Here is a 72,089-nt window from a genome sequence, read left to right on the forward strand (position 1 = left end):
ATTTGGAGGTTAGAAAGGAGTGCACTGTTTACATGGACTTAGCACAGTTCGATGCGGTCGTCGATTTTGTTCGGGAAATTCGTCGACAATCGTCGAAGACCATGTAAACAGTGCACACGAGCTGTCAAATGACGTCACGGTGTAAAACCTAGTTGCGATTTTCCACCATCCAAACAAAAAAAATGCTTTTGTTTTTATGAACAGTTGTCAGCAAAGGAAGAAAAAGCTCATTTCATTTGCCAATTTTCCACCACGTAACCCACAGCCTTCTATGGTAGAACAACCTAAACATCAACAACCTTAGCCCTTTTACGGTCCAATGTTTTGACATATGAACACCTCAAGACAAGTTCTTTTCCTTCGTGATCCCCAAGTCAGCGATCCCCAAGAACTGCTCGTTACTTTTCAAGGGGGAAACTTGATCGGTTCTCGAGGTTCCCCCCTGTTCCTGGCCAACTCCACCACTGACCAGTGGCCACCCGTCGCAAGAGGTGAACGGAACAATTGACTGAGTCCCATAAAGCACACACACACACACAGCACACCTTTTGACAATCGGTACATAAATTATCGCCAACTTTGTTTTGGACCGGTACTTCGCACCTCTTGCGACGTTCGTCGTAGTTGGCGTTGGAGGAGCTTGGCGCCTGGGCCGGAACGACCATAACCTCAACCTCCAGACGTGTGGAACGAAGGCATGACTAAAGTAGGAAGGGAAAACGGTATAGACGGATGGTTTATAGGTGCGGCGGCCCGCCGAACTCCACGACCGTGGCTTATGGGCCAGGCCAGGCCGAAGGTGTTGGAGAAACAAAGTAATACTTGCTTGCTTGCTTGCATGCATGCGGGGTAATGAACATATCGTATCTGTCAGCACGTGTCAGATTTGGCAGATTGAGGGAAAATATCGATATTTATGAGTTTGAAAGTCAAACAATGGATAAATCATATCTGTTTTCTGCGGTTGTGGATTTTTAAGGCCCTCTGATTGATAGTCAGGTAGCGAGCGTGCCATTTATCATCGTTGAAGTTTTGAACAATAGCTGATGCGACAAATAGAAGCTAGATGAATGGCTGTGGTGACAACACTAGTTATGTAGCTGACTGTTGCGTAAATGTTATGTTGTTAACAAGTTTTAGGCACATTGAAATTCGAGAGAGATTAGGTCCAAGGAGAATTGATTAGGTTGGTGTAAATAATTTGGAATTTCTTTCTTCATAAAACAAGGGAATTCATGACAATTATTTAAAATTGAATGAATGAATATAATCTAGATTATTTATGAAAAGGTCCTGTTTAATACCAAGTGACTGTTTTGTAATGAAATTTGATGTTTTGAAACTCTAACCCAATGCAAACATACAACATACCAACTTGTGAACCCTACACCAAATTTGTAAATACCTACAGACAAAACGACACAAATTGTACAGACATACACAAACCCCAAAACCAGCACCACTGCTACGCGAGATCTGTCATCTCAGCGCAGCATAACAGATGAAAACAATAGCATAACGAGCAATAAAAACTTAAGTTCAAAAGCAACCATCGCGGAGTTCAGTTCGCTCAACAGCACAAAATGCGAGTTTTAACTAACTAGTCCGAATACTTACCTAATGTCGCGTGAGAGTGATTAGTGGTAGAAGGATCCATGCAAGGAGAGTAGATTTAAGGAAAAGGAGTGTTCAGGAATAAGGAAGTTCATGCAGGAGAAGGAAAGGTTCTGGGAAGTGAAGTTGGGGACACAGGCTGTCGGTGATCCGGGACGGTCGAAACTTGTGTCCAGTGCGTGGACAGTCCTATATGCTATTGTGTTTCATATGTGTATGTTACTAAAATGTACTTCAGGCATTCAATTCCAAGGAAATGCTTTCAATGTATTGTCCAGACTCGTTTTTTTTTTATAATTTCAGTTGGTATTTCTTAAAGTCAACAAGGAATTTAAGATCAAGCGTCCTGATTGCTCAAAAAACACTCTTTCACTCGTGAGAACACATCGAACGCGACGCAAAACTGCTCTGACACATTTCTACCATTTGGCACTACCAATCGCTACTGTAAACTCTCTCTTTCGCTCTCACTCCAATCGGCGCAAAGAGACCGATTGCGCTATGTCGCTCAAAGCTGACTCAAAATAGTCTGCGATCGGAGCGATCAGCTTTGCCTGATGGTTTAAGAAATTGCTTAAAATCAATGTTATCAACAATATTTTGAAACTTCGTTGTTTACATAACATCAAAGACACGTTTGACCGCAATTTCCACCATGCCAAATTCTAATTGATGGTAAAATGTGGTAGTGCAGGCCAAAAGAGTGCCGCGCTAGTATTTTGTTAGACTCTCTATGGTTGTATGTGTTCTTCACGAGTTACCAGAATTTTACAAAATAATTATGGGAAAGTGATAGTTTTGACCATTTTCGATCACTTTTTCGAATGTTTAACCCCTAAAACTGAATCGTGTGGTTTTGAAAGTATTTCTTTTTTCGAAAAGTTCAGCATATTTTGAGTGACCCTTTGGACGATTGTTGTGGTTCGTCCACTGCTTGTATGTGGGGATTTAAAAAAAAAGAACAAACAAACAAACTAGATATAATATATATTTTTTAAGGAAAATGTCTGACTCTAGCAATGTACGAGTCACAACAATCGTCTAAAGCAGCTATTCTCAACCTTGTTCTAGGCCGGTACCCCCTCCCATGTAAATCAAGTAGGCCCGGTATCCCTGTTGAGAATCGCTGGTCTAAAGGGCCATTCTTATACAAAATAAGCTGAACCTTTTGAAAAAAAAATCTTTAGAAATTACATTGATTGAGTTTTAGGGGTTAAATTTTTTTAAACTGATCAAAAATGGTTAAAATAATCACTTTTTCAAAAACCTTTTATTTGTAAAATTTTGATAACTCGTGAAGAAAACATGCAAACCCCTTATACAGCAATTTGAAAAGAGCCTAAATCGAAAAAAAATATTCTCCGATCGGGCTCAAAATTTTTCTGAGCGTTCCTTGGCCAAAATAATCAGACCCGTTTTTTTGTTTGCCTATTAGGGTGACCTACATCGTGCTTGGGTGGTTCTAAATTTTTTTTTTCTGATTTTTCGCAAAAACATTTTTTTTTTTCAAAAAATCATATCTCCACGTCATTCATCCGATTTTAGCTGCCTTGGACGCAAAAGAAAGGTGATAAGTTTGGCTATTTGAGAAAAATAGTAAGAAGTTTCAAAAATCTAGCTTAACATTTGAAAAAGTCGTATGACCGTGTCTGGACCAAAGAGCCTATGTCTGAAAAAAATTGTGTCGGATTCCTCGGAAAATTTCACAAAACATAAAAAAAATGCGATGTCAAACGGTTCGTTTCCGAGATATGATATAAAAAAAATGAGTTTTTCGACGCGTCACGCGCAAAAACAGGAAAATTACGAAAAAGACAAAAACTGCTTTTTTCACTATAACTATGATAACTTTAAAATTTCAGCAATGGTCGCTAAGGTCGAATGGACAAAAGATTGAATGCAAAAGGTCGAATGACAACAGGTCGAATGTACAAACCGTCGGATAGAAAAAAGGTCAAATGCAGAAAAATTTAACAAATAACATCTTCTATATATATAAAAAAATTCGAGGGTTTTGTTGGAACGCGAATCAGTTCAATACGGAGCATCGGATCGAGGTGTTCTTTGTTGCGTTGGGTTCGTATAAGTCCAAGGAAGGTTCTTACGCCAAAAAGTGAAAACTTTGGCCACTCTGGAGCAGATTCCGGAAAATCTGCAGATTTAATGGGAAAAGTTACGTAAAATTAAATTTGAATCACAGAAGGTTGAATAAGCAAAAAGCTCAAAACGTCAAAATACAAAAAAGGAGACAAGACGAAGTTTGTCAGGTAAGGCTTGTTAATTATAAAAAGGAGAATGTGCAGATTTGGTCCAAAGATGTACACGAACGGGAGAAACGTTATTCGAAAGATCTCGCCGAGACATGAAAAAAAGTCTCCTGGACGAACTCTCTAAACCCCGTCGTTCAAAAGTTACAAGTTGTTGAAGTTTGAGTATTTTGGGTAAAAATGCACAAAAAATCGTATTTTTACTATTTCTAAAATCACTCATAAAATCCTTATTTTATTATGGATTTCGATCATCTTGACTTCATTCGACGCGTATCAGCAAAAACGTTTAGTTCTGACATGTTTTAGCATGATTGAAACATGACTTCTCTTGTCTTTATCCGTTTGAACCGTTTTTGCAAGAGGCTTACCATAGAAACAAGTCGAAACTTGAAGCTTTTGAAAACAGATCCTACCCAGACTGCTTCAGTGAGTATGGAAGACTACTTTGTTATTATTTTGGAATGTCCAGGATCATCCTAGGACTCCCTGTGGTTGAGATCTGTGGGTCTACTACCGTAACTAGCAAGATGTCGACCGGTATTGCCCACGGATCATACCCTCATAGCTTCAGAGTAGGTTTGACTACTTTGTAAATGACTTGGGCTGTCTTGGATCACCAAAGGACTCCCTGGAGTTATGATCTGTGGCTGTTAACTCCAGTGAGTACTGGGATGACCCAAGACATCCCAACACAGTAAAAAAGCAGTCTACCATACTCACTGAAGCTATTCGGTTATGATCAGTGGTAAAAAATCACTGACCTCTTGCTTGTTACGGCGGTAGACCCACCGGTCTTAATTCCAAGGAGTTCTCGGATGACTCAGAACATCCCAATAAGTTGTTACAACATTGCGCTGTAGCCTTCCATACTCACTGAAGCAGTCTGGGTAGGATTTGTTTTCAAAATCTTCAAGTTTCGTTATGGTAAGCCAAGTTTCAAGTATGGTAAGCCTCTTGCAAAAACGGTTCAAGCGGATAAAGACAAGAGAAGTAATGTTTCAATCATGCTAAAAGATATCAGAACTAATAGTTTTTGCTTATACACGTCGAATGAAGTCAAGATGATCGAAATCCATAATAAAATAAGGATTTTATGAGTGATTTTAGAAATAGTAAAAATACGATTTTTTGTGCATTTTAACCCAAAATACTCAAACTTCAACAACTTGTAGCTTTTGAACCCCGGGGTTCAGAGAGTTCGTCCAGAAGACTTTTTTTTCATGTCTCGGCGAGATCTTTCGAATAACGTTTCTCCCGTTCGTGTACATCCTTGGACCAGCTCCCATATAAATTTGCCCATTCTCCTTTGAAATAGTTTTGTAACATTTGTATGCAAATAAATCCAATTTTTTCTTGATACTTTATCTATTCGTTTTTATAATGAGCAACCTTAAATGCTAGCCGAGCTCCTGTGGTCTAATGGTTACTGGTTTCGCTTTACGAGCGGAAGATCGTGGTTTCAAACCCACATGGCTTGGCACATCCTTTCCCCTGTACTCTTCACATGTATAAGGACCAACTGTTCTCTGTATAATTGCCCTACAGAGCTCCACGGCCCGATCGCAAAAAGTGCTTTGAAGGGACGAGTTTTCCAGAAACCAGAACTTAAGGGCTAGCTGGGTATAAGTAAACGTAAAATGTGCACTTCGGTTCTAGCGATACATTTGGACAGTACAGAGTGGAAAAGGCAGAGCCAAAGAGGATTGAAAAAACTTTCAAACCTCTTCGGCGGCGAAGTTACGGCAGTGGATCGCTCGACACAGTCGCTCAACAATAGCGTGTGTGCGTGTCCCATCTGCCTAATAACAGAAGAAGCCTTTGTGATTCTATAAATAGAATTGCAAGTCCGCAATAGATCTAATTCCTGGTCGCAGTGGATAGTGGCATCAAACAAAAAAAACCTTAAATGCTACGAAAAGATTCACGACAATTTTAGGATTATATGTCTCTTCAAAAAATACAGAAATCATTTACTAATACAGTTTTTTTAAAATAAGGTTTAAGCGTAAAAACTTTCAAAACTCGATAGTGGGAATCGATTCTCCAGACAATGTGAAGATCACTTTGCCTATTAATGTGACATGTTTCCAGAACACTTGGGAGCATTTTTGGCGTCTTATTTGAGCACAATAACCTAAACAAAAAAAAACAAATCTTGTTCTATTATCCTATTGGTGAATTTAGTTTTTTAGATTTTGGATACCTTAAACAATATTTTTTTCTCAGATGAGCAGTTCTCTACGAAATCGATCTTTATTTGAATTTAATGTTGGGTTGTTTGGGCGAGACTTAGAAAACATCAATTTTCCTGCTTCAAAAATGAAAAGTATAGAGAATTTTCTCAGCCTTTCAAAAATATTTTTTTTAGAAGTGGGCAAACATGTGCACTAATTTAAAAAAAATGGAAAACTGCGACTTATTTTCAAAAAAGTTACCTAAAAAAGGCTTTAAGATGAAAACGGTGCACTTTATGAAAATTTTACTAAAGTACTTTTTAATTGCAAATTTGATTTTGCATCGAAAATGAAGTTGAAAAATTTTAGCGACCAATATTTCGATTTTTTGAAAAAATCAGTATTAACTCGAAAATTTGGCATTTTATGTCTCCTAAAACATATAAAGAAAAGTGTTTTTTGCAAATCAAGTTTTAGTGACAAAAAGTTAAATTAAAAATCACCATTTTTTACCATGCATCATTTTTTTTTCAGTGTAGTCCTTATCCATACCTACAACTTTGCCGAAGACACCAAATCGATCAAAAAATTCCTTCAAAAGATACCGATTTTTGAATTTTCATGTATCAAAACAAAGAAATTTATATGGACAAACTAATATGATGGAAAATGGCTTCGAAGGCACCAAAAAAGTTTCAGCCTGAATAAAATAATAAAAAAATCGAATGACCGAAATCTCAGAGAATTGCTCAAATATGTTTGACTAACTTGAAGTCCATAATATCTGTGCTATTTGTCAGGAGACTGGAAAGCATTCGAGGTCATTTTCTACAGATAAGTTATGAAACAATAAAACTAGTGTTGGTCCACTTTCTGCGCTCACCCACAATCTCAAAGTCGCACTCGAGAGATTTTCACATTAAAAAAAACCCCGTACGAAAACCTCCCCGCCACGACACGCAGTCCGTGAACTCGTTGGGGGTCCCAAAAATCCGCTCCACTCGCCAGCACAGCTAAACGGATCGTTTTACCTTCCGCTGGTGGCTGGTCTGGTAAGAAATGGGACTCCTCAAAGCGCACCACGCGCCGCATGGGACTGTAATTAACGTTACGTGCTCTCTCTCTATCTCTCTCTCGCTACAGAAACTGGGCCCAGCTTAAACACCTTCGCCAGAGTCATGTCAAATGAGCTTTTATAAGAACGTCACGACTCACTTCTGGTAGGGCGTGTGTGTGTTTTTGGGTTTGAAGAAAAAAAAAACTAAATAATAAAAAATATGTGTATACAAAACACAAACCAGAAAAAGATGATAAATCTCCTTCCCCACGGTAGTACGACACGCGCATCAAAGTCTGGCACCAGACTTGAGGAAGAAAGTTGGTAAATTCTTTGGAATTTCGAAATTCTTTAGGAAGTTTTTTTTCAGATACTAGAAAAATTATTGTTACACATTTCATGATAAGGTAAAATGCAATTTTGACACTTTTTTTTTAAACTTATAATAACATGATGAAACATTTTCCAAAGAACCGCACCGGGAGAACCCACTATTTGAGCGACGAACCCCGGCAGACCCGCGGGAACCCGGAGAAAATAAAAAGGCCGTAAAATTTGTCCACCACAATTTTTCTGCTTTCTCGGCAAGCCTGGAACCAAAATGGTTTATGTGCACCGTTCGACATAATTCATGATAAAAACCAATAAAATTATCATTCCCCTCTTTCTCATAACTCACCAACCTCGAAGTTTTTTTTTTTCGGGTCCCACCCTTGGAGTAGACCTCCCCCCCCCTCTCCCCGTCCGTTCCGGAACTATGCCCCAAATAATAACAACGTAACGCGTTGATGGTGGGTCTTTCGTTTCGTTTTTCTGGAAGAATGGTCATTCCGCGGCCATTGTGGGATGGTTTGTTCCGCTTGATGACCTGAAGCCAGCAGCAGCACAAAACAAACGTATCGAGTTACGCATAGTTATGCGTAATGCGTGCGCATTGGCTCCATAATGAGGATACTTTGTTGGCACGCCACGCTGTCCCACCCTCCTCCGTGGAAAGTGGGCTGGGAAATGCGGAAAATGGAAGGGTGAGGGGGGGGGGGGCAGGTTTAATCACTGAGAGTTAGAGTGTAATCCAATCAATTGTCAAGGGTTATTCGAGGGTTATTAGAGTATTGTTATTCATCCAAAAAAATGTTTTTTTGCGAGAAAGATTTTTTTGGCTTTTGAGGATCTGATGTTGAAGTCAAGCAATCTGAAAAACATTGAAGTCGAGATCGTCATTTTTTTATAATTATGAATGGAAGTTGTTTATAGAGTCGATGCGGTTATATTCATCCAGAAACTGTCTTAATGGATTAATTTCGTTTGAAAACCTACTGGTTTAGTGAACATCTTTTCTGTTTCTGTTTGTTGGATCAGCTTTGCTAGAATTATCGATGATTTTTGGTCGGATCAGGAAGAGCTGCAGGATTCCAAAATCAGCCAAGGTCTGCGACATCGCAGAATGATATTCTCGCCGCAGATCTTCGTCACCCGTAAACAAGAAAAACTTCTTCTAACCGAACGAAACTTGAAAACACACACAATTCTCCAGCAAAATAATGTTGACAACTAGACAAAATAAAACAAAAACAACTGATTATAAAACAGCTCATTTATCAGTAAGAAAAAAGTCTGTGCTTGAACAGCCTCCTACTTTGTAGATGTAAACAAAGTGGGATCAATCGAAAATCACGTTACGCATTCGCTCTATTCATCACCCAGATAAAAACATTACCTTTCTTAAGCAAAGAATGGGATTCTTTACCAAACCCCTTGAGCAACTGCTCACAAAATGAAAGTGGATAATGTTTTTTTGGCTTAACGGTTGACAAGGCATGATTTAAACAAACGAGTCGAATTGAAGCCAAACTCTGGATTTCTATTAACTGTCAATAAATTATCGTTCTCTTAGAAGAGAAAATATTCGGTTTGAATAAAATTGAGTTGTTCATGCCTTTTGGGGAAGAAGGCATGACTAAAAAAAATGCCAAATCTAGAGTTTATTTTTTTTAAGTCTTATAACCAATTGTCTTTCATATTTTCATTGAAAAGTCGGTCAAACAGTTTCTGCGATCTCGACAAGTGATTATTAGAGATAGTAAATCAATCTTCCAACGTATGTTTTGAGCTAAGCGTAAAGCCAAATGCTCGTTTGGATACGTCAAACTCATTTTTTTTTCTATTTTATTTTGTATGGAAGGCATCGCAGTAACCATTGGCAAAATATATATGAACTTTTTACATTCTTTCGATTTTTTGTGGTTAAGCATGGTTTTGAAATCAGAGGGGCAAATAATTAATTTGCATAAAATTGTGATGGAAATATCTTTAAAACGGTACACTAAATCAATAAATGCACAGTGCATTTCTTATAATTTTTGAATTTAAAAAAAAACCTTATTTCTGCAACAAAAAGTGGATTTTGGGACAAACAACACAAATATAATTGTTATCAGAGAAACTACTGAACTCATTGTTCGATTTATTTTTGAATGATGCCTCAGCAAATATTTTTTTACATTTATGTCTTTTGAGCAATTCTGTCAGATTTCGGTCATTCGATTTTTTGTATTTTTCAATCTTGCTGAAACTTTTTTGGTGCCTTCGGTATGCCCAAAGAAGCTATTTTGCATCATTAATTTGTCCACATAATTTTCCATACAAGTTTGGCAGATGTTAATACAAAAATGATGTATGAAAATTCAAAAATCTGTATCTTTTGAAGGAATTTTTTGATCGATTTGGTGTCTTTGGCAAAGTTGTAGGTATCGATAAGGACTACACTGAAAAAAATGATACACGGTTAAAACAAATTTTGTGATTTTTCATTTAATTTTTGGTCACTAATTGATTTGCATAAAAACACTTTTTTTATTTTTTTTATTTATTTTAGAGGACATCAAATGCCAACTTTTCATAAATTTACAGATTGTGCAAAAAATCTTTGACCGAGTTATGAATATACTGATATTTTTGGAAAGCTGAGAAAATTCTCCATATTTTGCTTTTTTGAACTTTGTTTATACGACCCTTAGTTGCTGAGATATTGCCATGCAAAGGTTTAAAAATATTTTCTAAGTAGAGCGTCCAATTTCCCGCCCGGGAAAAAAATCCCTGGAATTTCCGGGATTTCCAGAAAAAAATATTTCCCGTTTCCCGGAAAAAAAATATATTTTATAGAAATTGGACGCACTGTTTCTAAGTCTCACCCAAACAACCCATCATTTTCTAACGTTGATATCTCAGCTAATGGTTCGATTTTAAATATTAAAACATGAAACATTCGTAAAATTTTCCGATCTTTTCGAAAAAAAATATTTTCAAAATTTTCAAATCAAGACTAACATTTTTAAAGGTTGTAATATTGAATGTTTAACCCTTTTGAAATGTTAGTCTTGATTTAATGTTTTTAAAAATATTTTTTTCAAAAAGCTCGGAAAATTTCACGAGTGTTCATATTTATAAATTGTAAATCGGACCATTAGTTACTGAGATATCAACAATAGAAAATGGTGGGATTTTTGGGTGAGATTTAGAAAAAATCAATTTTTCTTTTTTTTAAACCTTTGCATGGCAATATCTCAGCAACTAAGGGTCGTATCAACAAAGTTCAAAAAAGCAAAATATAGAGATTTTTTTCAGCCTTCCAAATATTTTTTTTTCAATGGTCGGTAAACATGAACAAAAATTTAAAAAAAATATGATAAACTGCGACTATTTTCAAAATAAAAGTTACCTACAAATGGCTTTAACTTGAAAACGGTGAACTTTATCAAAATTTCCCAAAAGTACTTTTTGATTGCAAATTTGATTTTACATCGAAAAATGAAGTTGAAATTTTTTTGCGACCAATATTTCGATTTTTTGAAAAAAATCAGTATTGATTAAAAAAATCATAACTCGGTTAAAGATTTTTTGCCCATTCTGGAAATTTCTGAAAAGTTGGCATTTGATGCCCCCTAAAACATGTATATATAAAAAAATAAAAACAGTGTGTTTTTGCAAATTCAAGTTTTAGTGACAAAAAGTTAAATTTAAAATCACCGATTTTTTTTACGTGTATTATTTTTTCCAGTGTAGTCCTTATCCAAACCTACAACTTTGCCGAAGACACCAAATCGATCAGAAAATTCCTTCAATTGATACAGACTATTGAATTTCATGTATCAATTTTGTATGGACAGCTGCCAAATTTTATGGAAAATTATATGGAAAATCTAATGATGCAAAATGGCTTCTTTGAGGATACCGAAAGCGCCAAAAAAGTTTTAGTCGGATTAAAAAATACAAAAATTAAAATTCAAAAAAAAAGATTGATTCCGTAGAAAATTTCTCTTTTGACTATGATCAAAGGGGAAAGAATTCTTTAAGTTTTTGAAAAATCTATGTTTAGGCGAAAAAATATATTTGCGAAACTTTTGACAGAACTAAATGTATTTTTAATAAAAAATGAATAAATAAATAAATTTTACCCTACTTGATGGTGGTGTGGTGTTTAATGCATTTTAGAACACCTTTTTCATCGAAATGTTAATCCATGGCCTGTAACTAAAATTTTGCTTTTTTTATTGTTTTCTTTTTCTTCGCTTTCGGTCACAGGCACGAGACATAAACATTTAACTATATTGGTATCAGCGTAAATTCAATAATAAGCCATAACAATTCTAAATATCAAGATATCATTTTTATGACCACTGTACTAAGCTGAATCAGATATCTTCGATTACTAATCGCGATAGTTTCAATCATCGCTTTGTCACACACAAATAGCTTTCATATCACCAACAAAGTTCTAAAGAAAGACACAAAATCCTTTCTTTATACATTTCCCATGCCCATATTAATTGCCTTCCACTGAGAAAAAAATTGTGGAATTCTTCTTGACGTTATTCAGATTAACTCAAATAAAACATATTTTCACAGTGTCAAGTTTGATCTGCCACAAGCATAAAAAGATTTGATTGTCTGTCCCCATAATCCATAACGATAGCGCGCATAAAAGCTCGTAAAAACTATTTCCCGTCATCTAAGTGGGGAGACCCCTTCGGAAACCCGACGAGGCCCGTTTTCCTTTTAATGATCCTCATAAAAACGCACCAGAACATATTGCCAGAAGATTCTGGTGATGGCGTTCATCATGCTAGTTGGGATTGGCGAGATTTGTTGATGGTTTCACATGTCGATGAATTAAAAGAAAAAGTAAGCATATTTTGACTTTACGACCGCGAGAAAGTTTTTCGTTCTTCGGGTAGTTCCTCATGTTCCACGTTACAACATCAATCATCAGGGCTGGTGTCGTTTTTTCTGCTGCTCTTCTGACCTTTTGCTGGAGTTGTTGTTTCTTGCGTACGCGTATTCATTTGGTGTGTTCTTTTCAAAAGACATTACATTTTCTCTTCAGTATGATCGTAAAAACATTGACAGACCTGTTTCTGTTTAGTGATGAAATGGGCGCGATTATAAGAACATATAATCCTGTTTCGCAACGAACCACAACATGGATCATGTTTTCGAGTGGTTATGTTGGGCTAGTTTAGTTTCTTCATAGTAATGTGAACGTAAGTAAAATAAAGCTCAAATTGCAAAATTGCATGCATTTGTTGTGCATTTGTTACAACAATTAATAGTAATTAAAAACTGAATTTGTAAATTTTAGTAGCAATTTTGTTTTACAGATGAACATTTTTGCCTTTGTGAGTGAACTCCCAAGCTGGCAAAAAGTCGAGAATCCGGTACAAATTTCGTTTTCTTTCGCGGGCTTGATAGTTGAGTATTTTCAATAGATTCACCCTGCGAGGGGTCAGCGCATTTTTTTACTTGTTTTATTCCAACTGAAATGGGTATTTTTGCAATTCCGTCGTGAAACTATTTACTTTTCCTGTCATTCTTGAACGACGAAATAGCCTACTTTTCTGTACCAAAAATAACAGAATCGAATAGCAACACTTTTCAAAATAAATGCTGAAAAGTTCTACTTTTCAGCACTGCAATGGGTGCTGAAAAGTTGAACTTTTCAGCACTTGTTCCGAAAAGTAACACTTTTCAACATTTTTTTTATGTAAACGATTTATTGACAAAATACATGAAAATTTGACATAAAATTTCACTCGGTGTGTGTTTTTTGGAACTGCAAAAAATGTTGCATGGAACTCGTTGCAAAGCTTGATTTTTTCAACACTCTTCGTATTTATCCAACTCGGTGAACCTCGTTGGATAAATGTACGACTCGTGCTGAAAAAATCCTCTTTTTGCAACTTGTTGCAAAAACTACTATTTCAGCAAATCTTTGTCACAATTTTCAAGACATTTTTAAGGCTAATCCAAACTTTAAAAAGTTATTTTCCTCTTTCTTACCTTTTCTTGAAAGAAGAGGGGCATAATGATTTCTTAAAATTTAATTATTTTAAAAATATGTTGATAAGAGTCTGTCAAAGCATATTCATAACGAGTTTCATTGATATATACATTAAGGTGGTCCAAAGATCAACCCATCACTAGGCTAAACTCAAAATTTGAGCTCATTTTGACCAACAGCGTCAAAAACGTGTTTTATGGCTCGAAAATCACGTTAGCCCCATACTCAACCATGAACAGCCTAATTTTTGTTTTATAAAACCTTATTACATCCTATTGTTACACTCTAGCAAAGTTATAAAAAAAACGCGTGATTTGAAAATGATAATTTTTGTTCCCGGCGAAAAAACATATAACATTATTTCAATAATTCTATCGACGATAATCTTATCGCTGATAATGGACGATAACTAATTTTTTAAATCTTTCTCAAATCGACTTAAGGGGTTACATACATGTAGAAAATCACAAAATTTCATATTTCAGAAAATTTATTAAATCTACTTAAAAGATGATTTTCAATCACTCCTGAAAGTTTCATGAAGATATTTTATGATTTAAGTAAGTTACATACGATTTAAGCTGAAAATTTTGCCATGCACAAAGCGAACTGTCAAATTTCGCGTCAAATTTTCTCTGAACACAGAGTTGATTTACGGGTGCCACGATATCTCGAGATGAGATGGACCAAATTGGCTGAAATTTGGGATGAAGAATCGCAAGACATATCTCTTGTGCATGCCGAAGCCCGATTTTGAAATTTTACATTTTAAAAAAATACAAAAATCGAAAACTTTTTATATGGAAAACATAAAATATTTTTATCTTTTTTCAAAATAAACTTTTTGGAAATCGGCCTTCATCATGCACATAGGACCGGTTTAACGAGTCTTCACTAACATTTTAAGCCGATTTGGTTAGTGCAGTGTTGAGATATCGTGGCACCCGTTTTTTGAAAATGCTAACTTCATATAGCTGTATCTCGGCAATGATACAACCAAATGTCTTCAAATTTATTTTGTTAATAGTTGAAAATATATATTTTAATGTCCTGAAAACAGATTTAAAAAAAGTTTAAGTTTGTGCTCAAACCAACCTCTGACAATTTTGCCGATTTACATGTATGTAACCCCTTAATTCAGCCAAATCATGTTGAATTTCCAATGCTTTCACTAAGAATATACTTTCTGAAAATGTAGTAAATTTGCAATATGGGTATCAAACGAATCAAAATTGTGTACGCTTTTCGCTTCATAAGAGTTTTTTTTGAAAATGCTAAAATTTTCAAAATTTGCAATGTGGGTATCAAACGAATCGAAATTGTGTATGTATTTACTTCATTAGAGTTTTTTTTTGAAAACACAAAACAAATCACAGCGAAACGTATTTTTTCGAAACTACTCAAATTTTCAAAATTTTTGAATACGGGTGTGAAACGAAGTGAATTTTGTATTTGTTTCTTACTTCATTTGAGTTTTTTGGAAAACACAAAAAATCACAGAAAAAAAACGTTTTTTTCGAAAATACTCATTATGGGTATCAAACGATGCGAATTTTGTATGCTTTTTCACTTCATTAGAGTTTTTTTTGTTTTGAAAATATAAAATTTTCACAGAAATCCGTATTTTTTCGAAAATACTCCAATTTTAAAAATTGCAATACGAACATTAAACAAAGCAAAAGCCAACAATTACACTAAATTAGAGTTTTTTTTTTGAAAATACTAAAATTTTCACATAATACCGTATTTTTTTCAAAATTACTCATATTTTCAAAATCTGCAATATCGGTATAAAACATAGCGAAATTATTTATACTTTATCACTTCATTTGAGTTTTTTGAAATTATTAAAATTTTAAATACTCAAATTTTCATGATTTGCAATACGGGTATCAAACGAAGCGAAATCAGATGTGCATTTTCTGTATTTTATTTTTTTTTAATGAAAATACTAAAATTTTCACAAAATACCGTATTTTTCGATAATATTCAAAAAAATTAAGTTTGCTGTATGGTTATAAAACAAAGCGAAATTTTTGATGCTTTTTCACTTCGTTAGAGTTTTTCTAACCCTCTACTGCTTAATTGTTTTTTTTTCAAAGATTTTTATTTTTCCCGTGTTCAGGAGGTTATTTTGAGCAACTTTTGTTCTACGAAAAACTTTACTTCTCTTGTTTCATGTTTTTCTTGTTTTATTTATCTTGTTTAGTTTATGTTTGTTTTTGTTAGTACCTGGCATATTCTACCACCTCCCATCATTACATTTTGCCTATCTATTTTTTTCTTATTTTTAAATCACTTTTTCAATTTTTGCTTGTTTTCACATTTTCTGCTATAAAATGGCACCGTTGTCATTTGAGTTGTAAATAAATGCATAGAGGCATAGTCTGGGACACTAAAAAAAATAACTGCAAACTTCTTTTTTAGTTGACCCCTGAAAAATTGTCATTTTTAAAAACATTTGCATAGTCACATAATAAAAGTAAAACTTCCATCACATAAATTTGCTAAAATTTGAAGAGATCTTCTTTCCAATGTTTTTTAAAGATCGAAAATTGGTTGAAAAATGTTTTTTTTGCGATTTTTTTTTAATTGAAGCTCGTCTAAAGGCTGGGTTGGGTTGTAGAGGGTTAATATTAAAAAATTTCACTAAATACCGTTTTTTCGAAAATACTCAAAATTCATGATTTGCAATACGAAGCGAAATGTAATGTGAATTTTCAGTTGATTGGAGTTTTTTTATGAAACACTAAAATTTTCACAAAATAATGATGTTTTTTGAAAATACTCAAATTTTCAAAATTACAGTAGCGGAATATTAATGAATTTTCACTTTAATATTCTTGTGAAAATTTTAGTATTTTAATAACTCTGATGGAGTGGAAATGCCTATATAATTTCGCTTTGTTTGATACCCATAATGACTATTATGAAAATTGAGATATTTTCGAAAAATATGTTTTTTTTTGTGAACAATTTTGAATATTTATATCAACGACTCTTACTTTGAATTTTACTACTTTTTCAAAAAATATTTATCTGGTAAAGACAATGAAAAATTAACACGTTTTGGTTGAAACTAATCGATTTTAGACAGATTTAAAAAATCATTTATCGTCCATTATCGGCGATAACATTTTCGCCGATAGAATTATCGAAACGATAGATTATCGTTATCGTTTTGACGATAACGATAACCAATATCATTATCGTTAGACGATATTATTATCGACAATAATTTTATCGATTAGAAAGCATGCATCCACCCCACCGCCACAAGATATCGAAAAATTGTCAAACTCAGCACCCAAAATTACCCCTTAAAGCAAAGTTTCAAGGAAATTGAAGCGGGTCGTGGCTAGAGGGTGACGAGCGGGAATCCCCGGGAAATCGACCATTTTTGGACCTCTCGATTCCCGGGAAATTCGGTCGAGACTCCCGGGAAATTTTAAACATATAAAAATCGATGCAAAATTATAAAAAACTAATCAGAAAAACATTTGAAAAAAATCAAAATTGTTTAGAACATTGAATGTTCAATGTTTGATGTTGAAGTTCGAATAAACCAATGCTTCTCTAATCTTCTTATTCAGAAAGTGTAAATTTTAACTTGTCAAAACTTCCAATAACTATTATTGAGAGAAGCCAAAAACAATGTGGAGCCCAAAATTTACCTTAAAAATATTAAGCAGTTGCACCCAGAAATGATATTAAATATTTTATTTTCAAATATCATTTTTTTAAGTTATTTCTAAGAGGGACAAGTTTTTTCAAGTTAACTTCGATTTTCATATCATCTCTCGAGAATATCAATCCTCATAATCTTTTTTTTGTGAATATTTGGGTTTTCCTGATAACTGAAATATTTCTTCAATAAATATCTCGGTTACCCTTAAAAATTACAAAAAAAAAAAAAACAGTTTAATTTGTTGTTTTGAGTCGCTGTTATAATATTGCTGAATTCCCGATTCTGTGAAATTAAATATAGGCTGTATAAGCTGTATTAGTTATTTTTTAACAAAAATCTTATACCAAGTTTGTGCAAATTTAGAAAAATCATTAGTGCGAATTAAGATTCGTAAATATGTTAAACTACAATTTCGAGCCTTAAAATGCTCAAGAAACGATTTTTTATTTGCAGATTCAGAAAAAAAAATCAAAAGGTTTTATAAAGTTCCTCAAAATAATGATGCTACTTAAATTAACGTTTTATAGAATTAGTATGAACTAATTGTAATTGAATTCATTGAAAACAAACAAATTTATTACTTTTCATTTTGAATTTTTGGCACTATTGGTATAGTCAAAAAAAACTCCCGGGTCCCGGGAATTCCCGGGAAATGTCCAAACTCTACTCTCGATTCCCGGGAAATTGAAAATCTCGAGAATCGTCACCCTCTAGTCGTGGCGATACCACAACTGTAATAATGTATAAAACAGTTTATGATATTTTTTGCTAAGAAATTTTGAAAGCTGGGCCTGAAAATTTAGTTTTATTTGTTTCTATTTTTATTCGGCATGTTTTAATCCCAGAAAAATGGAGAATATCTGAAATTTTGCAAACGCACATCATCATAAACATTTAAATAAATCCTATTTCAAAGTTTTGCAAGGAATTTTTGAACAAGATGACTCGAACTCTTCAGTACAGCACGCAGCCAGTTTTCGGAAGCTCGTGCAGCTGTAAATCATGAAAAGGAAACGGCAAAGAAATATCAACAAGAGGCCAATCCGAACCAAGGTCCGCCAGTTTAGCGAACCATAATCTCCAAAACAATTTTTAGCTCTTGGTATTTCTCATTCACATTCAGCGGTTGTTTATAAGCTTGAAAAATTCGAGCAGTCGTCCTCCGTGTAAACGTAGTGTGAAGCAGAACTCAACACCGTGCTTCCTCTCTTCACACGGTTCAGTACCCGTCGCAAGAGAGAGAGAGAGCCTGAAACTGAGAACAACTCTCCCACCGTCGCAGCGCTTCACTGAAGTCTGTTTGCTGGGCGCGCACCCGAAGAATGGCAAAGACAACAGAGACACACACACGGGGAAACCAAGGGAAAGAGCGAAAACGAACCAAAGAGGAAATTTATGAAAGAAGTAATGAGCGGTGAAGCGGAGCAAAGCAAAACCAAGAGAAAGAGACGAAACCAATCGGTGGCCCACTTGGTCGCGTTCGCTCGCAGCAGGACTTCAGTTCTATTCGAACGGTCTCCGGGAGCGGCACGCAGCTTTTTTGTTCCGAGGTTCGGGTCCGGGTCTTTGGCGTTGAAAACGACTTCGTCGACGGTAAAAGGGGAGCCGAGTTGTGTGTATGTGCGCTGAAGAAGAAGCGGCAGCAGCGTTTGTGTGCAGAAGAGTTCGGGGCTTGAACACATATACGGGGCAAGGAAATTATGAGTTGAAGCTGAATAATAATCAGGAGGAGTAGCGAAGAACGTCGCGACATGCGTTGCGGTGTATTGTGATGAAAAGAAGCTGCGGGGTTCGGTGCAAGTGAGAGTTTGGAGAACACAGAAAAAAGGTTGGAGTTTGCTGGGAAGAGGAGCTGGGCATGATCGAGTGAAGCCGAAGAATTAAGAATTGAAGCACGAGTGCGCACGTAACATGAGATAGAAGAGGAGAGGAGCCAGGCAGTGTGTTCGAGTGTGTAGTGTGTAAACAAATTTAATGCATCAGTGATATCGGCACAAGTTCCTAACCATCAAGCATTCGAGTAACGAACGAAAGCACGTCATCTTGCATCATGTCACCATCGAAGAGCAGCTTCCTGTCGGCGGCAGTGGTGTTGCTGGTCGTAGCGCTAGCCCATGGAGCTCGCCGTCCCCAGCTGAACGCGGAGCTGGGAACAAGTGGCGGCAACGATAGAATGTCAACAACCGATCCGGGTCCGCCCCACCGGTTCCACGCAATCTTCCATGCCGCCGCGGCGTCCGCGACGGCCGTCGACTTCAAGTCTTCGCCGGCCGTCGTGGAGACGATGATGGCGGCCGGTAGTCGGGACCGCGTTGACAACAGAGACAACAACAACGGCAGCAAGAACCGTTCAACCAGTAGTACTAGGCAGTGTCGCGAAGGTTGCCTGGAAAAGGTAATTATAATCTCATCAACTAGAGAGATCTACAAAAAAGTACGCGAGATGATCCGGGGAAGGTCATCGATCATCGTGAGCGCACACGTGTGAGCAACGAAAAACCAACTCTTGAACGGTAGTTAGGTTCAGGCAGCGGTCATTAGCCGTGAGATACTGACCTCGCTGGGCAGTATCGCGCCAAACGCTCTTGGAGAGCATCCAGCAAAAAAAAAAAATCCTGGACGCACTCCAAGCTTGCTACGATTTGGTCAGAATGAAAAATGAGAGCCACCTTCGCTGTGGTGCGTCAGGTAGAGAGGAACCCGAAACAAAAATTGGGTTGGGAGCTGTTTCGAGAAAACCTAGTGAAACGCAATCTGCTTGACAGATGATTTATACCAATGTGAGAGTTCTTCTTGTTGGTGGAACCGCGGGAAAGGTTTTCAGACAGCCAGACAGGGAACAAGTGGCGGAGGGTTTCGAGGGGTACCGAAAACATGATTTTGCTATTTTTTTCTCTCGGTGTATTTTGTGATGGTAATCCGTGAAACCCGATTTCTCGATGTGGCGCGGCTGCTGCCGCTCGAGATATCAGAAACAAGAAGGGCCATCGGAGATAAACAGCTTCGAGTATAGAGTAGCGAGAATGACGGCGAGGTGGCCTAGGCAGGAACAATGGACGGGCTAGAGTCTGATGATCGGGGTTTGAAGGAGAAGATTGTTCTTGAGGACAAACTCTCTCAGATGAGACGATAAGTGGAGTGAGGACCTTTTGTGCACGGGGTTTTTGGGATGAGCAAAAAAGGGACATTTTTGGTGCGTTGTTGAGTTGCAATACAGAGATCACCGGTGATATTTGCGTAACTTGGTGCGTACGCAGGGAGGATTAGGAAGATTTAAGCTGGAGATTGTGTTATGTGACACTTTTTGTTGTCGGTCTGAGTTTGAGAAGTGAGCAGCAGACATTTTCAAAGGTGCAACGTGTTCAAAATTTCGTGTGAATTCGTTTTAGTGAATAGGAATCAAAAACTGCTTTTGAATTTAAAATTTCGTAAATTTCTGTAGCTTTCCAAATCTGTAGAAAAAAATGATAAAATTTACGAAAATTATTCTACAAGAGGAACATCAATTCTTCAAAAAAATCATCATTTTATAACTTGTTGCATGAATTACTGTTATTGTGTTTTTTTGTTCAAGTACATCATGTATGTTTCAAAAGTTTGTGTTAAATTTTTCCTTTCGTATCAAATTCTTTAACACAATTTCAGAATTCAAAATTGCATAGTAATTTCATGTGTCAAAACAATATAAAAATCAACTATTTTATTTTTCCTGTCGTTCTATAGTGACTCAATGAAATTATCATCACCATAATTTAAAGAGTTTAAAATTTTCATTAGAGCATTTGTTTGGGTTTGTACGAGTTCAACTCGTACTGAAAAGCCATCATTTTGTCATATACTGTTATTGTTCAGTTTTTATTGTTCAAATAGAAAATATATTTACAAAACTGTCATTATTTTGTTATTTTTTGAGATTTTGATTTTTTCCTAATATTTGAATCCACCAAAAATCTGATATAGTTTTCAAAGTTAAAGGCTTATCTTTCCGCTACAAAAACAAAAAAAAACTGTTTTTTATGGTTCGATCAGAGTAATAAAAAAGTATATATTTTTTTTAAAATTGCGTAGTTTAATTTCAATTATTTGAACCATTTATGATCCAACCTCATGAACTATGAGATCGCAAAAAAATATATTTTTTAACAAATTCTGAAGCATTAAAAAATATTATAAAGTAGATCTCTGAATTTTGATAGAAATTTTCGGGAAATTGATTAAGAAGAAAAAAATATTTTAAAAAATCTAAAAAGTGGTTAAAAAATTATATAAAAAACAAAAACTAAACAAATTGAATGCATATAAAAATACTAAAGCTGAATGAAAAATGAAAATGAGATGTTGAAAAATTCGTAGAACAAAAGTTTCTCAAATGACTTCCTAAACACGGAAAAATACCAATTTTCGGAAAAAATGGCCATTCAAAAAATATTCTGACACATAAAAAATTATGTTTTTTTAACAAAAAAAAAATTAAGTAGCCTTTTCTTACTCACAGATTTTTTTCGTTTATTATTGAGACTTTATACTAAAAAATAAATAATAATAACAATAAATAATATCATAAAGAAGATCTTTAATTTTTTTTAGATTTTTTTGGAAAATATACTTCGAAAAAACAAAAAACAAAAAAAAATGGCTGGGAATTATATAAAAAAATCAAAGACTAAAAAAAAGTTAAAAGCATACAAAAATACTTAAAGTGAATGAAAACGAATCATGGCATGTTAATTTATTCGAGGTACAAAAGTTGCTCAAAATGACTTCCTTACACGGAAACAGTACAAATTTTCGAAAAAAATGGTCCAAAAATATTCTGTCTCTGATATTTTTTAATAAAAAAAACTCTAATAAACCTTTTTTTTACTCCCAGATTTGTGTTAACTTATTTAAATGTTTTTGTGTTTTTCAAGCTTTTCATGTGGAAATCTGTTTTGGTTATGTAAGAAATTTCATTACAGATTTGTATTTTGAAAAAAATAATATTTTTTTGTGTTTTATTCTTGCATATAAAACAACATAAAATATGAAGGAGATAAATATTTCTATGTAGAAATAGATTTAAATTACCAGCCCATAAATGGATAGTTGTCCAATATGAAATTTCATCATTTTTGACTTGTTGCAACCAGAACTCTTCTTTTATCACAAGTTTTGTTAAAGACTGATTGGACCTACTATTATATTAATTTAAGTATTAAATTTTGACATAATCAAGCTAAGCCGTCTCATGTGAACCAAATATCCCCAAAATTTGTCCCACTTGATACAATTTTTGAAAAAAAAAAAAAATATCTTGTTTTAAAAATTTGCTTAAAACAGGGAATAAGACAATGCAAGTTTCTCTTGAAGAAACTTACTTGTTAGCAAACTTGTCAGAGTCCAAAACACAAATGTACATGGAGAAAAAAGATTTCCCTAAAATCGTGAACAATCCTTCATGAAATCGGAAACAGCGAACAAAGTGTTCAAATTTTAGGTACGTTTTTGAGAAACTTTCCATGAAACGCATTGTTCTTGGTTTCCAATTTCATGAACCCATTTTCTCGATTTTGCGAACGCTTTTTTCTTCGTGTAGACCAACTGTCTAAATGTATGATTTTAATACTTTGACCTAAAAAGATCACAGCAAAGATCATGCATAAAATTGACAATCAACTAGAAAATTGTCATATCTTTTCACCAGCCATGTCCCCGAAACGGATTAGAAAAATGCTATTTCTTCTTCAAAGAGATAATGCTCTTCCGACTAATCCTTCTGCGACCTTCCTTGCATTATTCTATTTTTACCTGACAATTTAAGCCATTCGCCGCAGCCATTCGCTGTCAAAGTGGCAGAAAATTAATTCATGTTGTCCGCCCATTCCTCCTCTCAATCCCAGCAAAGAAGAAAAGAAATCAGTAAAACCTTTGCAAATTTAAATAATAAAATCAATCATTCGCAGTCAATAACAGCGCTGACCAGGTGCACACTCTGCACTGTGTCCAACCCCCGTCAATACACTAATTTCACGCCGAATGACAGTGGTAAAAGCGGGACCTTCCCGCAGGGAAACCGTTCCGTCCAGATTAAATTAGTTCCACCCGAGCGTCACCGCGTGTGCGCCAAATGCAGACCCAACCGGTCAGCGTGCAAGCGCGGGTGCATCGACGTCTTGACAGCTCTGACATTTTCGCTCTCTTCTTTGCTCGTCACGGATTCCACCGAGGTTAGCTGGTGCACTCCGGCCGGATGCTGCCCGGACTGATGGGCATAAATCATTTTTATTAACCTCAGACCAACGTGACTCGCATAATTTCAATTTCTTCCCGCAGTGAGGGGCAGTTTTCTTGTTCTGCAATGTCACCGACGACGCGTCCCGGGACCGTTGACCAGCACGACACGGCACTTGGTTGGCGTAGTTCAGCGTTGACGCAATCGTCATATTTGGAACTCCTCCGACAACGCTGTTTTTACCCCATAAGAAATCGGTGACGTTTCGCCTGTCGGCCCGACACCGCCCAACATCGAGCGTTTGCGTCGCGAGAGCAAACGCTCGGCGGAGATGATCCTGCTGACAACAATGACGCTGCCGCTGCCGCGGCAACTGATTGTAATTTATCTCAATATTTTGCATCCTTATTAGTGCAATGATACGTCTGATTGAGCGAAATTTGCTCGCTGTTCAGGGCATTCAACGTGGTGTGATGATAAAAGGGTGGACGGGGGTCATGTGGGGTTGAGCGAGCGTGATAGTTTCGATTAGTTTCTGTGTTTGTGTTTCTAAAATTAATTTTCCTCCGATTGTGTGTTGTGGTTGTGTGAGTGTGTGACAAAACGCAAAACGTTTTGCATCACGTACGGCACGCCAGCTGGTCTGGTTGGGAAATTGGAATATGTATTACCATCACCGCACAGGAACGCCTTTCCGTTTGGAACCAGGTTGAACCGGGGGGGTTATTCGATGGCTGGAAGGTGCAACGTGCGGACGCCATTTTGGAAGCACTGTGAAAAGTTTTACCAGCAGATTCGTTGGAAAAAGATTATGATGTTCTGTCTCACTTCTTGGTCATCTTCAGGATTGCAGTTAGCTGTCAAAATGAATCGTTGTTAAACACAGGGAGCGTCAACACAAAGTGACAGCTCTTTGTTTACATCCCGAACTCATTGCGTCTTTTCCCACCGTGCCTTTGGCACGTGTCTTCTCACCACCGTAGCTGATCGATACCACCATGCATGGTGGTTCGCGGTGAATGTACAAGGCTAGAACATTCCGGATTGAGTTTGACTCGAGGCGACCCGTGTGTGTGCCATTTGCATCCGTGGTAGGTGATTGAGTGAGCAGCGTTTCGCTCAACCACTGGCTCTTAAGCCGCCCTTAAGCGTTAGCTTCTTGTGCAAGTGTCTTGACAGCTTTCAATATCTTAAACGTAATAGAGTCAGCCACCCTATGTCGGGTCTCAAAACTTTCTCCAAACTCTGCCATAACTCATGGCTTCTTCTGTGGTTATTCGAGCATCAGCTGGTGCTGCCACCTACATCGTCGTCGCCTGCCGATACGTGTACGCTTTCAATTACTCCAATTAATTAGTGGCCAACATGGCTGTTCGAATTTGTCCGCTTCGATCGGTACAAATGGAGCAGTAGAAGCCACACAGCATCTGATCTGATAGTTGCAATTGTGGTTTACGTCCTCCTCCACCTCACCGGGGTCTGACAAATTGTGTGTTCGGTTTCAATCTATCTCGTACTTGGACTTGGATGAGACACGGAAGGGTTGATGGTTGGGCCGACCACGGCAGTCAGTAGAACTTGGATAATTACAAGCTGTGCGGTGTGGACTCTTTCTCGGTAATTGGAAACGTGTTGAAAGTGACAGGCTGGTGGTCATTCCGGCGGTTACAGGACCAATTACGAACTTTTAACGACAAACGTCAAGTTTGGTTGGAACACCCGCCTCGAAGCGGCGCCACCATCGTTCAAGGGAAATTATGATTGCGTCCATTAATCACCGATTCCAGCCACGTTCCCAACCCAGTCTGCTCTATTTCGAATAGATTCGCATGATTGACAGCCTCCGCTTGAACCAAGAAGACGCATCGCTTTAATTCGGCTACTTATGCGGCCACGGGGCGTGGCCGACTTGGCATTCTGGGCACGTCCAAGTTTCCCCCTTTTTCACTTCGGGATTTGCTACCTGAGTCGGATTGATAGTTTCCAGAACGGGAGCATCTTCCACAATGATGATGATTCATCTGCGGGCTAGAATTTTGGCCCGCGGGCCGTCAAATCTCGTGACCAGGAGGACAGACAGGCCAAAATCAATCAATCCTGGCGGGGTCTTTTCCTTTTTTAATTCGTTTCGGATGCTGACGACTTTTTGAGCGTGGGCTGGTCCACATGCACGGTACGTGCATGGAATGGACAATCCGGAGGAAATCCGCAAAAAAAGTTGGCTTTGCATGTGGATTTGGCTGCGAACGTGATTACGGAGACAGTCAAAACCATAACTGGGAGTTTTCTTTTAAAGTTCTATTCCAATGACAGTAGAAATTCGGCTGAAAAAGTCCAGAAAACCGGATTTGTGCAACTTAATTGAGTTGTAAACAACCACTTCTGACAGATGCTTGGCACCGACGCTGCTGTGGTGAATTTCCATATTGACCGCTGGCAAACGGCTTTTGTTTATTGCGGGCGATTCGATTTTTACGTTGATTTTTTTTTAAATACGAAAATGGTCAGAAATGCAGCATGAATCTTTCTTTTCGGGTTCTATTCCTCAAAGGGGATTTTTTCACGACTCCGACTTCCACTTCTTACAATTTTTGCGGTTCTTACTCTGGCTTTTGAAGATTTGGCGACTCCAATTCTGACTCCAGCTCTCTAAAAAAACTCCACTCTACCGACATTGACTCCATTCACAACTCTTCAGTTCTGATTCCAACCAAAAACAGCAGGAACCTGGCTGCAAAATGTCTGGAAGGTTGTATTTCTTTAATTTAAATGAAATTTATTGCAAAAAAAAACAATTTTGACAACTACTAGCTGTCGCAAAGTGGTGAATTTCCATACTCACCACAGCTGTCAAACGGCCTTTGTTCATTGCGGACGATTCGACTTTTACGTTTGGTTTATTCAGACATTGCAGCTTCCAACTTTCTTTTTATATTCTATTCCTCCCAGGGATGCCGAGTCAGGCTAGTTTTTCACGGCTCCGATTCCGGTTTCTGAAAATTTTAGTGATTCTTATTCTAGCATCTGATGGTTAAGCTATTCGACGCAACTCTATCGATTTCGATTCCAAAATCAACTCACACAACTAAGAGGTCAAAAACTAGCCAACTCCAACTCTACAATCTGATCTGATTTCAACCAATGACAGTAGAAATCCCGCTGCAAAAATTATCCAAACTAAAACCAAAATTATGCAAGTGATTTTACTTGTAAACAACAACATTTGACAGCTGCTTGATAGTGAAAATGTTCGGAAAGTCGTATTTAACTGAAAATAATTCAAATTCAAACAAATACTTTGACAGCTGCTTAATACGTAGCTGCTATTGTATTTTGCAAGCAGAACATATACAAACTTTTCGACACCCTCAGCAAACGTCAAATCAATACAAATTGCTGCTGGATCTTTTTCCGGATCCCTCCCGGAAAAGATCCGGCAGCAGTTTTGTATTGATTTGACGATTGCTGAGGCTACCAAAAAAGGTAAACAAATCACTTCGTGCCACAGCTGTCAAATGGCTCAACGTCGTTTTTGTTTATCGTTGGAAGTCATACCAACTTTAAATAAAGTTTTCCACCAAACTCTTTTTAAGTAAAACTTTTGTTCTAGTCTACCAAGGGCTCTGACCTTGACTTCTTAAAATGTTAGCAATATGACTCCGTATTTTGAGATTTCTCCAAAAAGTTCAGTCTTGCTTCCAACTAAGATAGCAAGAATCCGGCTTCAAAGTGTCCGGAATGTCGTATTTCTTTATTTCTAATTTAGTAAAACTGAACTTAATTCAAATGTAAGCAACAATTTTTGACAGCTTCTCTCAACACAGCTGCCGCAAGGTGGTGAATTTCCTTACTCACCACAGCTGTCAAATGGTCGCTTTTGTTTATCAGCGGGTATCAACAAACTTGAATAGAGTCTTCCACCAAACTCTTTTAAAGCCAACAACTAACCAATTCTTCTCCTTTTTTCCTCCTTCCAGCGCTCCATCAAGGACATCCTGTGCACGAACCAGCGGGAATGCGCAATGGTAAGTCATACCTCCGTGACTCTAACCCGCAAACCTCCGAAATGACCAACCGACCAAGAGGGAGCGGGAACCGACATTTGTCGTTTACAGCATCCGTCCAACGCATCGTCTGGTGGTCCCACTTTAATTGAAACTATTCCCGAGGACCGTCGAGTCGGGTTGTGGGTGGCTATCCGACACTACCGCCTCCTAGTGGCGATCATTGAAAGTGATAAGTGACCATTTTCCGGGGGTCGGACTCCAAGTCGGGAAAGTGTAAAACGAGACCGGAAATTGGTGTGTTTTTACAATGTTCCTTCTGGGGGAAACGCCGAGGTTCCGAGTTCAAAAAGCGGGAAGCAATTAAATGTGTTAGTTTTCCTTCCGGACGACCCGTTCACTAGACTTGGGGTCGGGGCCGCGGCGCGACGAGATGACAATTAGACAATGTTTTCCTCGTTCGTCGCCGCGCGCCCCTCTTGTCTGGTTGATGAACCAGGGATGGGGCTGCGCCCCGGGGCCCCTTCGTACGTTGGCTCCGATGGTGACACGCACCGACGGAGTCGGAGCCGTCGTGGGACCCGTTTCGGTTCATTTAACCCGTATAGGCCTGGGTGAAATTGGAATCACTAAAATGGCCATAACTCAGCGAAAACTCAACCAATTTGCATACTTCTTTATTAGTTGGACTCGTTAGAATGTCTATTTTCCGAAAATGACCCGCAGAACCCGGAAATGTTCCGGTGGCCGGAGATATTCCGGTGGGTCACTGGGTCAAACAGGGTCAAAATGGCCATTTTGGGTCCCGCACTATTTTGTTGATAGAAATCTTGGAAAAAAACACATTTTTTCATGTTACGATCTTTGTTCTACCAACAGACAATACTGACCAATGATTTTGCACCTCCGGGGATGTTCCGGATTGAACGGGCAGGTTCCCTACCCGGGGAACCGGTCAAGGGACGGTCAGAAATAAAACTATTTCTATCATGGCAATATGGGTGTCAAAGTTCATCATTTTCAAAATCAAGCTCATCTTTGATCCCCAAAACCACTTTTGGACCGATCTGGCCACTTTGGGACCGGTTCCCGGTACTCCAGTGAAATCCGGAATAAGGCAAATTACGGGAATATTTCTGAACAATTTTGACTGGGCAATATGGGAGTCAAAGTTCATCATTTTCAAAACAAAGCTCATCAATGATCCCCAGAACCACTTTTGGATCGATCTGGCCACTTTGGGACCGGTTCCCGGTACTCGGTGGAACCCGGAATATGGCAAATTAGGGATTATTTCTGTATAATTTTGACTGGGCAATATGGGTGTCAAAGTTCATCATTTTCAAAACAAAGCTCATCCATGATCACCAAAACCACTTTTGGACCGATCTGGCCACTTCGTGACCGGTTCCCGGTACTCCGGTGGAACTCGGAATATGGCAAATTACGGGATTATTTCTGTATAATTTTTGGCATGGCAATATGGATGTCAAAGTTCATTATTTTCAAAATCAAGCTCATCTATGATCCCCAAAACCACTTTTGGATCGATCTGGCCACTTTGGGACCGGTTCCCGGTACTCCAGTGAAATCCGGAATATGGCAAATTACGGGATTATTTCTGAACAATTTTTGACTGGGCAATATGGGTGTCAAAGTTCATCATTTTCAAAATTAAGCTCGTCCATGATCCCCAGAACCACTTTTGGATCGATCTGGCCACTTTGGGACCGGTTCCCGGTACTCCGGTGGAACCCGGATTATGGAAAATTACGGGATTATTCCTGAATAATTTTTGACAGGGCAATATGGATGTCAATGTTCATCATTTTCATAATTTAGCTCATTTATGATCCCCAAAACCACTTTTGGACCGATCTGGCCACTTTGGGACCGGTTCCCGGTACTCCGGTGGAACCCGAAATATGGCAAATTACGGGATTATTCCTGAATAATTTTGACAGGGCAATATGGAAGCCAAAGTTCATCATTTTCAAAACAAAGCTCATTTATGATCCCCAAAACCACTTTTAGACCGATCTGGCCACTTTGGGACCGGTTCCCGGTACCCAGTGAAATCGGAATATGGCAAATTACGGGATTATTTCTGAATAATTTTGACAGGGCAATATGGATGTCAAAGTTCATCATTTTCAAAATCAAGCTCATTTATGATCCCCAAAACCATTTTGATCGATTGGCCACTTTGGGACCGGTTCCCGGTACTCCAGTGAAATCGGAATATGGCAAATTACGGGATTATTCCTGAATAATTTTTGACAGGGCAATATGGATGTCAAAGTTCATCATTTTCAAAATCAAGCTCATTTATGATCCCAAAACCACTTTTGAAACGATCTGGCCACTTTGGGACCGGTTCCCGGTACTCCGGTGGAACTCGGAATATGGCAAATTACGGGATTATTCCTGAATAATTTTTGACAGGGCAATATGGATGTCAATGTTCATCATTTTCAAAATCAAGCTCATTTATGATCCCCAAAACCACTTTTGGACCGATCTGGCCACTTTGGGACCGGTTCCCGGTACTCCGGTGGAACTCGGAATATGGCAAATTACGGGATTATTCCTGAATAATTTTGTCAGGGCAATATGGATGTCAATGTTCATCATTTTCATAATTTAGCTCATCTATGATCCCCAAAACCACTTTTGGACCGATCTGGCCACTTTGGGTCCGGTTCCCGGTACTCCAGGGAACTCGGAATATGGCAAATTACGGATTATTTCTGAATATTTTGACAGGGCAATATGGATGTCAAAGTTCATCATTTGTCATTTATGATCCAAAAACCACTTTTGACCGATCTGGCCACATTGGGACCGGTTCCCGGTACTCCGGTGGATCTGAATATGGCAAATTACGGATTATTTCTGAATAATTTTGACAGGGCAATATGGATGTCAAAGTACATCATTTTCAAATCAAGCTCATCTATGATCCCAAAACCACTTTTGACCGATCTGGCCACTTTGGGACCGGTTCCCGGTACTCCGGAACAAGGCAAATTATGGGATTATTTCTGAACAATTTTGACTGGGCAATATGGAAGTCAAAGTTCATCATTTTCAAAACAAAGCTCATCCATGATCACAAAACCACTTTTAGACCGATCTGGCCACTTTGGGACCGGTTCCCGGTACTCCATCCAGTGAAATGGAATATGGCAAATTACGGATGATTTCTGAATATTTTTGTCTGGGCAATATGGATGTCAAAGTTCATCATTTCATGATCTCATTTTGGACCGATCTGGCCACTTTGGGACCGGTGGTACCGGTGGAAATAAGGCAAATTACGGGATAATTTATGGCATGGCAATATGGATGTCAAAGTTCATCATTATTCAGAAATAATCCCTAATTTGCCATATTCCGGGAGTACCGGCCTCAAAGTGGCCAGATCGGTCCAAAAGTGGTTTTGGGGATCATAGATGAGCTAAATTATGAAAATAATGAACATTGACATCCATATTGCCCTGTCAAAAATTATTCAGGAATAATCCCGTAATTTTCCATATTCCGAGTTCCACCGGAGTACCGGGAACCGGTCCCAAAGTGGCCAGATCGGTCCAAAAGTGGTTTTGGGGATCATAAATGAGCTTGATTTTGAAAATGATGAACTTTGACATCCATATTGCCCTGTCAAAAATTATTCAGAAATAATCCCGTAATTTGCCATATTCCGAGATCCACCGGAGTACCGGGAACCGGTCCCAATGTGGCCAGATCGATCCAAAAGTGGTTTTGGAAATTATGTATGAGCTTGGTTTTGAAAATTATCAACTTTGACATCCATATTGCCCTGTCAAAATTATTCAGGAATAATCCCGTAATTTGCCATATTCCGAGTTCCACCGGAGTACCGGGAACCGGTCCCAAAGTGGCCAGATCGGTCAAAAAGTGGTTTTGGGGATCATAAATGAGCTTGATTTTGAAAATGATGAACATTGACATCCATATTGCCCTGTCAAAAATTATTCAGGAATAATCCCGTAATTTGCCATATTCCGAGTTCCACCGAGTACCGGGAACCGGTCCCAAAGTGGCCAGATCGGTCCAAAAGTGGTTTTGGGATCATAAATGAGCTTGATTTTGAAAATGATGAACATTGACATCCATATATCCCTGTCAAAAATTATTCAGGAATAATCCCGTAATTTGCCATATTCCGAGTTCCACCGAGTACCGGGAACCGGTCCCAAAGTGGCCAGATCGATCCAAAAGTGGTTCTGGGGATCATGGATGAGCTAAATTTTGAAAATGATGAACTTTGACACCCATATTGCCCAGTCAAAAATTGTTCAGAAATAATCCCGTAATTTGCCATATTCCGATTTCACTGGAGTACCGGGAACCGGTCCCAAAGTGGCCAGATCGGTCCAAAAGTGGTTTTGGGGATCATAGATGAGCCTGATTTTGAAAATGATGAACTTTGACATCCATATTGCCATGCCAAAAATGATACAGAAATAATCCCGTAATTTGCCATATTCCGAGTTCCACCGGAGTACCGGGAACCGGTCCTGAAGTGGCCAGATCGGTCCAAAAGTGGTTTTGGTGATCATGGATGAGCTTTGTTTTGAAAATGATGAACTTTGACACCCATATTGCCCAGTCAAAAATTATACAGAAATAATCCCGTAATTTGCCATATTCAGGGTTCCACCGGAGTACCGGGAACCGGTCCCAAAGTGGCCAGATCGATCCAAAAGTGGTTCTGGGGATCATGGATGAGCTTTGTTTTGAAAATGATGAACTTTGACTCCCATATTGCCCAGTCAAAAATTGTTCAGAAATATTCCCGTAATTTGCCTTATTCCGGATTTCACTGGAGTACCGGGAACCGGTCCCAAAGTGGCCAGATCGGTCCAAAAGTGGTTTTGGGGATCAAAGATGAGCTTGATTTTGAAAATGATGAACTTTGACACCCATATTGCCATGATAGAAATAGTTTTATTTCTGACCGTCCCTTGACCGGTTCCCCCCGGGGTAGGGAACCTGCCCGCTCAATCCGGAACATCCCCGGTGGTGCAAAATCATTGGTCAGTATTGTCTGTTGGCAGAACAAAGATCGTAACATGAAAAAATGTGTTTTTTCCAAGATTTCTATCAACAAAATAGTGCGGGACCCAAAAATGGCCATTTTTGACCCTGTTTGACCCAGTGACCCACCGGAATATCTCCGGCCACCGGAACATTTCCGGGTTCTGCGGGTCATTTTCGGAAAATAGACATTCTAACGAGTCCAACTAATAAAGAAGTATGTAAATTGGTTGAGTTTTCGCTGAGTTATGGCCATTTTAGTGATTCCAATTTCACCCAGGCCTATACGGGTTAACTTTTATATTACGAGCTTGTTTTTCGGGGCCCTCCTGTTCGGTTGACAGGGGCTTTCTACAATCTTAGTGGATTGTAAAAGGGGGCGTTGTGCGCCGGAGTGACGGCCGGGCACATCGGGAGAGTGTAGTTTTGGGTTGTAATAAATTCGATTAATAGTTTCTGGAAGGAAAACGGAACGTAATGTTGGTGGTTGTGTTATTTTTGAGGGAAGTCGCTCAAGTGAGACGAAGTGTTAGGGGCTTGGTTCTTCAAATTGAAAAAGAAAGAGTAATTGAATTGACGTGGTATCAAATTAATAACAATGATGCGGCGCGTCTACGCACTATTGGCGCTGCGATCGCTTGGGAGAGCAGTTTGACAGTTGGGGGCGTTACGCCCCTTTTGTCGTATCTTGTTAATTTATTGGAGTAAAACTTCCAGTAAAATCGTCTTATCAAAACATTTGTACCCTTTTGCCCGGATAACATTCCGGGCACGTTGACCACGTCGAAGTTATCGCTCCGTCCCACCAGAGTACAAACCTGTGCACCTGTGCACACACTTTCTTGGGTTATCTCGAAAACATCGTTCTAATTTATGGCGCGCCAGTGGTTTAAGGGGTCTCTGCAGGAGCCAAAACTCTTCTTCCGTGGACCAGCGCAGACTCGCGGGGAGGGGTGAAACTGGATTTTCGTTTTAGGTTTTTTCGTTGGTAGCTAATAAACAAATCTTGGACGCCGGCGAACGACCGCGCGTGAAGGAGGGTTTGATAATTTATTAGGAGGAGGGCGCATTCGGAGGATTCTTAAAACAAACGGGGCGCGGTTGAAAGGGGCGCGCGGGACGCTACCAGGTCGATGTCATAAAAATAAATGAGGTTGAAAACGAGAGCGAAGGGACGGGAATACACAAAAAATAAATACCCGCCAGATAAGGGAATGCCTTCTTGGGAAGGCGCAGTCTAGCCGGGTCTAGTCGTTGGTCATTTCGGAGAAATTCCCTCGTCCCTTTTATTTTGGGCGACCCTTCTTTCGTCAGAAGTTCTCTAACCGGTCCTTCGTTCTAGAGTGCTGGGACGTGTGCAACCGTAACCACCAGATCCGCAAGGAGAACGAGCTGACGCACCGCCTGCTGCTCAGCCTGAGCCGCATGATCCGGAACGAATCGGTCGTGACGGCCGACATCGAGTGGACCACACCGGAGGAGCTGCTGGAGCACCAGCCGCATCCGCAGGCCGTAGTGCCGTCGCCACTCGCCGCGAGTGAAAACGTCGAGCGGTTGTCACGGATCGCGCGGGATGGCGCCGCCAACTCGAGTGCCGTGTCCCGGATAATCCAGGCGTTGAGCCAATCGACGGCGTCGCTGCAGGAGCTGAAGTCGACGAGCGGAAGCTCGGAGCAGCAGCAAAGCTTCCACCAGTGTCTGGTGTCGTGGGAGATCTCCGGCGGAGGTTTGACCGGGAATCTGCTTACCGAAACGGCCAAGGTTGAGCTGTCGCTGTGGCCAAACACCAAGTATCATGTGCACGTGACGTGTCGGAATAAGGTTGGTACCATTTTTTATCTCTTTTAACGTGTGGCTTTGGATAATTCAAATTGCTCTCTGTGTTATCCAAAATTAGAAGAACTCTCGAATTTAATTATCCTTAACGTTATCCATGAACTATCCTGATTGGCTAACTTCTGAGTTCTTTGTCTTCCGAAAACCGGAGGAAACCTCTTTTATCCGATTGCAATTGGTGTATGTGCAGAAACGGGCAAAACTTCGTGCAAAACGCTTCATACTGAACAAAAAACTTTAAAAAATACCCACAACAGGTTACAAAACAAATTATTACAAGAAAAAAAGTCACGCTTGTGCTTGAACCACCTCCTTTTTTATGCAAGCAAAGAAGGATCATTCGAAAATCGCGTTACGCGTTCTCTCTTTTCACCACCCAGATCTGAAGTTTCGATTATCCAAAGATTCATCTCCTTTAGGCATTTTTTTGAAATTTGCAAAAAATGGCCTGAGGGGGCGCTTTATCTTTTTCATGAAGGCGCAGCACAAATCGGCAACTTGGCAAATTTGCAAAATGCAATGTTTCTCTTGGGCCCTGCTGAGGGCGCCAAATTGTTTAAGGAGGGCGACATTTTTTGTAAAGAACTTGTTAGTCGACGACTAACCTCGACTAACCTACAGCTCAGCCCTGGATTCAATAATTGAAATTTTTCCGAGGCCTTCGGATAATCGAGTCAGGACTGTATAAAATCTGGTTTTCATGCTAACTATTATTTGACAGCCGGAAATCCCGCTTTACCTTATCTAATATGTATGCCTTGGTGGTGAATTCAAAATTTGCTGTGGTGAGTTTCTATCCGTATAGAGTTATCTAAGCCCGATCTCACGCACACTAGCACGCCATTTGTTTTGCTGGAGGGTACAAAATTTAACCTCAATCTTTTTCGTGTACGTACACGCAATACATGCGCACGTAAATAACTCTAGAAATTGGCAAGATATTTATGTTTAGTTATTGATTTGTGGTTAAGTTTGCTGTTTTTTAAAAGAAATAAGCAGCTGCTATTCTGTGGATGAGCCACATAATTCTAGATTTTAATAAGGTTTGATAAACAAATGTAAACATTCAATGTGTATCCCCCTCACACCGTATGTCAATTTCCAGTGGAGAAAGCGGAATACGCTCATTGTTTACATTTGAAAGACAAATCATATCAGGAGTTTTTTTTAGATAGATCCAATAAACCAAATTTCCAGTTCTTGCTTTTTGAAACCGCCTTGAGTCAGGGGTATTAAAAAACACCCAAAAAGCAAAAACTGAAAATTTGGTTTATTGGATCTATCTAAAAAAACTCTCGATATTGATAATCGTTATCTGCAAAACAATCTGGGTTTTCCAACGAGTTGGTTGATTTTTTTTGGTTGATAGCGATTATCCGAATAACATTTTCAGGATGCGCTGTCAATTCAATGATAATATTTATTTAAGATAAATTTCCGTTAGTAACCCGGATAAAAATTGAAGGATTATCCGGATTGACAACATGTAAAATTGTCATAATGAATTAAAAGTTATCTGTTAGACTATTGGTTGATGGTTGATTTTTAAAAGATTGTTTTTGCGTATTTTCATTAAATCTCATGGATCAAGACTATCCAGAATCAAGGTAGCATGATAAGCTTTTATCCAAGAAGCAATATCCGGAGTGATTATCCATATATTTATTTATATTTAAATTGTCTACATTAAGCTTGGCTAAGAGTGTTCAAGCTAGCCAGATTGACATCAGATTGACAGAATAAATGTCTTAACATTCAATTAATTTAGTCTCCTTTCTAGAATTGCAAATGCAATCCTGGATTGAAAGGTTGGATAATTTTCAAGTCTCCATACCTCAATTTCTGAAGTTGGATAATCCGAATCACACTTGGATAATTTAATCAGAAAGAATGATCAGGTTCAGTTCAGAATCCGGATCCTTTACCGATGGTAGTTTCAGTTATCCGTTGCTTTTATCATACCAGGTTCGATTATCCGTATCTATTCGGATAATCGAATCTTCAACAATATTCATACTGGGGCTTTCAGAGCCTAATGATGACAGCTCATATGATTCAAAATGGTCTGGAAATGAGTAATCCAAGATGGCGGCCAAAACGTCGCTGGTAGTATTTTGGACTTTGGAAAATCGGATCACTGACAAGTTATTTTCAGGGATTTGACACTAGAGATCCTAAATAAGGAGACTGGTCGAAGTGAATTTGACGTACCCAAACAGACACGAGTTTGACGTATCCAAACGAGCATTTGCCTTTACGCTTAGCAAAACTTATCAGTGTTGCCAAGCTCAAAACATACGTTGCCAGATCGATTAAGCCAGCTTAGACCAGTCTCCCTATTTAGGGTCTCTATTTGACACTCATGCAGTTTCCTGAAGTCCCCGCCAGAGGCGCTGTCAATATTGTTTACGTATTATTTTTGAAATGGTCGTATGAAATAAATACATAAATTTTGTTCACACAATTATTTTTTTTACTGGTTTTTTTACTTTAAGCAAATATTTGCGACATTTATTACCTAATTTTTCCATATTTAATTAGGTCAATGAAACAAAGTTCTACTTGACGATACAATACAACCAAACTCACTAAATTTAAATAAAAATCTTAATAGCTTAAATTACCTTGAAATAAAATTCCTGACCGTTGATTTAAAATGAATTGAATACTAATAAAATTTCAGTAAAAAAAGCTTTAAACTAGCTGTCACTGAACACCACAGTGCTGATATGCCAAAATTAGGTGCTTGACTGAATTAAATTCTGTTCCCGTAGTTGTCCCCTGAGATTAAATTTAAAAAAGAAAAAAAGGTTAAAAAAGTTTTTATTTTTGTTATTTACGAGGTTATTTATGAAAAAAAACTTGGTTCGATCTTGGTTCGATTTTGACTTCACTCACTTTATATGTGGATGACAGTCGTGACGTAGCCGTGGTTATTTTGGGTGTTTTTTTAAATTTTTCTTTCTTTAACAAAAAAAAATCGGGTTCTGCGACCCCATTTTAGATTTATTTTTTAAGTTGATTGCCTATTTAAATACTTAATGCATTTTTTCAACATTTCATTTAGACGCCATAAAAAAAATTCTAAATCACTTTAAGTAATTTGGGGGTCATACTTTGGCTCAAAAATAAAAAAAAAAAATTAATGCGATAAAAACATGATTCGTGATTTGATTATCCGAAGATTTTAATTTCCTAAGTGGATTTTTTTCAGAATCTTCGGATAATCGAGTCTGGACTGTAAAAAAAAATTAGAACAGATTTTTGTATTATTATTATTCGATTACCCGAATCACAGTGGATAATCAAACCTTTGGATAATCAAAAGCTTGGATAGAAAGGATAATCGAGGATGAAGATATCGTTACGTTACGTGGCAAACAGAGTTCATCTGGAAAGGACTGAGATATCATAAAACATTCCAAAGCATGGATCATGGCTAGTGCATAATTGAACCACAGTTCAGACTTGTCCCAAGATCGGAAAAAAATCTTCGGATAATCATGACCCTTGAAAATAATCCAAAAATGTTTTTGAAATTTAAAATTCAAGCTTGTGGACATAATAATGATAAAATATAGAGATAACCACTTAAATTTGACTGAAATGGGGTAGCAGGAATCGAATTTAATATTTAAAGTGAGAAAATTAAAAAAAGACTTTTTTCTTGTGATTTGATTATCTATTTGAAGTTTGTAGCGTTTCTGTAGGATAATCGTAGCTTCGGAAAATCAAAGTTCGGATAATCGAACTTCAGATAAAAGAAACCTTGGATAATCTAATCTGAACTGTTGCGTCTTCTTGGATAGTATCTCTTGTTGTTATCCAGATTGACAGGCTGGACAGTGATTCGATTATCCGAAGTATTTTTGGAGCTATATTTTAGATAGAAGACTCAAACTTTGACAAAAAATGTGACTCGATTATCCCAAGATTCAATTTTTTGAAGTGAAATTTATGCAAGTCTTCGGAAAATCAAAAAATGGATTTCAGAAATTCCTTGTTACAAGATTTCAAGCCAGTTAGGTGTTAGTGCCAGGATAACGATTTAGTTATTTGGATAGTATTTCGGATAAACTTCTGGATCATACTTTAAGGACAGCTTAACAAGTCTAATATTGAATTTTCATTATCCAAAGTCACTCCTCTAATTATAATTTACACCAAAACTCCCAATATGCGAAAAAGGAGGAATTTCTAATGAAATTTACGACTTTTTCGCGAGCTCGGTTGGTTTGGTGTTAAAACTCTACATTTCATTGCTACCGAAAGTATTTCAACCAATTCTAACCTCAACCTTCCCCCAATTTCCCCTTCTTCCCCCTCACAGGAAACCGACCAGCTGATCCGGTCAGCGCCGCTTCTGATCGACACCAGCGAAGCCGTGATCGTGAGCCTTCAGGGCACGACGACCACCACCACCACCACCACGATGCGACCCCTCGCGATCAACTCCGTCATCGAGGAGATCGACGTGATCCAGGAGGCGAGCTCGTTCACCGACGGCGATCCGATCTCGCCGCTGCAAACGCTGCACCAGAAGCAGCCGGCGCGGCCCCACCTGTGGCCGATCTACAGCAGCGCCGAGCTGCCGGAAAACTCCAAGGAGATCGTCATCCTGGGGGTGTTTGTGGCGATCCTGGCCTTCGTGCTGATCGTGCTCACCGTGGTGATTCTGGTCCGGCGGAAGCAGGACGCGATCGAGGACCGCGAGCTGCTCATCGAGAGCGAAGTGCTGCCCAAGATTCTGCACGTTTGATAGGACGCCGGCAGCGATGCGGACGAGTACGAGAGGTGTTTTCTGTAAATAGCTATACTCTTGCCTTTTTTTCATTTCCTCAACGAACCCGCTTCCTACTTTTTCCTACTTAGCGAAACCAGCGCATAATTTAATCATGTGAATCCCAAAAAAGATAAAAACTCTGTATAAATTATTTAGATATTATCCAAACACACACAAACACAAAACCACTCTTTGTTAGGCTTCTCGAAAATTTGTTAGTTATTGCAAACGTTCTTGGCAACGACGACGACGAAGATATTGTGAACCATACATGAGATGCAAACAAAAAACAAAAAAGAATAAAACTATAAAGAAGAGTGTGGCAGAGCAGTGAAGCGAGAGCAGGCTAGCGAGGGTATAACATTGTTAACGAGAGAGAAAGAGAAAGTAACGAAGAAAGAGAGAATTAAAAAGATACTAGTCCTTGTGAATGTGAATGAGGGTGAATGTGAGTGAGAGAATGAGAAGAAAAGGAGCGATACGAAGAAGAGTAGTAGGCGGTGGAAGAAGGAAAGGCTTAAAGAGATAATTAAGAGAGCGAAAGAGAGAAAAAGAGAGGGAATGAGAGAAATTTTATCAAAGTTACTAGGAAAAAAGAAATAAAAATTCTGACGTAAATTAAAAAAAGTGAATTATTGTAAAATAGGCAAAACAAAACCAATCATTACATGTGTACATTGTGTAAAAAGACTGAAAATAATGTAAAATAAAATCATCGGAATAATGAATCAACAAAACATAATTCGCCCGTGTTTGACTGTTTATTTGCGCTTGAGAAATCCATTTAGCGAAATTTATAAGAATTTTCGGAAAAAAAAACATTTACGAAGGGTAAGTACAGTCCAGACTTGAATATCCGAAGTAGAGCTGGGACTTGGGATATCCGGATAACTTGCAGCATTGATAATTCTATTAGAACTCATACATGCCAGCTTTGACTCTTGACTGTGGTGTATTCAAAAGACCTTAAATTTTGTATCACATGATACATTTTTATTCTTAAATCTGTTTTTGGTTCATCAAACATTGTTATCCAAATTTTTAGCACTGATACGATTTTCGTACATCACTTTTGATTTGGTTTGATTGAAAAGATGATATAGAAAAAATGTAAATTATCCGGATATCCGAAGTCCCAGCTCTAGTCCGAAGGGCTTGAAAAAATTTCGCTTCCGATAATCGAATCACGACAAAAACTATCTTTTTTTCGTTATCTTATTTTTGGTTGTCGATCTTTAGTATGACCCCTTAACTACTCTAAAGTGATTTAGAATTTGTAAACCCAAGATGGCGGCCAAAATGGTGGCGATGAAATATTGAATAAATGCATTTTGTAATTTAATAGACAATCAACTATTCTACTTTTACTGAAATGGGGTCGCACTACTCGAATTTGATGTTAAAAACAAGAAAATAACAAAAGAAAAAAAAAAGGTTTGTGATTCGATTATCCGAAGTTCGATACAAACCTTCGGATAATCGAAATTTCGGATAATTGAGTCTTGACTGTATAAAAAACGCCTAAATAATTTCACTTCGACGTCGTCGTGCTATCTTGTCGTACCCGCCCTTTCGGCGTTTCGAGAAAGACGCGTTTTAATGTTTGACCTTGAATAAACAAAAACGAAAGCACACAATGTAAACAATAACAAACACGTTTTGTTTGGCTGACCATTATGTGCATTGTCCCGAAGTTTGGTTGAAGTTGGTTGCTGGAGTTTCGAGTTATAATTACAAATGTTTACGGTAGTCTAACTTGTACGTGCGTCAAACGCGTTCTGACCTGAAATCCCTTTGGCCAGTTGTCGCATTTACATCAGTTTTCAGAGAGTGACATGATAGCACAACAAGATTGAAACTTCTTTTATATGTAAAGTGACAAAAATGCACGCAGTTTTTTTTTCGGATTTCGTTGAATATCTCAGGATTGAAATCGAATTTTGGGGATCTGTGAAGGTCAAAAGGTGAGGCATTGTGTGCTACACAAAATGGCGTTCTTAACTCAATTTGGTCCAAAATGCACGTACGACAAGATAGCACCACGGCGACGACTTGTCTGTAAAAGCGGTATACGCACTTCGGAAGGAAGCGATCAAGAAAAAAATCAAATGGGCAGCAGCGGGAGCGAAAACAAGCCAGAGAGGGTGAAGAAAATCCCCAAATTCGTTCCCTCTCCTTTGTTCTGTTGTTTTGAAAGCCATTTCTTGACCCTTTTTCTTAGGGGGTGCGTATTGGCCCTAACTCTGATAAAAAAAATCAAATCATTTTTTTAATCAATGATCTGTCTAACTATAACCAACATTACGGGAGTTTTTTTTAAAGGTCCTATTAACAAATGAATCACAATAGCCTATTTTCTACCTAGAATTTTTCGTTTCGTTTTTTAACATTGTAAGTTGGATCAAAAGTTGCAAGGTATTGTGGTTTGATGGTCAATTAATTTTTTCCCCTAATTTTCATTCTTTGGAAGCCACCGTAGGTAACCAAAGGTCGGATCGACAATGCCAAAATGAGAATCGTGGAGTGCATTCAGCTATTTGAAAATTTTTATTTCAGAGATTGAAATGGCTATAATTGGAAAACGATGCACCTAATCAAAATTTACTTTGGTAAAGTTGTAGGTATGGATATGGACTACACTGAAAAAAAATGATACACAGTAAAATTTTTTTTGGTGATTTTTTATTTAACTTTTTGTCACTAAAACTTGATTTGCAAAAAAAAACACTATTTTTATTTTTTTTTTTCATTTTTCGATATGTTTTAGAGGACATCAAATGCCAACTTTTCAGAAATTTCCAGGTTGTGCAAAAAATATTTGACCGAGTTATGAATTTTGTAATCAATACTGATTTAAAAAAAACCCGAAATATAGGTCGCAAAAATTTTTCAACTTAATTTTTCGATGTAAAATCAAATTTGCAATCAAAAAGTACTGTAGTGAAATTTTGATAAAGTTCACCGTTTTCAAGTTAAAGCCATTTTTAAGTATTTTTTTTCAAAATAGTCGCAGTTTTTCAATTTTTTTTTAAATAAGTGCACATATTTGCCCATTCTTGAAAATAATATTTTTGAAAAGCTGAGAAAATTCTCTATATTTTGTCTTTTCGAACTTTGTTGATACGACCCTCAGTTGTTGAGATATTGCCATGCAAAGGTGCATGCAAATTGATGATTTCCAAGTCTCACCCAAACAACCCACCATTTTCTAACGTCGATATTTCGGCAACTAATGGTCCGATTTACAATGTAAAAAAAAAAAGAAACAATCGTGAAATTTTCCGATCTTTTCGAAAAAAAAATATTTTAAAAAATATTGAATGTTTGGTCTTTTTGAAAAACATGGGCACTATTTTTGAAAAAATCAATAACTGCGACTATTTTAAAAAAGTTACCTAAAAATGGCTATAACTTGAAAACGGTGCACTTTATCAAAATTTCACTACAGTACATTTTGATTGCAAATTCAATTTTACACCAAAAAATGAAATTGATATAAATTTGCGACTGATATTTTGATTTTTTGAAAAAAGTTGAATTGATTCAAAAAATCATAAATTTCTGAAAAGATGGCATTTAATGTCCTCTAGAACATAACAAATAATAAAAAAAATTAAAAATAGTGTTTTTTGCAAATCAAGTTTTAGAGACAAAAAGTGAAATTAAAAATCACCAAAAAAAATTTTACCGTGTATCATTTTTTCAGTTTATAGTTGATATCCATACCTACAACTTTGCCGAAGACACAAAATCGATCAGAAAATTCCCTCAAATGATACAGATTTTTGAATTTTCACATGTCATTTTTGTATGGACAGCTGCCAAATTTGTATGGAAAATTATATGGACAAACGAATGACCGAAATCTCAGAGAATTGCTCACGTATGGAATGCTATGGAATCATACTGACCATGGTAAAGAAGTGTTCAAAGTAATTCAAGAAGAAGTTTTCATGATATTTTAAAAATTTCAATTAGTTGTATTTAAGAAAATGTTGATGGATAGCGTTTTCTAATATTCTCAAAGTGTCATGATTTTCTCAATGAACATGATTTCGAATCAGAACACGGAATGCATTTTCGGATTCTTTGATCAATTTGCCATTGGGTAATTCTCTACTAACTCACACGAAATCGGGAAAAGTTGCCCCGACCCCGTCTTAAGGAGTAACTTTTGTCCCTGATCACAAATCCGAGGTCCGTTTTTTGATACCTCGTGACGGAGGGGCGGTACGACCCCTTCCATTTTTGAACATGCAAAAAAAGAGGTGTTTTTCAATAATTTGCAGCCTGAAACGGTGATGAGATAGAAATTTGGTGTCAAATGGACTTTTATGTAAAATTAGACGCCCGATTTGATGGCGTACGAATTCCGAAAAAACGTATTTTTCAACGCAAAAAACACTATTTTTTTTAAACACTCCCATTTTCCGTTACTCGACTGTAAAAAATTTTGGAACATGTCATTTTATGGGAAATTTAATGTACTTTTCAAATCTTCATTGACCCAGAAGGGTCATTTTTTCATTTAGAACAAAATTTTTCATTTTACAATTTCGTGTTTTTTCTAACTTTGCAGGGTTATTTTTTAGAGTGTAACAATGTTCTACAAAGTTGTAGAGCAGACAATTACAAAAATGTTGAGATATAGACATGCTTATAAACATCATGAGTTATCGCGATTTTACGAAAAAAAAGTTTTGAAAAAGTTACTTTTTGCGTTTCTCTTTGTTTTGTCGTCTGTCGCGGCTGACCATGAACGGCCATGATCGATGACGACCAACTTTTTCAAAACTTTTTTTCGTAAAATCGCAATAACTCGTGATGTTTATAAGCAAACCCCTTATGTCTGTATATCAAAATTTTTGTAATTGTCTGCTTTGTAGAACATTCTTACACTCTAAAAAATTACCCTGCAAAGTTAGATAAAACACGAAATTTTAAAATGAAAAATTTTGCTCTAAATGAAAAAATGACCCTTCTGGGTCAATGTAGATTTGAAAAGTACATTAAATTTCCCATAAAATGACATGTTCCAAATTTTTTTACAGTCGAGTAACGGAAAATGGGAGAATTTTTAAAACTTTTTTAGTGTTTTTTTTATGAAAAATACGTTTATTCGGAATTCTGAGTACGCTGTACCGCTCCTCCGTCACGAGATACCAAAAAACGGGTTTTGGATTTGTGATCAGGGACAAAAGTTACCCCTTGGGACAAAGTTTCACGCAAATCGAAGAGGGTCGGGGCAACTGCTGTGTGAGTTGGCGGAGAATGACCCCATTAGGAGCAGGTAAAATAAGTTTATAAATAATAAAATCGATGTGTTTTTGAAAAGTATTTAAAAAAATCTTCGAATTTATAGTCATTTTCAGTAGAACAAATTTTACATAAAATGAGAAAACTTTTGATTCGTGCTTCGAATTTAGTTTAAAATGCAATATAAATCGATAAGTTTATAAACACAACTAGTTTTAACGAATTTCACCAAAATTTGTTACTTTTTAACATTTTTACCTAAAATTTATGTGCGTTTTTTTAAATAGCTTATAAACTTAGTTGACTAAATATAAATATATTTTTTTTCTTAAAAACTATATTACCAACCTTAGCGATGGTAAATTTGACGTAGAAATAAAATTTGAAGACCTTAAACTTAATTTTAACAAGAAAAACTATGACTCAATCAATGTCAACCCGGGACTAAAGTAAGAATTTTCAACGCAATTAGTTTTTAAAGTACTATTGAAAAAAAAAGTTTTCAGAGATGGACCTTTTTTTATCCCGATGAAAATACTTCCAGAACTACCTATTGATTTATTTATTGCCATGTTCTAAATATAAAAGATCAATGTTTTTATAACAAATCACCCGCTTTTAGATTTCGAGAATTATTTGAGACCAAGAAGCTGGATAAACTTCAATTTTTGCAAGTGTAAATATGTGTTTTTCTTTTTACAATTTGGTCAAGTGTTCTTGATTAGCAGTCCAACCTTCAGCGCCAATGGTTCCTCTAAGAACCGCCCAATTTCCCTGTACGCAATTTGTTCAATTGCCGTTTTCAGCGAACCACTTGATCGACGTCGACGGGAAAGAAGAACTCGCGCACACCGAATTCTCATCAATAGAGCGCCAAACTTTATCCCCCTCAAATGGGTAATGGAGTTTTTCGCACTACGCAGCCTACCATCATGCCGAAACAAACAACAAGCAAAAAAACGACGAACCTTTTTTTTCTGTTGTTTTATACCAAAGAGGCGGAGCCAAGTACCTTAAAATAATTCGCTGCTCATCAGTCTCGACAGTCGGGCAAATACAACAGTGTTCCACTCCACTCTGATGTGATGTGGTGACGCCATCAGGCCGACATCGGGAAGAAGGGGGACGCTCGATTGCTTCACTAGTTTTGTGTTCCCTTGAGTTTTTTTTTGTTTTTTTTTTTTCGCAACCATTCTTGGTGGGATCCCTCTTTTTAAGTTTGCATTTTGAGGGACAATTAGGGTTAAATCGGGAAGAGATGGTGTATTGTTGAGGAAAAGAAACAGTTAAGAAACAGCAAAGCAACAGTAAATAAACAGTAAAGAAACAGTAAAGAAACAGTTAAGAAACAGTAAATATACAGTAAAGAAACAGTAAAGCAACAGTAAAGGAACAGTAAATAGACAGAAAAGAAACAGTTAAGAAACAGTAGAGAAACAGTAATGAAACAGTAGAGAAACAATAAAGAAACAGTATAGAAACAGTAAAGAAACAGTAAAGAAACAGTAAAGAAACAGTAAAGAAACAGTAAAGAAACAGTTATGAAACAGTAAATATACAGTAAGGAAACAGTAAAGCAACAGTAAAGGAACAGTAAATAGACAGAAAAGAAACAGTAAAGAATCAGTAGAGAAACAGTAATGAAACAGTAAAGAAACAGTAATGAAACAGTAAAGAAACAGTAAAGAAACAGTAAAGAAACAGTAAAGAAACAGTAAAGACACAGTAAAGAAACAGTTAAGAAACCGTAGAGAAACAGTAATGAAACAGTAGAGAAACAGTAAAGAAACAGTAAAGAAACAGTAAAGAAACAGTTAAGAAACAGTAAATATACAGTAAAGAAACAGTAAAGCAACAGTAAAGGAACAGTAAAGAAACAGTAAAGCAACAGTAAATAAACAGTAAAGAAACAGTTAAGAATCAGTAAATAAATAGTAAAGAAACAGTAAAGCAACAGTAAAGAAACAGTTAAGAAATAGTGAAGAATCAATAAAGAAATAGTAAAGAACAGTAAAAAACGGCCAAAAAATAAAGTAAATGTCATTAAAAAATCCTGCAAAAAAGAAAATAAAGTATATTTTTTCAGAGTAACTTTCCTTCAAGACGAATTTTTAAAATGTAAAAATTACGATTTGAAAAATCATAGAGATGTATTGCTTAACCCCACATCCCCTCCCCCTTCCAAAACATCCGTCACATGTTTCCGTGACTCTCGCTGTTTCCTGACAGCTCACCCGGACACAGGAAAAGGAAGTTAGGGGGGGCGCATCCGTCGCACTCACACATTTCAAGTTTTTCAAAATTTGCATTTAGACTGCCATGGATTCACCTGGTGTCCATTTTGTTTGAAACCGACGAGGCAAACAAAAAAAAAACAGCGAGCTCAATTTACCCTGCCCCCCCCCCACATCTCCCTACCCCTTTCAATTCCCTTAAGTGAGTGGTTCCCCCTTTTTTAACCGGCGCCCTCCTGGTGCAAAAATTACCTGTCTTTCTTCGCAATCGTCCATTATTTGCCCCTCCAAATGGGAATGCCCCTCTTTCCGCTCGACGTTTTTTTTTTCTCTCTTCATTTTATTGTTCCACACATGTACAAATGCAAATAAGCACGCTCTATTATCGGCGAAGCCATGCATTGGTAATATGATACTTTTTAATGGCTCTTAACTACGTGTAAACAGGCTGACCTAAACCCTCGTTTTTCCGATCTACGGTTCCTGTCGTGGCTTCTGGCTGATGTCGTTTTTTTTAAACTGTTTTGCAAGAACCCGCCCCATCCTTGGGGGAAGGGTAAAGAGAGGGGGCCAAGGAAAATGGAAATAACATGAGTTTTCCGCGCTGCCTGTTATGGGGGAGTTCTTCCCTCGCGCTGTTGTGCGCTGCCTGTGCCAATTTGATTCCGACGCCAGATGGCTTCAAACATTGACTTTTTGTCTTGAGAATTGGAGCCGAGACAACCTTTTTAAATTTAGGAAATTTAAAAAAAAACATCATTGAAAACCTTATCAATAATAATGCACTTACAAAATCTGTACACTACGGTTTTCTTTACGAATTTGAATTGTCTTTGAAACATGAAACATGTAACAGATGGCAATTTCTTTTTTTTTACAAAATGATCAAAATTGCAAACCTCAATAAATACGCTGTCGTGCTATTATGTCACACCCGCCATTCCGACGTTCCGAGAAAAACGCGTTTTAATGTTTGACCTTGAATAAACAAACACGAGAGCACGCAATGTAAACAATGAATAACACGTTTTGTTTGGTTGACCATTCAGTACGTTGCCCCGAAGTTTGGCAAAAATTTGTTTGCTGGAGTCCCGAGTTATAATTACAAATGTTTACGGTAGTCTTACTTGTACGTGCGTCAAACGCGTTCTGACCTGCAATCCCTTTGGCCAATTGTCGCACTTACATCAATTTTCAGGGAGTGACAAGATAGCACGCGACAAGATTGAAACTTCTTTCGTATGAAAAGTGAAGGTGAAGGTCAAAAGGTGAGGCATTGTGAGCTGCACAAAATGGCGTTCTTAACTCATTTTGGCCCAAAATGCACGTACGAAAAGTTAGCACGACGGCGACGAGGAGCAATGTTTTCATACAACGAAAAAATCCCAACAATCGTTTAGAACTCGTGATAAGCGATTTACTGAAAAATGGTTTTGCTTTCACAAAAATATGTCATTTTTTGATCTAAAACCTAGAAAAATGCGTTCAAATTGCTCCGTACTTTACCTAAAATCATTGTCCAGGAATTTGTCATTTTTCATTGGCAGCATGTTAAAGATGGAAAAATGACATTTTTTGTCTGATTTTTTTTACGAATTTGTCTCATTAATCCATCTATAAAGAAACATTGGCACAAAAACCAATACCATAATCTTGTAGGTTACAACTTTATGATCAGTTTTGCTTTGTTTTTGGAATGTTGAGAATTTGGTAGGTTGAATATTACCTCTTTTTCTGAGTAATATTACATAAACTATTTGAAAAAATGTGAACCAGATGAAAATTCTTCATTTTTTGGGGTAAAATTATTTTTTTGTGTGTGTGTGTGTGTGTGTGGTCCAATCCAATACCCGCTAACCGGTAGCGAAATTATGGGAAAGTATAATTTGTATCAGACTTTGTATATGCCGAATGCTGATACAACTTATCTCAGTCCCGGGTATTAGGTGGTGTTAGCCCTCGCGCTGCTTCCAACGACCCGTTTCAGAATGACAGAGCTCCTTGCGGTCCAATTCCGAGGTTGCTGGGCTTTGTTCGGCCCCGCCTAAACATAGAAGCAAGCATCTGAAGGAAACTCGATCTATATTTAGACTTCCAATCCCGTCAGGCAAATCAGGGATCAGCGCGTATTTAATATGAGAAGATAACATGTTTCAACACTACGGATCAATTCACTGCTAGAGCGTAAACCTTCTGATGGCCGACTGCTTAGCGTCCCAGACCACCAATCCAGAGGTGTGAGTTCGAATCCCACCTGATTCATTTTCGTTTTTGTTCATATTCAAAGTTCAAATTCCTGATTCCAAATTTCAAAGGTACCGGCCGGGATTTGATCCCTGAACCTTCTGCTTGTGAGACAGAAGCCGTAACCATTAAGCCACGGAGCCGGTTACGGTAAAATTATTTTTTTTTGGCGCAAAATCTGTCACCATTTCAGGGCGGTATGCTCTTCGAAAGAAAGGTGGTCAAGAAACAGCATTACGAACGGCAGGATAAAAGAGAGGGAACGTTTTCTTGGGGCTTTTCTTCACCCTCTTTGGCTTGCTTTCGCTACCGCTGCTGTCCATTTGAAATTTTTCTTGACCGGTTTCTTCCGAAGTGCATACCTTACATTCCTGATAAATATTACCATATTTTTTTCTGTGTAGGTAATGGGCAAGGAAGTTTCTGTCAAGCGAGCGAGTGCTTCAACTGCCAAACATATGAGAATTTCCTTTAAAATCCAAATCTAAGTATTTTTCAATTTTCATTTTTTTTGTTCATATGTTTCAGGGGACTAAAAAATACAACATCTAAGCCATAGTGCATGATGGTGCAAAATCTGGTAAATCTTGTTTTTTGAGAAATATTGAAAACTGGAAACAAATCCATTGAAAATCATTTTTGAAGCAAAATTAAATTACTTTTTTATAAATCAAGTTATCAAGTTATAGCTACAGTCATCCCACATATTCGGAACGGTTTCCAGATCGGCCAATGTTCAAAAAATCATAGTAAATCGATAATTGACCTTAATGATTCGCTTTTACCTTCATTTGAAAGATTTTCTTGCGATCTTTCGAATGCTAGATCGAACATCTGCAAATTTTAACTTTTATATCAAGTTTTTGAAGAATTACTTTGACCCTTGAAATCCACAAATTCGGAACACTTTTTTCTTACGAATGTAAACATACTTTGGATCTCTCCAGGAGTACATATTTATTACCAAATAATGACTTCACACACTGAAACCAATAAAACTCAAGCTTAGTGATGTTTTATATATGGTTTGATAACTTTTTTTTGTGAAAATATCAGTTAAATTCAGGTGTTCCACAATTGTGGGAGGTACAATAACATCCCACAATTATGAAACAGGCCATTGGGAGGCAGTGTTTTGCTGCTCTGGACAAAATAGTCTTGGAATGAAGTTTTTTGTTCAAAAAGTACTACTTTTACTAGTGAAATAGCAAGATAACGTCCAAATGAAGGTTCTAAAAAAAGCTACTTTTGGCATGCTATTGACAAATTATCATAAAAGTGTTCCGAATTTGTGGGTGTTCCGAAAATGTGGGATGACTGTACCTGCAGGAATGAATTTTTGATTTCTTTTCGTTTTTCAGCATATAAAAAAAACTTCTTGAACCAAAATCACACCTGAAAAAAAAGTTTTGCTAAATTTTAAATTATATCTTGGAAATTTTATAATTTTGTGTGAACCATGAATATAGGAAAATTATCTATTTCTCGGGTGAGTTTTCAAAAAGCCGTAAGAGCCACCGTGACCTCAGACACTAATTTTCGTTTTTCTCGAAAATGAAACAAAATTTCATTTATTTTAAGTATGGGGCACTTGAAGGACGTGTAGATGAACAATTTATAGCATTTTTGATATTGGTTTTTCGTAAGTAGGTCGAATACCGATGCAAAAAGGGATTTGTTTACCAAAAGCTCTTACGGCTTTTTGAAAACTAATCCGAGATTTGTAGAAATTATTTTTTGTTGAAAAGATCAGAAAGTTTCACTTAATTTCAAAAATTGCATACAAATAATGATTATATTCATCAGGAAATGGTGACAGATTCTGTGGAAAAAAAAATGATTAATTTTACATCAGAAATTGGTGAATATTCATCAGGTTCACATTTTTACACATTTTTTGTAATATTACTCAAATAAAGAAGTAATATTCAACCTACCATATTTTCAACATTCCAAAATTCAACTTCTGTGTAGTTTAGGCAAAAAATCTAACTTTAGGTGGATTTATCTCGAAAATTGAGACTTTTTTAAATTACCCTTCAAGTACTTTTCAATTACACTCAAACCCTGATAGTTTGACACCAACTGTTGTCGAACGAAAAGGGCCACTTTTAAGTTTTACACTCCTTTTACATGGAGTTCACACATACTATCAACCGTTTGTATTGATAGTGTGCGTGAACGCCGTGCAAAAAGTGACAGTTCGTCACTTTTTAGTTTGACTTTGACCAACCAACGGGGTACAAACTAAAAAAAAGTGTCAAACGAAAAAGTGAACAACAATCCGGGGTTGAGTGTAAATAAATGTCCTTTTGAACTTGACTTCTTCGGAAGCACATAGGGGAAATATACCCTTTCTAATCAAACACCTATCTTCGTCATATGGAGAGTTTGATGCTCGATTAAAGCTCCAAAAATACTTTTCAGGCTATAAACATACCAGCAACAGCACCGCCTCGAGTAAGCACGCAAATTTATGCCACTTACTGGCCAAAAAGATCAATTTTAATGCACTTTTGATCATAATTTCTATTTTGCGATATCATTTCTCATCATTTTGGTGGCACACACATCCACACGCAAGATCAGAGGTTAACTGCTTAATGAAAGTCGCCATCAATATCTTTTCACTTGCGCTAACGATTTCAAAGCGCTTAAGATATAAAATTGCTTCCAACTACCGGCAACATGTTCTTTTGACCATTACTTAGTCACTCACTTGAAAAATAATCCCGAAAAAAGTAAATAATTAGCAAGCACCAACAAAAAAACAAACGCGCCAAGTCGTTTGACGTTTCAATTTTTTTTTCGATTCTAATCGAAGGCTGAAGAAAACCGAGCGAGGAGCGAAGGCAAATAAAGAACAAAGGGTTGCCACCAACACCACCAACATGCTGGTGCAGCGCCTGTTGGAGTGAGCAAGTGCTGCCAGGAAACTTTCGCTATAAATGCTACTTTTCGTGAGTGTTCGCTTAAAATTTCATCAATTTTGGCAGCACTAAGCAGACCCAAAAGAGCGCTGGAAGAAAAAAAGAACTAAGTTGAAAATAGAAAAATGGGCGTGGCCCAATGCACTCGACTGATTAGAATGTATTTTTGAAATATTTTTTTTAAATGCTTGTAAAAGGAATAGCATAATCTTTAATAAAAGTGAAAATAAACAGAAATGTTCACAAAAAGTTGCTCTACTCGTTGGTGTACTTGGTTTTAATTAATTTTAAGGAACAATCCAGATTATCCAGCATCAGTCAAACACGACCGCTTATTAGGCTTAAAATGGGCATATTTCCCATACAAAATCTTAAGTTTCATAAACAATTTTAAAAAATTACTATAATTATCTTCTTAAATACAAACCCTGTGAACATACTTATTAGATTGACTCCTCGCTTTTGAGGAAATTAAAAAAAAATCGAATCAAATCAGAACAGACTTTATGTTTGTGTGAATTTTTCGCCTCAAAACAACTTTCGTCCACACTTTGCGTACATTTTTGTATTTTTAATTTTGAATTGAATTTTCAAACCAACACAATAGCGTTGAATTTGAGAAAATTCTCTAAAGCTTTCCGACGAAAGTATGGTGCTATCTTGATCTTGTCAAAAGATACGGCGTCCTCAAAACTAATCTAAATCGTGTTTAACTCGACAATTTTTTTTTGCATTTTCACGGTTTTTGAGTTTTTGCTAATATTCATATTTTGCAATACGGGTGTGAAATAATGCGGAGTTTTGTGTGCAATCTCCAAAAAAAATCAAACTCTTATAAAGAGGGGTGACATTGAGTTTGGGGGGTGAAATTGGTTAATTTTTGTTTGACGTAAGGACTAACAACGACGCAAAATCGCTTCTTTGGTTATAGGGAAGGCTTTTACAATGATTTAGCCGAAAAACATACAAACATAGTTGTTTTTTTTTGGAGATTTAAAAAAAAATTAATTAAACCATTCTAATGCTAATAGAAAGAAGTTCTTAAACTGCGAAATACTTGTTCATGTATACTCCTAGCCGATATATATATATATATATATATATATATATATACAGCAATTCCATTTGAAAAGAGCCTAAACCAAAAAAAAAGTTCTCCGATCGGGCTCAAAATTTTTGTTTTGGCCAAAATAATTAGACCCGTATTTTTGTTTGGCCATTAAATCGTGCTTTTTTCGTCATTTTCGTTTTTCTAAAATCATTGGCGAATCCGATGTTTGACGCATGAAATTTGAAAAATAGTAAAGTTTTACCTATTGGTCGTATGAAAATGAGTGTGGATATGATATCGGATTCCTCGGAAAATTTCACATAACATATCAAAATTGGCGATGTCGAACCGTACGTTTCCGAGATATGATTTTTTGAAAAAAACTGCGTTTTTCGACGCGCCACGCGCAAAAACGGGAAAATGACGAAATCGGCAAAAAATCAACTTTTTCCACTAAAACTGCGATAACTTTAAAATTTCAGCGATGACCTATAGATGTTATGGTACCAAAAGTTGCGTCTCTCAATTACGAAAATTTTGGTACCCAGACATGTATAGGTCATCGCTGAAATTTTAAAGTTATCGCAGTTTTAGTGAAAAAAGTTGATTTTTTGCCGATTTCGTCATTTTGCGCGTGGCGCGTCGAAAAACGCAGTTTTTATTTTCAAAAAATCGTATCTCCAAAACGTACGGTTCGACATCGCCAATTTTTTGGTATGTTATGTGAAATTTTCCGAGGAATCCGATAAAAATATTTTCAGACATAGGCTCTTTGGTCCAGACACGGTCAAAACGCCATTTTAAGTTTTCATACGACTTTTTCAATAGTTAAGCTAGATTTTTGGAACTTTTTACTATTTTTCCCAAATAGCCAAACTCATCACCTTTCTTTGCGTCTAAGACAGCTAAAATCGGATGAAATGGCGCGAGATATGATTTTAGAAAAAGTGGTTTTTGCGAAAATGACGAAAATTGCCATTTTTGAACCACCCTAGCACGATGTAGGCCACCCTAATGGCCAAACAAAAAAATACGGGTCTAATTATTTTGGCCAAGGAACCCCCAGAAAAATTTTGAGCCCGATCGGAGAACTTTTTTTTGGTTTAGGCTCTTTTCAAATGGAATTGCTGTATATATATATATATATATATTGATTTTTGTCTTATTCTTATCCTTATCAATATCCTGTTCTTAACATTTGTTTATGCTTCTAGCGGATTTAAATGTTTTTTAAACATAAGTAGTATTTCAAACTATATCTTTTAAAAGTTTGTTCAAATATCAAAATTTTACGTGGATCAATCAACTTTTATCGAATATTATTTCGTAAACTCGTTCCAGCGCCACTTCCGGACACACTTGATGAGAGGCAGCGGAGGTGGGGACCGCCTCCACCTTAACTCCCACCCCTCGTAATCCAGGAAGTCATACGGTTTGGTGGAAAAAGGGAAGTAGAAAGGTGGAAACAACGATTTCATTCCAGGGTTTGGCGCGGGAGGGCGCTGTTTGATATGGTTGTTGTTGTTCTCATTGTTTCAACTCCCCGGGATTTCTTTTTTTTCTGCGAGCAAATATAAATGTAGACAAACACACAACTGCACACACACCTCCTCCCCCCTCCCTCTGGCATGGCTGATGTGGCATAAGTAGAGTGCGGTCCCCTTTTGCACGGACGGTTTTGTTGATGCGGCGACGAACGGACGAAAGGGTTTTTTGCCTCTTGTTTTGTTTTCTCCTCTTCTGCGAGGATTGAAGGGGTGGTGGCACTGTGTGTGTGTGATTGTGTGCGCGTTTGTTTGTTTTTGGGATCTTCAAATAGGAGGAAGTGGAAATCCTTATGCGGGAAAAAGTCAGGAAAGATTTGGAATCAGTTGATTAAATTAAAGATTTGGTGAAAATTCGATTCAAACCGATAGGATTTTTTCTTCATCATTATTATAATTGTGTTCGTATCAATTTTAGTTTGTTTGAACTAATTTTATGGTATGACAATTATTTATTTTGCTTACTTAATTTATTGTATATAACAGAATGTTTTCTTACAGAATACCATTAATTAGTTTTTAGTTTTTTTTCCCGAAACTTGGAACTTGAACTTCTTTCATAGCAACCTTGGTTTCAGATTTATTTTTACAATTATTTTCATAAAACCGAAATAAACCGAAATGACCGAGGGGTTAATGGATGCAATAATCATGTAATAATTGCCTCAACCATCAAGCTCACGGACACCTAGATTCGAGTAGTAATCTCGCAATTGAAAACGCCAAGGCAATGCTGTAGCTTTATCAAACTTTTGTTTAATTTCAAGTTACAGTTAAAGAAATATGAAAAGTAAGCATTGTTTTATCAGGAAAATACAGGGGAGCGTCATCTATATCTCACTACAGGCAGCTCGAACGCAACCAACAACACAAGCTGTCAATTACGGCACCAAAACCAGGGCAAACCAGAGTCGTCAAAACTCGAACAGCTGGAGTCGGAGTCGGAGCCGGAGTCGGCTAAATTTTATTGGCTGGAGTCGGAGTCGGAGTCGGAGCCGAAAATTTCTGATTACCCGGAGTTGGAGTTGGAGTCAGAAATATCATAAATTTAAAAAATATATATGTATTTTTTTTTAGTTTAGCTGTTTTATAGTGCTTAATTTACAAAACTTCTTATATTTTAATTGTTTTTGAAGTTGCATGCGCTGCGTTGTCATTTTCAATTTTTTTTAGAGATCACTAAATTATAACCTGTTAATCAGCTCCTACTCAAGTATGTAGTATCATCACAACTCAAAAAAATATTAACAATATTGGTTTTGTAGTCAGAAATATTTAATTGATTTAAAACTGCATCATTTTGCCGATATTTATGTACCCTTTAAATTCAAATTTGATCAAATTTAATCTGAAAAAAGTGCACACACAGTCATCTTATACCCCGATAGCGAATGTCTTGGTGGTTTTAAGTAAATCAATGTTCAGGAAAAAGTTGCGAGGTACATAAAAAAATAAAATATAATAATCACTATTTATGGAAATCGAAAAAAAAATCACTGACAGGATAACTCTTCCTACAAATATTCAACAATTATAACAATCTATTACTTGGAACTCAACATGTGCATTTTGTTTATAACTTTGTACAAAAAATTAAAAGTGTCGCGCTTAAAATATTTCAAACTGACATCAAATATAAAAAAAGATGCAACTAATTCTGAAATCATCATTGAATATGTTAAATATATCGATTATCTTAATGTTTACTATTTCTCTTCTAAAATCTGAGAATGTTGATCCTTAGGTAAACTATTTTGATATTGCTGCAAATTATCGTTGAACAAATCTCAAGATTTCAGGATAGGATAGGATTTCAAGATAAAAAAATATCCGTGACCTAGAAAATATTTGGATTTTTGTTTTTTATCCAATTCTAAGTTTTTTCATACATTTTCATGGAGGCGCACGGCCATTGAAGATGCAAGAAGATTCGCGCGCCTCCTTTTAAATATATAAATATAAAAAAATTAAAAATTCGGATGAATCCAAAATTCCGAGGTAAAATATTTTCTAGGTACCGGATATTTGAAAAAGAGCGTCCTTGCCACGAAGATTTTTTTGGATACATTGATTAGTAATAATAAACGTCTTCAGCCTTGGCGTGATGCCCATGTACGACTTAAAAATATCCATGGCGCTTTAAAAAATAGTTTCGTTTAAAATTGTTATTTAAAAATACAAGGTGACTATGATAGTCACTGTGCTTCTTATAAATGTCAACCTAAAAGTGAGCAAATGAAATTATATATTAAATCGATCATTAAGGCCAGCTTTCCTTCAATGATCATTCAAAAAGTAACAATTTAATATTTTAGCTTTTAATCAATTTTATGAAAACATGAGGTTAAGTAAATAAATCAAAATTTACTTAACATATTGTTCTTCTGAAAATGCCTTCAAAACGGGCGTTTTTTTATTTCTGTTTCAATAACGTATATAACTTGTAGATCTAGAAACTTTTTTACGATTTTTTCCACTTAGAGAGTTTTTAAATAATTTTATTTGCCAATGTTTTCGAAATAATAGTTGACTAACTTTTGAAATATTTAAATAATATGTGGAGTCGGAGTCGGAGTTGGAGCCAACCATTTTTTGAAAGCTGGAGTCGGAGTCGGAGTTGGAGTCGGCTAAAGTTGGTGGGCCGGAGTTGGAGTCGGAGTCGGTTGGATCTGAAAGCCGGAGCCGGAGTCGGAGTCGAAGTCGGCTAATCTCAGAAAGCCGGAGTCGTAGTCGGAGTCGGAGTCGCTTGAAATATGACCCGACTCCGCAGCCTTGACCAAAACAAAGTCAGAACAAAAGAGAGCTGTCATTTACGGCATCATAAAAAAGCCAGAACAAAAGAACAGCTGTTTATTACGGAATCAAAACAAACCAACTGCGCACTGTAAAAATAACAAAAATTGCAAGCATAAAATGGAATGAAACTAATTATATTTATGTTGTAAACTTTTAGATCAATTTACATTTGAAATGAAGTACTTGTTTTTGAGGAGACTTTGCTCAACTGCATACTGCTAAAGTTGGGATCATTCAGAACACATCTGGCTGATGAACTCTTTTAAAGTACTACATTTATCACATGAAAAGTTTAATTAAACTACTAAGTTATTTAACTTTCATTACAGTTATTCTGAATTTAAGACATAAGAAAATAATTAAGAAGGTAAATAAATATTTTTGTTTTTACAGTTCAGATTTCCATGGTTTATATGACCTTTTTCTCATGGTAATATTATCTTTGGGTATGCATACAGATTTTTTTGGGAGAAAAATGTATAATATTACCCAGATTTTTTTTTTAAATTTGCGTTTTTTAATATGTAGTTTCAATTTTTCTTCACAAATTAAGTTAAAATTGGAAAGAGTTTATAAGCAACCATCAAATTTTTCACCTTTCAAAATTATACTAACTTTTACTGTCTAGAATTCGGAAATTCAGACAAGTTGTTTGTTTGCATTTTCCAGTTAAATTTTCCACAAAACTGAAAGTTCAAACTTTTAAATTGCGAGTGACAGCTTGAAAACAACAAAAAACCTGTCTTTCTTTGATCATTTTTGGGAAAATTTTAAAACTTTTTACATTGCGATTTATTCACAGTGAAAAATTTAACTAGTTGAGTATGCAACCTTTTTTAGAATGTGGTTTTAGTTAAATTTTGGTTGTATAAAAAAAAATTGGCACATTTTGACAAAACTTCTATAAAAGTATTTTAATGTTTTTAAGTCTATTTGAAAAGAAATTCAGCCGTCTGATGTGGGTTTCCAATGCAAAATAATTGACTTGACAATCAACCCAAGAAAAAAATACTTCCAAATACTTTTTAAAAAGCGTTGTACACATTGTTTCAAACTGCAAGTTTTTCCCAAATAAAAGTGTAAAAGTGAAATAACATAGATTAAATTTCTATGAAAAAAATGTGCCATCAGTGAGACAAAATTTTCGTCGTTTTCTATGTAATTCTATGAATACACATTATATTGGGTTTAATTACATTTAAAAGGTAAATTTACTCCTTCAAACTTATAAATCGGTGAATGTTTAACTTTCTTTAACTGGAAGACACATTTCACATATATTTTTTACAGATTTTGTAATGTTGTGCTATTTTGTGTAATTTTACTTCAACATTTGAGTAAATATTGGCAATTAAATGAAGGGCGTCTAATTTTCCCGGGTTTTTAATTTCCCGGGAAACCGGAAAAATATTTTCAAAATCCCGGGAATTCCCGGAATCACGGGAAATTTTTAAAACAGTATTAAATCTAAATCTTATTATATTTGCATGTTTTTTAAGCTTAAATCATAGAATTAGCTCAATACTATTCATTGGTGGTGATCTACACTTCAACCTAAACAAGGATAGCAGTTTTCAGATAGCTTGAAAGATTTTATATGTTCTTTGTTGAGCTTTGGTTTCTCATCCTGTATCTTACCTAATGTGATTTAAACTAAAAAAGTCTCTTATAAATACATATTTTTTATTTGTCATGACTAGAAAAAGCCTATTTTTGAATGTCTTAAATAAGAAATAAAAAACAATAAATAAAATTATACCAATTAAATTTTGGATAAGTTTAGACATTCATGTTGTATATAAAAAATATTAATCAAATTGTCTTAAGGTCATAACCGCCAACTAGGGAAAATCGTGTTTACAGTCTAGTTAGGTACAGGAGATTTTAGAGCTGTTCATTTGGAGATCAGTGTACTAATTGTTTTGCTCTGTTCCTGTTTTAACCGAAATCAATCAAAATAATTAAAATATTATGCAAAAAAATGACTAAACACTTGTCTTAATTTGATACATTTGTCTTGAGTTGCCTAAAATGTTTCATGAAAAATAATTTAAAATGATATTAATTTTTAAATTTAAAATCATAAATATACGTAGATTATCCAAAAATATATAAAAATTTGATAAAAAATATTCAGAGCGCTAGGCAATTTACGGATCGGTATGTTTTTGTACAAGTTTGCTTCATAAGTCAAATTAATGCTGATACTGGATATATGCTTAATATTTTATTTTTATTTTTTTTATCGTTGTTCATCTATTTCAACAACATAACCTAAATTTACAGACAAAAATTTTATATTTTTTTCCAATTTCTGGAATTCCCGGGACAAAATACAAAAAATACCGGGATTCGGGAAATCCCGTTTTTGGAAAAATCTCGGGAATTTGGTCCCGGGAATTCCCGGGATGGACGCACTAATTAAATGTGTTATTTTTTTTGCATTGTGACAAGGTTCGATTAAAATTTAAAAATTACTTTGTGACAAGGTACGATTAAAATTTAAAAAGTAATGATATTCTTTTCTTCAGTGTTTGAACTTTTGACTTTTTTTTAAATGTAGTTTTATTGTGTTAGAACCGGTAATTTTGATTTTGAATTGGTAATTTTTATATTTTTGAATAAGTTATCAAATTGCCTTGAAATCTGTTTGAAATGTTAATTTTACATTGTTCTATTTGAAAATATCAGTAAACTTTTATGGTTTGCATTTCAGTCTTTTGTAATTTGTAATTTGTTGATGCATTGGGTACGATAACTTGTTAGTTAACACTTTTGAACAGGTCAAGGAAGACACTTACGAAGCATCCAAAATAAACTTGACAAAGTATAATTATTTTCGTGGATTTATTGATTCATCAATAAAAAACCATTTATGAGGGAATAATTCATAGTTATTTGACATGCATTTGGAAATTTATAAAGAACCGCAGAGTAATATAAAAATGAAGAATTGATTTAAAAATTCTTCAAACATTCTTTCCCGTCTTCCCTAGGAATCCCAGCACCTCCCAGCCTCTGCCCCATACCACGGTCCTGCCACTTGTGGACACCAATCGGGGCGTGATCCGGGCCGGTCGAACGAACCTCCAACGGTGCGGTGACGGTGGTGGCTGCGGAGAGGCAAACTGCACTCTGTACATTGAATGCAACGCCGCGCGGCCAGGCAAGAACACGCCGGGGCGGAATATTCATGGCTCTCATTCAATTGAAAGCGTAATTTCGAACACAAATTATATTGTCATTTTATGCAAAAAGGGTTTCCTCTTGGCCGAAGGAGGATGAGGAAGAAACAGAGAGAAAGAGAACTAGAGAAATGGATGCAAAACCAGCAGGAATCGAGCAAGGAAAAACAAAACTCACTTTTCCCTGGGTCTGCAATCGAAGTCCCGGTGGGTTTTTTTTCGCATCCATCTCTGAAGTGGTTCTCCAGAAGAGTGGCGGGTCGAGGGAACCGGGAATCTTCTCTGCGGGGCGCTTTTATTGTGTCGAGTTCTCGATTTGAATTTGCATAATGAGGGGCAGGCCTCGCTCGTTGGTTGTGTATGCAACCCGACGGAGTGAGTGGAAAATTGATAACGGAAAGCCACGCGGATACCAGGCCCGGCCACCCCGGCCTCAGCCTGGTCGGAATCGAGCTCGATGGAGTTAACTCTTTGGGCCAGGGTGGCTGTTTGATACAGGAATTTTGTTGTAGCTTAGTCTCTTATAAAAGTAAAGCTTAAGATTTTGGAAAAGCGTTTTCTCAATATCTTCAGATTTTGCTCTGAATTAAGAACCATCAATGACAGTCTTTGACCCAAAAGAGGAAGACACCTCCTACAACTATAATATTTTTACAATTATCCTACTGGCGAAAATATGCATCTTTTCTAATAATATATAGTAATAGTTATTTTCCTAAATAACAAACAATCGTTGTTGTTTCGATTGTTTGTTCCACAATTCAATATTTTTAAATTGGCTTTGGCTTTGGCTTTGGCTTTGGCTTTGGCTTTGGCTTTGGCTTTGGCTTTGGCTTTGGCTTTGGCTTTGGCTTTGGCTTTGGCTTTGGCTTTGGCTTTGGCTTTGGCTTTGGCTTTGGCTTTGGCTTTGGCTTTGGCTTTGGCTTTGGCTTTGGCTTTGGCTTTGGCTTTGGCTTTGGCTTTGGCTTTGGCTTTGGCTTTGGCTTTGGCTTTGGCTTTGGCTTTGGCTTTGGCTTTGGCTTTCTATTTTGGCTTTTTGGCTTTGGCTTTGGCTTTGGCTTTGGCTTTGGCTTTGGCTTTGGCTTTGGCTTTGGCTTTACTTTGGCTTTGGCTTTCTTTGGCTTTGGCTTTAGCTTTGGCTTTGGCAGCTTTACTTTATTTGGCTTTACTTCTTTGGCTGGCTTTGGCTTTGGCTTTGGCTTTACTTTATTTGGCTTTGGCTTTGGCTTTGGCTTTGGCTTTCTTTGGCTTTCTTTGGCTTTGGCTTTTATTTACTGGCTTTAGCTTTGGCTTTGGCTTTATTTACTTCTTTGGCTTTGGCTTTGGCTTTATCTTTTTGGCTTTACTTTGGCTTTACTTTATTTTGGCTTTGGCTTTGGCTTTGGCTTTACTTTGGCTTTCTATTCTTTGGCTTTGGCTGGCTTTGGCTTTGGCTTTGGCTTTGGCTTTGGCTTTGGCTTTGGCTTTGGCTTTGGCTTTGGCTTTGGCTTTGGCTTTGGCTTTGGCTTTGGCTTTGGCTTTTTGGCTTTGGCTTTGGCTTTTGGCTTTGCTTTGGCTTTGGCTTTGGCTTTTTGGCTTTGGCTTGGCTTTGGCTTTGGCTTTGGCTTTGGCTTTAGCTTGCTTTGGCTTTGGCTTTGGCTTTATTTGGCTTTGCTTTGGCTTTGGCTTTGGCTTTACTGGCTTTCTTTGGCTTTACTTTAGCTTTACTTCTTTATTTTATTTCTATGGCTTTGGCTTTATGGCTTTGGCTTTGGCTTTGGCTTTACTTATTTATTTGGCTTTCTTTACTGGCTTTGGCTTTGGCTTTATTCTTTGGCTTTACTTTTGGCTTTACTTTGGCTTTGGCTTTGGCTTTGGCTTTGGCTTTGGCTTTGGCTTTGGCTTTGGCTTTGGCTTTGGCTTTGGCTTTGGCTTTGGCTTTGGCTTTGGCTTTGGCTTTGGCTTTGGCTTTGGCTTTGGATTTGGATTTGGATTTGGATTTGGATTTGGATTTGGATTTGGATTTGGATTTGGATTTTGATTTTGATTTTGATTTTGATTTTGATTTTTTTAATTAAGGTAAATTATACTCTGAGTCACCACCCTGTCCTCCTTTTGCTCTCCTCCCACTTCCGACCCTTCACACTCTTATTGGAGGGACTGTTGGATGGTGCACGTGAGACGTTTTGCTCCAATCAGCAGAAATGAACCGCGGAACCCCTGATCGGTGGCTGGTGCCTTGTGCATGGGTATGTGTGTTTGGTATTTACGTGTTTGTGCGAAAACATCTCTCACCGGGAATATGGAGCGAAACAAATGAAAAGGGTTCCGGTTCATCAAGCCCAGTGCAAACAATGTCAAGTATTTGCTGGAGCTGCCCGCCTCCCTTATCTCCGACTTTGCTGCTTGAGTCGAGCTGGGGAAGGAAAATTGTGCAAAGTGAAAATGGCGCGGTACAAATTTTCTAGGAAATGCGCCACTGCAAGTCTGCGGCAGCTGTCACTCAGCGCCATCAGACCGTGCCGGAAGTATTACGCTGCCATATTTTATTTTTCCAGTGTGCATTGGCGCGCAATGGTTGAAGATTTGATAAAATATTTCCTAGATGAAATGAATCTTTAACTTAAAAGGAAGGAATATTCTGTATTTGAGCAATATTTCTTCGGAAACATGTAATAAGAGTCATATTAGGCCACGTCACTGCCCCCAACAATGTTGAGTGACGGGTTGAGGAAACGTCACCTAATGGACGCAAAAAAGTGCAACCTCTTAAGCATTAGAGCACGAAGCGCAACCCATCAAACGTGGACAAGCATAAAAAATAAAATAATATCAGCTAACCCCTTTATAATTCCAACAAATCGTATCGGATTACGCACACGCTGGGTTGCTGCGATCATGAGAACATGTGACCGCAATCGATCGCAATCTTTTGAAAGGTGAGTGCACGCCTTGACTTGACAGCCGATCGATCGAACTCGATGTGAAGACTGCGCGCTGCTGTCAAGGGCTGCTGAGACCTGGGAGCAACGCAGGACAAACTAATGACACTCGTCAAGCTAATAACTTTGATAAAGCTAGCGAAATAAATAATCGCAGCTGGACGCACCATTATCTTTGGCCGCTGGGGTGATTTTCTTCCAGGACGGTTGGTAACCTTCGAATGCCAGTTTTTTTCTTTGTTTTCAAGATTTAAAAAAAAATCAACTCAACTCAACTCAACTCAACTCAACTCAACTCAACTCAACTCAACTCAACTCAACTCAACTCAACTCAACTCAACTCAACTCAACTCAACTCAACTCAACTCAACTCAACTCAACTCAACTCAACTCAACTCAACTCAACTCAACTCAACTCAACTCAACTCAACTCAACTCAACTCAACTCAACTCAACTCAACTCAACTCAACTCAACTCAACTCAACTCAACTCAACTCAACTCAACTCAACTCAACTCAACTCAACTCAACTCAACTCAACTCAACTCAACTCAACTCAACTCAACTCAACTCAACTCAACTCAACTCAACTCAACTCAACTCAACTCAACTCAACTCAACTCAACTCAACTCAACTCAACTCAACTCAACTCAACTCAACTCAACTCAACTCAACTCAACTCAACTCAACTCAACTCAACTCAACTCAACTCAACTCAACTCAACTCAACTCAACTCAACTCAACTCAACTCAACTCAACTCAACTCAACTCAACTCAACTCAACTCAACTCAACTCAACTCAACTCAACTCAACTCAACTCAACTCAACTCAACTCAACTCAACTCAACTCAACTCAACTCAACTCAACTCAACTCAACTCAACTCAACTCAACTCAACTCAACTCAACTCAACTCAACTCAACTCAACTCAACTCAACTCAACTCGACTCAACTCAACTCAACTCGACAAATTCGAACCTTTCTTTTTCAAAAATTGTTCAAGAGATGCAACATTCGAAGGTTAACTCCTCGATTAAGCCGCCAGGCGCATGGCCGTTACAAATCCGCCGCAACCACCGAAGATCCCCGGCGGCATTTTTGTTGTGGAGGGAAATCGAAGAGCAAAAATAAAATAAAAAGTGGAAGCAATCCGGGTTAACTGCGTAAAGCTCAACGCTGAGACGTCTGTCAGTGACTGAATGTTGTCTTGTCCCTTGTTGCGGATTATCAGCCAATAATTGCATTCACGAGAGACGACGACGACGACGACGACGAGAGTTAATCGATTTGCCCATCGCATCGGCATGCGTATGGTAATCATTTTCGAGTAAGTAAGGAGCATTCTGGAGGCAACATGCTCATAGAGTGCACGCAGAGGAGAAAGAATTCACGCAGCGATTGAGTAATTGACGTTTCAGCGACAGAGAAATGAGCTTCATTTATTATAAGGAAATGTTGCTGAATGCTACCGTTGTTTATTTTTAACCATGTGAGCATATATATTAAAATGTGTACCGTTAAGCAATGCTGCCCGTAATTGATCATTATGTACAAATTTTCAGAACTAACTGTCCTAGGTTGAATACTACAATAAGCAAGCAAATCAAATATTCCTATTTTTGGTACTGGCACTGAGTCATCAAAAGTCAACTAATGTGGTCCGACAAGTTAATTTGATTGAAATTTTCAATTCTGCTTGTAATCTTACGAAAAATATATTCATAACATACGCATTTAGCATTCTTTAAACAATTTGATGAAAGCAACAGCAATATCATAAAAGAAATATTTGAGCAGTTCTCTAGGATTTCGGTCATTCGATTTTTTTTTGTATTTTTTAATCCGACTGAAACTTTTTTGGTGCCTTCGGTATGCCAAAAGAAGCCATTTTGCATCATTAGTTTGTCCATATAATTTTCTATACAAATTCGGCAGCTGTCCATACAAAAATGATGTATGAAAATTCAAAAATCTGTATCTTTTGAAGGAATTTTTTGATCGATTTGGTGTCTTCGGCAAAGTTGTAGGTATGGATACGGACTACACTGGAAAAAAATAATACACGGTAAAAAAATTTGGTGATTTTTTATTTAACTTTATCACTAAAACTTGATTTACAAAAAACACTATTTTTATTTTTTTATTTTTGATATGTTTTAGAAGGCATAAAATGCCAACTTTTCAGAAATTTCAGGTTGTGCAAAAATCACTGACCGAGTTATGAATTTTTAATCAATACTGATTTTTCAAAAATCGAAATTTTGGTCGTAAAAATTTTCAACTTCATTTTCGATGTAAAATCAAATTTGCAATCAAAAGTACTTTACTAAAATTTTGATAAAGTGCACCGTTTTCAAGTTATTTTTTGAAAAATAGTCACAGTTTTTCATTTTTAAATTAGTGCACATGTTTGCCCAGTTTTGAAAAAATATTTTTGAAAAGCTGAGAAAATTCTCTATATTTTGCTTATTTGGACTTTGTTGATACGACCTTTAGTTGCTGAGATATTGCAATGCAAAGGTTTAAAACAGGAAAATTGATGTTTTCTAAGTTTCACCCAAACAACCCACCATTTTCTATCGTCAATATCTCAGCAACTAATGGTCCGATTTTCAATAATAATATATGAAACATTTGTGAAATTTTCCGATCTCTTCGAAAAAATATTTTTGGAATTTTCAAATCAAGACTAACATTTCACAAAGGCCAAACATTCAATATTACGCCCTTTTAAAATGTTTGTCTTGATTTGAAAATTCCAAAATATTTTTTCGAAAAGATCGGAAAATTTCACAATTGTTTCATATATTAACATTGAAAATCGGACCATTAGTTGCTGAGATATTGACGATAGAAAATGGTGGGTTGTTTGGGTGAAACTTAGAAAACATCAATTTTCCTGTTTTTAAACCTTTGCATTGCAATATCTCAGCAACTAAAGGTCGTATCAACATAGTCCGAATAAGCAAAATATAGAGAATTTTCTCAGCTTTTCAAAAATATTTTTTTCAAAACTGGGCAAACATGTGCACTAATTTAAAAATGAAAACTGTGACTATTTTCAAAAAGTCACTTAAATATGGCTATAACTTGAAAACGGTGCACTTTATCAAAATTTTAGTAAAGTACTTTTGATTGCAAATTTGATTTTACATCGAAAATGAAGTTGAAAAATTTTTACGACCAAAATTTCGATTTTTTGAAAAAATCAGTATTGATTAAAAAATTCATAACTCGGTCAGTGATTTTTTGCACAACCTGGAAATTTCTGAAAAGTTGGCATTTTATGTCCTCTAAAACATATCAAAAAATAAAAAAAATTAAAAATAGTGTTTTTTTGCAAATCAAGTTTTAGTGACAAAAAGTCAAATTAAAAATCACCAAATTTTTCTTTACCGTGTATCATTTTTTTTCAGTGTAGTTCATATCCATACCTACAACTTTACCGAAGACACCAACTCGATCAAAAAATTCCTTCAAAAGATACAGATTTTTGAATTTTCATACATCATTTTTGTATGGACAGCTGCCGAATTTGTATGGAAAATTATATGGACAAACTAATGATGCAAAATGGCTTCTTTGGGCATACCGAAGGCACCAAAAAAGTTTCAGCCGGATTAAAAAATACAAAAATTAATGTGAATAGCAGAATGCATTACTGTGAATACAAAGAGACGAGTTGTTCCTTTTAATTCCGCTATATATTTTTAATATCTTGACAGATACGTATTTCGTCTACTACTTGCAGACTTCATCAGTGTTCTGTTCTCGACTGAAGGTTCATCGCTGGTGTATCCGTATTTGTAGTTACTGTAGGTACTACCTCCTCGTTCTTCTTTTGTGCCTGTATAGGTAACAGCTTAAACAGCCACGTTGAGCCGTTACCTGAATCCTTGTTGAGTAAACGTTTGTTGCCTGCCTTGAAGATTTCCAAACTTTCGGCGACAGCCAGCTTCGATGGGTTTGTTATGTGTCTTAAGATGACCGCGTCGCTAGTTGTGATGTTATGTTTTTCCTCGATGATGTGTTCGGTTACTGCTGACTTGAAATGGGGGACAAATCCTTTCCGTATTTCCTCCTTGGCAATTCTGACATATGTGTTTATATGCTCATCCAACCTGGTTTGCAGCAATCTCTTAGTTTGTCCAATGTAGCTCATATCACAGTGGCCGCAGGATACCTCGTAGATGCCGGGTTTGCCTAAAGTCGGTATGGGGTCTTTCGTTGAACCTAAGATGGATTCCAACTGGCTGTTTCTACTGCTGAACACTAAATCGATGCCAAATTTAGCCAGTTTTTGTCGTAATGGGCGTGTTATCCTGTAGTCGAATTCTACTGCTGCTCTTCGTAGTGGCTCTACTGATGGCGTAAGGGTTGTGAGTGAGGTTCTGTGGAGTTTTCTTTCCTTCTTATCGATGATTGCTTGGATAGTTGTTCTGCTGTAACCGTTGATTTCCGCTGTTTCAAATATGTACTCCAATTCTTTCTGTTTTCCTGCTTCGCTGAGGGGTAAAGTTGTCATCCTATGTATGAAATAATGATATGCTGCCATCTTATGTTGGAATGAATGGTTTGACGTGGCTGGGATTGTTCTTCTGGTGTTTGTTGGCTTCCTGTAGATCTCGAAAGAAAACGAAGATGGGCAACCTGGTTCTCTTAAGATCAGGATGTCTAAGAAAGGTAACTTTCCTTCGACTTCCATTTCGTAAGTGAACTTGATGCTCCTGCGTGCACTGTTTATGGTGTCCAGTACCGTTGTTAGTGAATCCTTTTTGATGATGCAGAAGACGTCATCTACGTATCTCCACCAACGTTCTGGTAGTAGGTTTTTTTGTAGTTCGTGTTCCAAAGCTGCCATATAAACATCGCTCAGGAACGGTGACAGTGGGTTTCCCATCGATGCTCCCATCTTCTGTTGATAGATGCAATCCCTGAACTGGAAGTAGCTCTGTTCCATGCATAATTTGACGAATGTTATATACTGGATCGTTTTTGTCTCCATGGTTCTCCCTCGTATTGTGATTGCAGCCAATCCCGTAAAATTCCTATTGCGTTGTTTACTGGTATGCTTGGGAACAATGCTGTTACGTCGAAGGAAACCATTATTTCATCCTCAGCTATCGGTCCCGACTCTAAGAGCTCCTTTGTGAACATCTGCGAACTGATGATCGAACGGCTCGGGAAGGGTTTCGGCATACTCTTGAATTCCTCGACAAGCCACTTTGCGATCCGACTGGTTGGGGCATCCACTGCTGAAATGATTTCTCGCATCTCGTTGCCTGGTTTATGCACTTTAGGTAGTGCTTTAATCCTTGGTAGAGTTGGGTTCGGTACTCTCAACGATTTTGCAGTTTTCCCAACCGATTTCAAAAGCCTGCACATTCTTTGATGGTGTTCTCTACTTTGTTGACCATATCTTTTAGCTGGTATCCTCGTTGTAGTGAATATTTTTCCTGTTTCCGAGTTTCTCAAGAAGTTCCTTGTCGTATTCGTCCCGGTCCATGATTACTACCCGGTTTCCCTTGTCCGCTTTTAGGTAGTACACGGGTTTCTCCTTGAGTTCCTTTACTACTCGTACTTCGGCGTTGTCCTGGTGTTTTGTTGTTGCTTCTCGTATTAATTTGGATACCGTCATCCTGACGCTGTTGATTTGTGCTGGAAGGAGCGGTGGAGGTTTTGTCTGTTTTTCGTCGATGCTTTTAGCATTGATAACAGTTTCGATGTCGATAACAATGTTTTCCAGGTTTGGTTTTGATGATACCGCGTACTTAAGACCTTTGTTGAGTAAAGTTAACTGTTCTTCTGAAAAAGTTTCAGAAGAACGATTAACAACGAACTCTTCTAAGGGTTTAACTACTGGTTTTGTTGTTGGGGCAATGTGGGAAATCAGTTGTCGGAATTTGTTGTCCAGTATCTTGCGTTTCCTTTCCGATTCGCACTTCTCGGCTACCTTCACTTTCGTCAAAAAGGCTTCGAACTCGATGGGAATTCTTTGGCTAGTTTCAGATGGAGTGAATAGCATTCGAGAGTTTTATACTCAGTCTACCGTAGAGTTTTTGATGCTCTCTTTGACAAGCTCTAACTCCACCCTCCGGATGATCTTGCTGTCCGTATGACCCTTCGTCCTAATCATGTGGCTAGTTGGTGTAACTCGGTGTTCGACGCATTTTTTCAAGAAGGCGATGTCTTTGTGGATACCTGCGATGATTTTCTTCAGTCCGATGAACTTGTTGTTTTTAAAATTAAAATTGAAGAAAAAAGACCGATTTCGTAGAGAATTGCTCATTTGAGCTTTGATTTTTGTAAGATAATTAAGACTGTTAGATTATAACTAAACTATTTAATAGAACAGAATTTCAGTTCTATTTTTCGTTGTCATAAAAATAGTGTTTTTTTTTAAGAAAAATAATAATTGTATTTTTGCAACTCTGTCTTGAAACTACTAACATTTCCTGTCATTCTTGAATAACAAAACAGGCTACTTTTCTGTATCAAAAATAACAGTATTGAATAGTAACCCATTTCAAAACGAATGCTGAAAAGTTCTACTTTTCAGCACTGAAATGGATGCTGAAAAGATGATTTTTTCAGCACTTGTTTCGAAAAGTTATACTTTTCAACATTTTTTTAAATTTAGGGGAGTTTGGGGTAATATGGACAGTGAGGGTAATTTGGACACCCCTTTAAAAATCGCCTTTTCTTCAGATATAAAGTGAAAACGGCAATTTAAGTGATAAGGCTAGTACTAGTAATGGCCTAGGAGTATGGACAAACCTAAAAAGCTGGAATAAGTTAAGTAGTTTTGGTATAATATGCAAAAGTTTCCAAAGGCCGGTTGGCACTGCCTTAAGTTCTAATATTTGAGGGTTGGGAAATAAGGTTTTGCATGGATTATATGGCAAAGAAGTGGACAATTTTTGTTCAAGGGAATTGTTTTGACGATGCCTGAGATATGTACGTATAAATATTGTGCATTTTATCCATTTTTATCATCCAAAATTGCAATTTTTGATAGCACATGCTATGGGGGTAATTTGGACATAGCTTGTGGGGTAATTTGGACATACCTGAAAGTCTACCTGTCAGGAAAAAAAAGTAACTTTCATGTTTGGTTGCGTGGCTCGTGGGTCTCGTGGCGCAGGGGTAGCGGCTTCGGCTGCCGATCCCGATGATGCTATGAGACGCGGGTTCGATTCCCGCCTTATCCACTGAGCTTCTATCGGATGGTGAAGTAAAACGTCGGTCCCGGTTTCTCCTGTCTCGTCAGAGGCGCTGGAGCAGAAATCCCACGTTAGAGGAAGGCCATGCCCCGGGGGGCGTAGTGCCAATAGTTTCGTTAGTTTCGTTTTTCATGTTTGGTTGAGTTTTGAAAGGGATTTAGATAAATTTAGAGGGATTTAAAATGTCAAAACACTCAAAAAAGGAATGTGAGTAATGAGAACTTTCACAAAACCCCTTGTTTTTATTAATTAGGATATTTTTTTCTATTAATTACGAATGGATGAAAGTCTGATTACTGCACTTTTTTTGTTCAAATTGAATCTAATGTTGATTGTTTTAAATTTATTTCTTTGACATTTAAAATTTCTATGCTGGTTTACAATAATATTTAAATTTGAAGGGCTATGGAATGTAAAATTAAAAAATGGATAGTTTCAAGATAATTATTTCTATATAAAGATTGGTTGAGATAAATCTAAACGATGCCTTAATCACTAAAAATTAAACTTGTGCCTAATCCAGAATCAATGTTTAAATCATTTCATAATGAATGATTAAATTATGTATACTACACTGAACTATTTGTTCTCTTCCTATTGAATTATAGTTCTATCAAAAAATCATTATTTAAACCTATGATGAAATATTGTGAACAAAAAAACACTTAAAACATAAAGTAATTACAAAACCATGTTGAAGGATAAAAAACATGCTCAAAAAATCAAATGTTAAACTTATTCTTCAACATGTGTCCAAATTACCCCACCAAAGGTGTCCATATTACCCCACAAGGTATGTCCATATTACCCCACAAGGCACGTCCAAATTACCCAATAGGGGTGTTCATATTACCCCCACACAAAAATGTGGGGATAATTTGGACACTTTTTAATTTTTGCGATTAAGATGGGTTTTTCATCAAAATTTATCGAAATTAATAACATTTTTCCATCAAATATGGTCTCTTTTATCCTCTGGTGTCATCCACATTCCTTTAAAATATCCATACAACCCGTGGCAGAGCAATTTCCTAAGGGTGTCCAAATTACCCCACACTCCCTTAAATCTGTTCAAAGGGTGTTTTCGGAATTGCAAAAAACGTTATATATATGGAACTCATTGCAAAACTTGATTTTTTCATTGCTCGTCGTATTTATCGTTATATTTATCGAACCTCGTTGGATAAATGTACGACTCATGATGAAAAAATGTTCTTTTTGCAACTTGTTGCATAAACTACAATTTCACAATTTAAACTTGTTTATTTTATTTAAAGCATCCAAATTTTAAAATAATCGCAATCTGGGTATCGAACGATTCGAAATTTTGTATTGCATTTTCACTGTTTTAGGGTTTTTTGAAAAAACGAAACTATTGGCACTACGCCCCCCGGGGCATGGCCTTCCTCTAACGTGGGATTTCTGCTCCAGCGCCTCTGACGAGACAGGAGAAACCGGGACCGACGTTTTACTTCACCATCCGATAGAAGCTCAGTGGATAAGGCGGGAATCGAACCCGCGTCTCATAGCATCATCGGGATCGGCAGCCGAAGCCGCTACCCCTGCGCCACGAGACGAATGAAATACTAAAATCATTCGGCACAATTACGGCAGTCAAAATCATTAAAAATACACACGAAATTACAAATTGTTTGATACAA

At 37.1% G+C, this 72,089-nt stretch overlaps 1 protein-coding gene across 1 annotated transcript; it reads left to right on the forward strand.

Moving 5' to 3' along the window:
* The first annotated feature begins 18,556 nt into the window (after nt 1-18,556).
* On the forward strand, nt 18,557-39,783 carry LOC6052343. The gene is made up of 4 exons (XM_038267096.1): nt 18,557-19,535; nt 27,329-27,376; nt 33,767-34,243; nt 38,589-39,783. The coding sequence occupies exons 1-4, from the start codon at nt 19,191-19,193 to the stop codon at nt 39,015-39,017; spliced, it is 1,299 nt and encodes a 432-aa protein (XP_038123024.1). The 5' UTR covers nt 18,557-19,190; the 3' UTR covers nt 39,018-39,783.
* Nucleotides 39,784-72,089: the final 32,306 nt, after the last annotated feature.

The sequence above is a fragment of the Culex quinquefasciatus genome, chromosome 1 (assembly GCF_015732765.1).
Source record: "Culex quinquefasciatus strain JHB chromosome 1, VPISU_Cqui_1.0_pri_paternal, whole genome shotgun sequence".
Lineage (NCBI taxonomy): Eukaryota > Metazoa > Arthropoda > Insecta > Diptera > Culicidae > Culex > Culex quinquefasciatus.

Excerpts from the sequence above, each read along its gene's own strand:
- LOC6052343 (XM_038267096.1), top strand. The coding sequence starts at position 19,191 with ATGTCACCATCGAAGAGCAGCTTCCTGTCGGCGGCAGTGGTGTTGCTG. Across the intron at positions 19,536-27,328 it reads GCGAAGGTTGCCTGGAAAAG|CGCTCCATCAAGGACATCCT; the intron begins GTAATTATAATC and ends TCCTCCTTCCAG. Across the intron at positions 27,377-33,766 it reads ACCAGCGGGAATGCGCAATG|TGCTGGGACGTGTGCAACCG; the intron begins GTAAGTCATACC and ends TTCGTTCTAGAG.